The 71,733-nt window shown below is 44.9% G+C and overlaps 2 protein-coding genes and 1 long non-coding RNA gene across 8 annotated transcripts in view; 2 read left to right on the forward strand and 1 right to left on the reverse strand.

Annotated features, from left to right (window-relative positions):
• LOC128767471 (uncharacterized) overlaps window positions 1–1,451 on the reverse strand; it is a 6,769-nt gene extending 5,318 nt beyond the window's left edge. Inside the window, exons 1-3 of one of the 3 annotated variants that reach the window (XR_008416114.1) lie at window positions 1,204–1,451; window positions 808–867; window positions 601–719 (exon numbers count right to left, since the gene is read on the reverse strand). This is a non-coding gene — a long non-coding RNA (uncharacterized LOC128767471). Of the gene's footprint in view, window positions 1–600; window positions 720–807; window positions 989–1,203 lie in introns of those variants that run through there. The other 2 variants (XR_008416115.1, XR_008416113.1) reach the window with 2 other exon arrangements.
• Window positions 1,452–14,265: 12,814 nt separating this feature from the next.
• Window positions 14,266–20,400, forward strand: LOC128767377 (uncharacterized). Its single transcript, XM_053879390.1, has 7 exons — window positions 14,266–15,412; window positions 15,784–15,870; window positions 15,960–16,104; window positions 16,235–16,382; window positions 19,537–19,608; window positions 19,760–19,888; window positions 20,203–20,400. Exons 1-2 carry the CDS (start codon window positions 14,504–14,506, stop codon window positions 15,838–15,840), a joined length of 966 nt encoding a protein of 321 aa, XP_053735365.1. The 5' UTR covers window positions 14,266–14,503; the 3' UTR covers window positions 15,841–15,870; window positions 15,960–16,104; window positions 16,235–16,382; window positions 19,537–19,608; window positions 19,760–19,888; window positions 20,203–20,400.
• Window positions 20,401–25,817: 5,417 nt separating this feature from the next.
• Window positions 25,818–38,871, forward strand: LOC128767518 (uncharacterized). 4 transcript variants are annotated; one of them, XR_008416127.1, is made up of 9 exons: window positions 25,818–26,138; window positions 27,817–28,239; window positions 28,670–29,003; window positions 29,069–29,197; window positions 29,278–29,339; window positions 29,630–29,773; window positions 30,477–30,654; window positions 30,748–30,838; window positions 31,334–31,622. XR_008416127.1 is itself a non-coding variant. In XM_053879620.1 (7 exons), exons 2-7 carry the CDS (start codon window positions 27,828–27,830, stop codon window positions 38,387–38,389), a joined length of 1,122 nt encoding a protein of 373 aa, XP_053735595.1. In that variant the 5' UTR covers window positions 25,818–26,138; window positions 27,817–27,827; the 3' UTR covers window positions 38,390–38,871. The 4 variants fall into 4 exon arrangements, 1 of the variants encoding a protein (XP_053735595.1); XR_008416129.1 differs by having other exon boundaries at window positions 30,546–30,654; XR_008416128.1 differs by having other exon boundaries at window positions 29,072–29,197.
• Window positions 38,872–71,733: the final 32,862 nt, after the last annotated feature.

The following is a 71,733-nucleotide window of genomic DNA, read 5'->3' on the forward strand; positions in this document are numbered from 1 at the left end:
CGAGCCCAAACCGGAAAAACTTTCTGTGACTCGGCCAAACCGTGTTGTGGAAGTTGGAGTGTGCAAGATCAAGATCCACTCTCACACTCTGACGCACTCCAGGAGTCTCGTGGTAGTCCAGAACCGCTGTCTGGTCACGAATTGGTTGAGGACACTGAGGTCCAGAACAGTTCTCCACTCTCCTGTCTTCTTGGGTTCCAGAAAGTACCAGGAGTAAAACCCAGTGTAAGAGGATCGCTTTGGCACTAGCTCGATTACTTCCTTTGACAGGAGAGCGCGGACCTCCTCCATCAGAAATGACCGCTGGTTCTCTGAGTTGACCCAGGTCCACTTGAAGTCGCGGAACCTGGGATTTGACTGTGAAACTGAAGGGCGTGTCAATGACCGAGTGTCTTCTCGATCCATATGGGCAGGTGGGGAGACATGCGCTTTCAATTCGGAAGATACTCTGTCAAGACAGGCGCCCTGAGCACAGGAACGTACCCGGCCTCCGGGGCAGGTCCAGGTCGAAAAGGCCATCGGTGCTCAGCGCCCAATGTTCTTCAAAAACAGACTCGCTTTTGTCAGCTGGGGAAGTAGGGTCCCAAACTTGCAGTGTACCTTGATCTGACACTGCAATTCTCCTAAGATGGACACCCGAGGGACCGGCCCAATCATCCTCAGAAAGAGATGACTCTCTCGATGACGATGTCTTGCTTGCCTACGAGAGGTTTGGAGTGCTGCAGAGAAAAGAATCACAGACAGACATCGGATCAGACATCGCACGAGGGAGCTGAGAACAGAACCGGTCTGGCATGCAGCGCCTACTGTGTGATGAAGTGGTGGCTTTCGCGGTCCTGTGGCGACCCCTGCTGGAAACTGGCAAGTCTGAATAATAAGAAGAGTTAATGGCAAAATTGAAACTCTCCCGACTTTTGGCAAGAACCGGGATCTGTTGAGAGACGGGAAAGAGTTATTTGACGCCTATGCTTCTTATTGTGGCGAAGCTGAAAAAAAACATAACTTCTTGGCTCCAGAAACTTCCCCGTCTCTAGAGACGATATCAAACAAAAACACATTTTGAAGCAGGATTCCGCATTGACTGGAACCGGAACTTGGAGGGTGATAAACCCTAATTTTGGGCGGAGAAGAAACAGACCAAATACCAAAGTCATGCATCTTTTTTTTTTTTTTTTTGAGTTAGACTTTGGTTCAGATGCATACTTTTAGATACAAAGTTTTCTTCCTTCGCATTTGGAGGGTGCAGAGCTGAGAGACCGACTGGTCTCTCCAAGAGGAGCAGCGATGATCAGCGCGGCGATGATCCGGACGGCTGGGCTCACCCCTCCCCTTCGACCAGCGACGGTGTTCCCCCTGGGCGGCGGCTGTGTGAGGAGGCGCTGCGAGCAGAGCACCGACGGACTGTTGAATCTCCAAAATCTCTGGTGGAGTGAGAGAGGTTCTGCGATGGATGAGCCTGTCCACAGAGCTCATGAAGAGCCAGATCTCAAGCGCTATGAGCCGGTTGCCGACGGCGTAGACACCATTCCACTGCGCAATAGTGGCTCTGTCAGCGCCGGGTGGGAAGGTCACTCCTCAGGGGAGTAGTCGAGCTCCAGGGGCGAGGGTATCGCGCATCGCACATCGCGCATGCGGCTAAGCGAGATGAAACGCGGCGCCGCATATCCAAACCCTCCACCTGGCAGTAAGCTCTGTACCTGACCACGTGCGGTGCTAGTGCCAGTTTATTTATATTAATATATATATATATATATATATATATATATATATATATATATATATACTGGGTGAAGAACTAATTCAACCTGTCTGAAGTGAGAGTGAGAGTTGAGAGTTAGTAACATTTTTTTATTTTTGTCGGTCTGTAAACCATCTTTACTTTTCACTAACTACAAGCCACGTGCCCCCCACACTCTGAACAACCTTGCTCTTGCACAGGACCAGAACAACTTCTATTGTCGCTTTGAGCAGCCATTTTGCACCAACACCTCTGTGGTCTCTCCAGCCCCATGTTCCACTTTACAACAAAGGACTATGCTGTCTCTTAGTGACACAACTAAGATGAACGATGTCACTGAGACAGCAACGTCGATCACAGACACTTTTGATGAGCCACCCCCTCACCTCCCCCCTCTTCCTCTTTCTCTTGACATCATGGAGCAGGACGTGCGCACTCAGCTCAGGAGGCTTAACCTTCGGAAGGCGGCAGGTCCGGACAGAGTTTCCCCTGCCATCCTGAAGCATTCTGCTGCTGAGCTGGCTCCAGCGTTCACTGACATCTTCAATGCTTCCTTGGTGTCCTGTCATGTACCTGCCAGCTTTGAGTCCTCCAATACCATCCCTGTTCCCAAGAAGGCCAGGATCACAGGACTGAATGACTACAGACCGGTGGCACTGACGTCTGTGGTCATGAAGTCCTTTGAGCGCCTGGTTCTCTCTCACCTGAAATCTATCACTGCTTCTCACCTGGACTCATTGCAGTTTGCCTACAGAGCCAACAGATCTGTGGACGATGCAGTGAACCAGGCCCTTCATTTTGTTATGGAGCATCTGGACTGCCCAGGAACCTATGGCAGGATCCTGTTTATGGACTTAAGCTCTGCCTTTAACAAAATTCTTCCAGCTCTGCTTGAATACAAGCTTCGCCAGCTTGACGTGCCTGACTCCCTCTGTAGATGGATTACAGACTTCCTGACCAGCCGAAGTCAGTGTGTGCGGCTGGGGACGACTGTCTCCGACACTCGGACCCTCATCATCGGGTCTCCTCAGGGCTGTGTTCTCTCTCCGTGGCTCTTCTCTATGTACACTAACTGCTGCACCTCCAGCCACGAGTCCATGAAGCTGATCAAGTTTGCGGATGACACCACCATCATCAGGCTCATCTCAGATGGAGATGAGTCGGCTTACAGGAGGGAGGTGGAGCGGCTAATGTCCTGGTGCAGCTACAACAACCTGGAGCTCAACGCCCAGAAGACAGTGGAGATGTTCATAGACTTCAGGAGAGTAACAGTTTCTCTGTCCCCTCTCATGTTGGCTGGTTTACCTATTCCTATTGTGGACTCCTTCTGCTTCCTGGGAACCACCATCACTGAGGACCTCAAATGGGAGCCAACCATCAGGTCCCTCATCAGGAAGGCCCAGCAGAGAATGTTCATTCTGAGGCAGCGACGGAAACTACAACTGCCGACGAAGTTGCTGGTGGAGTTCTACACAGCCATCATCCAGTCCATCCTCACCTACTCTATCACCGTCTGGTACAACAGCGCCACCTCCTGAAAATGTGTTTCATGCACCGTTCACTCACTGCTCTGGGATGCCTGAGAACATGAAAATTTCACCTGCAAATATTGGAAAAACAGTCTTTCTAAAAAAAATTAATACTAAACCTATATTTCTGAACTGTATTTCAAAGGGTTATCAACATTTTTTTTTTTTTTTCCTGGTCAGAAACCGAGCTTGTCTCGGGCTGAAAACGCATTTTCTGTACTGTACATTCTCTGCTCAGGGAATGCCTCAGAACATGAAAATCTCACCTGAATTTACAGCAGAAGCGGTCTTTCTAGTAGCTGCAGAATTTATTCAACATATCTGAAGTGGTTTCAGAGCGATAACATTTTTATGTTTGTCAATTCTGAAAACCACTGTCACTCCTGCTGGAAACGCAATATCTGCACTGTTCAGTCACTGCTCAGGGTTGCCTGAGAACATGAAAATTTCTCCTGCATGTATAGGAAAAACACTCTTTCTAATATATTTAACACTAAACCTACATTTCTGAAATGTTTTTAGAGGGTTATCAAGAATTTTATTTTTGACGGTCCCAAACCCACTTTCTCTTCTCTCAGGCATACCACAGAACATGAAAATTTCACCTCCCACTAAAAGCAGAAGGGATCTTTCTAGTAGGTGCCAAACAAGTTCAACATGTCTGAAGTGGTTTCAGAGTGATAACATTTTTATGTTTGTCGGTCTGAACACCACCGTCACTCGGGCTGAAAAACGGTTTACTGCACTGTTCACTCACTAATCAGAATAGCCTCAGAACATGAAAATATCACCTGCCACTATAGGAAAAACACTCTTTCTGGTACATTCAACACTAAACCTACATTTCTGAACTTTCCTAAGAGGGTTATCAACGATCTAATTTTTGCCGATTGTTGGGAAATACACCTTTAATGTATCTTCCGCGTTTTCATTTACTCGTGAGAATGACTACCAAAAACCTACAAGTTAAAATCAAAAAGAATTTATTCCTTGCCAGCGGAGTCTATTCACCTACTCAGGGCCCTGGGTCATCAACTATCTCTGCCTTAGCCTCAGCTCAAGTAGAATACTGTGACAAAACTTATCTGGGCCTGACCCTTTTTATATGCTTTCAGCCCATCTTGGGGTGTAGTCTCCACTGATTGGTCCTGGTCTTCTTATGGTCCTAGTCGTCATGGGTCAAATTCAACATGTTGTATTGACTCCACTCAGTCTGGAGCGATGTTGATGAATCCTCCCAAATGTTGCCTATAATAGGTGGTAGCTGAGAACCCGATCCATTCTTCTGATTGGCTTGCTTCTGTCATCTCATCCGTTCTCCATCTCGTCATTTGGTTTACGACCCCCATGGATGATCAAGTCCCATGACAATTGCCATTCCTGCCATTTAACACACACCATTTTTAGTCCACATATTCTTCCATGGATACAGGGTCAACTTGATGATACCTTACCCTTACTCACCGCATCTGTTGAATGCAATCTTTTTATTATTATTTAACAAAACATTCTAAAGTAATTCAATTCAATGATATATCTTTTTTTAATATATTTATTTAGTAATATATCATTATTCCTATACGGTCCGAAACCCACTTTCTCTGTGGCCGAAAACGCGTTTTCTGTGCTGTTCACTCACTGCTCAGCGATGCCACAGAAGATTAAAATTTCACCTCCCACTATAGCAGAAAAGGTATTCCTCATTGGTCCAGAACTAATTCAACCTGTCTAAAGTGATTTAAGAGAGTTATCAACATTTTTATTTTTGTCGGTTTGTAACCACCTTTTCTTGGGCTGAAAACGCGTTTTCTGCACTGTTCACTCACTGATCAGAATAGCCTCTGAACATGAAAATATCACCTACAACTATAGGAAAATCACTCTTTCTAGTATATTCAGCACTAAACTTACCTTTCTTAACTGTATTTCAGGGGGTTATCAACATTTCTTTTACCTGGTTTGAAACCCAGCTTATCCCGGGCCGAAAAGGCGTTTGCCGAATGTGGACGTGTGTGTGCGGAGCTCCTGAGATAGAGTTGACTTTTCTCCCTCAGATCTTTATAAAAAAAAAACGACTGAACACAAAGGTGCTGGAGTACTTTATTTTCTTTAGCTTTTTTGCTCTTTTGTAGAGCTGAGGCCCTTTTTGCCTCACTCGCGGATCTGGGAAGCAATGGAAAAGACTATACTGTCATGCTGGAGGTGGAAGAAAGCATTGAAGCCATGGATATCATTAGGGAGATTACCAAGCAATGTGGAAAGCTGGCGTCTCTGCGTCCTATTGGGGAAAATAAATATGAAATGACCATGAAAACTATTGAAGGAATGGAGCAAACTAAGGAAGGATTTACCTGTAGATACTGGCGACAAAAGACTTGGTCTGCAGGGAAATGGTTGTTTCCTTCCTTTATATGGCATCTTATATACCCGACGAGATAATCCTGCAGAAATTGGAATCATGGGGAGTGGAACCACTCTCCCCCATCAAGAGACGACTTTGGCCTGGAACAGATGTCGCCGATGGAACTAGATTTCTACAGGTTATATTCAACAAAGAGACAATTTCTTTACCTTATTCGACCAAGTTCGAGACAGAAACAGGTCCCCAATATATACGAGTATTACATGACTGACAGGTCAGGGTCTGCATGTCATGCATTAAGCTGGGGCACGTTTACCGCAATTGTCCAGAGCTGTCTTGCTTTCAATGTGGCAAAAAGGGACATTATAAAAGAGACTGCAACAAAAACATAGTATTAAGAAGACTTAAGGAAAGGAAGAAAGGAGCGATGAATAATATAGAAATGCAGGACCAAGATAGTGCTATACATACTGACTCCAGCGAAGAGGAAAGACAAACGGAAGAGGCGGGACAAACAATGGAGAAGAGACAGAAACAGGAAGACATGCCAGAGCAAACAACTAGCTGAAAGGAGATTGGAGAGAAAACGGAACTGACACAGCAAAGGGGGGTTTCTGAAGATATCCAGCAGATGTATGCAATGAAGATAACAAAAGCCAAGATAAAGATGCCTATTGAGAACCACCAGTGGAGAGCAAATGTGATGAAAGTGAAGATGAAGAAAGAACTGGAGCGGAAAAAAGATATTGATATTGATGGAAAAACGAAAAAAAAAAATAAAAAGATGTACAACCAAAGACAAGAAAAAAAACATGCCAGAAGAAAAACATGAAAAGAATATGTCTGATCAAGAAAAAGCAAGATCTGAGATGGACATGGACAAAATACATGACAAAATGCATGAGGAAGTAATGAGTGGAAAAATAGGAAATGGCTATAAACGAGTGAAGAAGAAAGTGAGATGAGTGAGATCTCTGGTGATGAATTGATGGTAGATATTGACGAGGAAAATCTCAATAAATATTAAAAAACCTACTGTGAAAAATAGAAGAGAGAAAGATGAGGAGAGAAAAATAATTTCTAAAATACCAACAAAGACATCAAGAAGATGATAGAAAGAATGCTTTTGTTTGAAATGTTTAGTCATCAAATACATTCAAGTGATTAAAACTTTTATTTTTTATCATTTTGGCGATTGATTTTGGGATTTATTTATTTTTTGTTATTTGGTCTTATGAATCCTCCTTTTTAAATTTCGGTACAATGACTACCATAATATCCTTTCACGTAAATGGCCTAGAAAGTAGTAAAAGAATGGAGAAAGCTATACAATTACTAAATGCGGAAATTATTTGTTTACGAGAAACACATTGGGATTCAGAGAAAATGGAATGTTTTAGAAAATAATGTGTTTTTTGTTTGTTTTTTAATGTTTTTTGTAGTAATGGAGACACGAGAACAAAAGGATATTTCCAAGGGTGCAGGAATGTGAAAAAGATGAAGTAAGAATTGTAGGCATCAAAATCATGAATGATAATACAGAATGGAAAATCTTTTCGATATATGCGCGAAATGATAAAGAAGAAAAGGTATTATTTTTTGAAAAACTGGATAAGAAATGTCATGGAAATTGTATTGTGATGGCTGATTTTAATGTATGGTGTGGAACAATAGATGTTGCTGCGAATATGGCTTTTAAAAATGATATATCAAGTAAAGTCTTAATGAATGTAATGAAAAAAAAGGATTGATTGATGTATGGAGATCAAAATTGAAAGGAAATATTCAAGGCATCAAATAGTAAATGGAGCATTAAAACAAAGTAGAATTGACTTTATTTTATGTAAAGAGGAAATGGCAAAATATTTTAGAAATTTTAAATATATTCAAACCAAATTAAGTGACCATGTGATTTTCAAATGTGTATGGGGTAAAAAGGAAATAATCAAAGAAGGTGGGATATGGTGTATGAATGAGGACATTTTAAAGGATGAAAATTATCGAAACCCAATTACCCAAAATGTAATTGTAATTGCTATGGATTTTAAAACTGACGTGTTGAGCTGGTGGAAGAAATGTAAAGAATTGATAAAGTAAACATCAATAGAATATAGTAAAAAAAAGAACCATGAAAGAAAAAAAGATGACTTAAGAAAAAGGCTAAATGAAGAGAGTAAGCTAATTGAAGAAAATAAAACAAATGAAATAGAAAGATATTTAGAAATTAAAAGATCAATTAGATAAAATGGAAGAGAGTAAATGTCAAGGAGCAATATTAAGGAGCAGAGCAAGATGTCTTGTGGGTGGGGAAAATGTACAGGATATTTTTTGAAAATTGAAAAGATAATGAGGCAAATCCACGATAAGAACGGGTAAAAAAAAACAGCAAAAAATTAGACTGCATGTACAAGAATACTATGCAAATTTATTTCAAAAGGCAGAAGAGAAAGAGGAAGATATGAATAAAGTCTTGAAACATATAGAATGTGAATTAAACCAAGAAGAGAAGGAAAACTGTAATGAAAACGTAACTATGGAAGGGATAGAAATCGCAATAAGTGACCTATATAAAAATAAGGGTCCAGGAATAAATGGACTAGGAATAGAATTTGTTGTTTTTAAAGATTAAATGTCCCAATAATTCTAAAAAGAGTTTTCGATGAAATGGAAGAAAAAAATCAGATGGTTGAAGAAATGAACACTGGATGAACTCCCTCTTGGACATCAACAAGACTCGCCTCACTCGGAGAGCCCTGAGGATTACAAGAGACCCCACCTACCCGTCACACCGCCTCTTCACGCTGCTGCCATCAGGGCGAAGGTTCCAGAGTCACCGTGCATGAACTAGCAGACTGAAAGACAACTTCGTCCACCAGGCTGTCATGATGCTGAACTCCCTTCCTGCTCTGCCCCCGGGTCTGCACCAGGCACTTTTGGCTCCATCCATTGCACGTCTGCCCGTCCTGGGTGGGGGACCCCTCCTCTGACGCTCACCCTGAGGTTTCTCAGTTTTCCTCCCGATAGGGTTTTTTTCTGTTTCTGAGTGTTTCCTTAGCCAATGCGAGGGTTTAGGGTAAAGGATATGCAATGCTGCCCATGCTGTCATGAGCCATGTGCTCCCCCCGGTGGTTGATGGACTGATGTGAGGATGATTTTTGTTGCCATGTATCCTGCTGTGTATTTATCAATTCTTTATATTTGTTCCTGTCTGTGATTTTTATGCCATGCGTCCAGGTCTGAGAGAACAGATATTTCATCCATGCTGTATGTCTTGTACTGTAGCATATTTGACAATAAAGTTACCTAAATACCTAAATAGCTGGAAAATACGGAAACTAGGAATAAAAGGAAAAATATTTGTGACTAACGCACTATTAATAAGTAAAATTATTTATATTAGGAATGTTGTTCCCATTAATGAAAGAGTGTTAAAGCAAATTGACATTTTAATAAGAGATTTTATTTGGGAAGACAAAGGAGTAAGAATTAGTAAAGATATATCAGAAAATAGATATGAGGATGGGGGTTTAAAACTAGTCAATCTAAGGATTAAAAAAATGCACTAAGAGTTAAAACTATGTCGAATTACTTAAATAACAAGAATGATCAAATATGGAAAATGTTTTTGGGAAAAGCAATAAGTAAATATGCAGCGAATGAAAATACAGGAATTTTTATGATTTTTAGACGAAGTCTCATGGAAGATATATCGGAATACTATCAAGAGGTTCTGGAGGGATGGGGAGAAGCTCTTAATGAGCTTCATTATGATTGCAGAACACGAAAACAAATACTAATCCAACCGATCTTTCTTCACAATCAAATACGGACACTTGGGAAGGTGTTATTCAACATGAAAATGTGCAAAAGCACATTCAACACTAAACATACATTTCTGAACTGTTTTTAGAAGGTTGTCAACAATTTTATTTTTGCAGGTTCGAAACCCACTTTCCCTTTGGCCGAAAACGGGTTTTCTGCACTGTTCACTCACTGCTCAGCGATGCCTCAGAAGAAAATTTCAGCCGTCATGGGCGATACGTGATGCGCTCGCCCCGGGAGCTCAACCTCACCCCGAGGAGTGACCATCGCACCCGCCGCTGACAGAGCCACCATCGTGCAGTGGATTCGTGTTTATGCCGTTGGCAACCAGCTCACAGCGCTTGAGAACATCATCGCGCTCTTTATGAGCTCCGTGGACAGGCTCATCCATTGCAGAACCTCGCTCACTCCACCAGAGATTTTGGAGTTTCAACAGTCCGTCAGCGTGGTGCCCCGCTCGTGGCGCCTCTTCCACACACAGCCGCTGCCTGGGGGGAACACCGTCACTGGTCGAAGGGGCGGGGTGATCCCAGCCGTCAAATCATAGCCGTGCTGATCATCGCTGCTCATCTTGGAGAGACCAGTCAGCTGCTCTGACCTCTGCTCCCTAAGCGTAGGATGAAAACTTTGTATCTAAAACTATGCATCTGTAACAGGTCTGAATACTGTGGCCTTGTCTACAGTTAAAAAGTGGTGTCTTAATGTGGTCAGTAGAACGCCGTCTGAAACAATACGTGGAGTCACATGAGGCTTCCACATTTGTCGATGGTGAGAAAAGTAATCTTTATTTGACATTCTGTTTTTTCATTGCGGTAACCCACGCCATAATTCGATGTCTTACTGAAACATCACTCACAAACATCTCACTTTGTCATACAACAACTGTCAGACATCATGAACCACATGCATAATTCCTTTTCATCTGAATGTATAATTCTGCCATTAAACCTTTTGGCTAGTGTTGAGAAATAATAAAACTTTACTTTTCACCAAACATCGTTATTCACCACAAGCAAACCCAAGTCCACACAACTCAATCACCCGTGCCATGTCATCGTAGGTTGTCAGTATTAGCTTACAAGCGGCACATCCACACAGAGCGAACTCAACGTACAAAGGAAACACAGTATACTTAAAAAACGCGTCACCATCCACACACTTAGATCCCAAATCAGTCAACCCCAAGTGGAACAAACAAGTAAGTAGTTATGAACAAATTTATTTGACTAACCTGAAACAAAATGTGGACAGAGTCACACGAGGCTTCCACATTTGTCGGTGGTGAGAAAAGTAATGAAAAAAACTTCACTTCCTTTTTACCCACACATCTTCAATGCCCAGCCTCTGTCCTACCCTGCCCTCTACTTACTTAATCAACTCCATGTTGAACAATTAAATGACATCTAACACACACTCTGTGACCACACATAAGTGGGCGTCACACACTCCCCAACAAACAAATGACTCCTGACGTCATTAAGTTGATGAAATATGAACTTAAATACTATTCAAAAGACCTGTGTAATATAACCGCTAGGTGTAAACACACAGCAGGGAAACCACTGGTACATCGACAAGTAAGATAGGTGGTTTGGGTTGTGCTGTATTTCCCACACTGTCCTATGTGACACACTAAAGACACTTACTGCATTTACTTCCTTTTTCGATTGGTAGGAAGGCTCACCCATAGAATCCTATGTTAACCTCACAGCTGGCTTTCTGTCACGTCCTGATTTCCTGAGTGTCGGACTAGAATCAGTGTGAAGGTCTTGGGTGTCTGACTGACATGAAGGTGAAATATATGAATCACGCTCTTGTGAAGAACCTTCCAACTGTGTATTGTGTCATTCCTAATATCCCGTTCAATGTGTACGATTATTATTTGTTTCTAACATTAGTATGCATTTTTAACTGCTTACAAAGTGTTTGCTTGTAGTACTCATTATATGCTGTGTTTTATTCAACCATGTTCACCTCAATCTCATGAATTTCACTCTTTAATTACATAAGGTTTAATCTTTATTGGCACATATGACTATTTGTATCAGTGCTACTTCGTGCTGTTTTTTTCTTGTATGTTGTTTTCAACTACTCATGTTTTTAGTTGACATTAAGGAAAAGATTGCTGTTTTTAAGTGGAACTAACTTTAAAAGCCAATATCATAGCTGTTTATATCACAAAACAAATTATTATATACACATTTTAAGAATGACTGTTTTCACAGTTATCAAGAATGGCGAGTCATGATCCTGGCCGACTGGCAGCAATCGTGGTGTCTGTCATCTTCTTTGCAGTAAGTTTGGTGTTCAACGCCCTGGCTGCGGTGGGAACAGATACGTCAAACTAACCATTCAAATAAAGAAGAGGCGATGGATGAAATTACGACACCATTATTAAGATGAATTGCTATAGGTCCGTACACAACAACCACTGCCAACGTGTCGGAGGTGTTCCACACCGAGATCACTCCTTCAGGTTGGGCCTTTAACATCTGGAGCGTCATCTACGTCTGACTTCTGCTGACGTTTATCTACATCGTAGCAGGCCTTTGCAGAAAGCAAGTTATTTTCTCCCCTTGTTGAATAGCAGAACAGTGCACAAGCCACTCCCAAAATATGGATGCCTTGCACTGTTGTTTTCTTGCTTTCATAAATAGATAATATGATTTCACATCAGTACTGATGATATAACTTTATGTCAATGTTTTTGGACTAAAGGAAAAGAAAGAATTCCCTATCCAATTAAGATTATAGCTCCAAAAAGCCCATCCCAGCAAGAAGCAGGGAGCAGATTGCTGGTCCACTGGTTGCACAGAGAGAGATCAGCATCCCTTATATACCATTGTTATGACAGCATGATAGCATGATTTGCTTCATAGACAGCGAAACAGTCGTAAGTTCTTCTGCAGTTGGTCAAATGGTTTCCTGCAAGCTGATATCCTTCCACATTCGATCCATGAGAGATTTATTCAAGAGCCCACCTATGTATGAGCAGTTAAAAATAGAGAGGCATTAATTCAGGTCTTTCATCATTTTTGTTTCATTTTATTTTGTGTAGTAATTTGTACAATGGTAACCAATGTATTAAAAAGGTGTAAATAGTTAACAGTCAATTTTCTTGACTTTGTTTTCCATTCAATCAGGACCGGCTATGGCTACGTCTACTATTGTATCAAAGATGGCGCCGAGGAAGGCTGGCCTGGAATTATCGTGCATGTTATTTTGTTTATTTTTGTGTTTTGATGGAGCATCTGCGTGTTCTTACACACGAGATCAATTGATGAACATCAGGGCTATGACTCCGTCTGACTTACTACCAGTATTTTTGGTGTCAGTTGCGGAGTTAGTTCATCTTTTGGCTGGGCGGAAGAAACTGAGGAGTAGAGGGAAACGTGCCGGTGCGCTCGTTCGCCTTCGTCGAAGAGGATCGCGCACTCCGCTTCCCAGGATAACCCTCCCCAACGTCCGCTCGCTCAGCAATAAGATGGATGAACTGGCGCTGATGTTGAGACGGAACAGAGACTTCTCCTCCTCTTGTGTTTTGTGTTTCATGGAGACGTGGTTGAGCGATCTCATCCCGGACACTGTGCTTCATCTGGAGGGTTTCCAGCTTCACCGCGCGGACCGGGTTCCGGAGCTCACCGGCAAGACCAGAGGCGGAGGACTGTGTTTCTACATCAACAGTCGCTGGTGTACGGACGTGACGATGATCTTTCAGCACTGCTCTCCCTCTCTGGAATGTCTGATCGTCAACTGTAAGCCATTTTACTCCCCACGTGAGTTCGCTTCATTCATTCTGGCGGCCGTATATATCCCGCCCAGCGCGGATGTATGTGAGGCTCAGAGTGCGCTCGCGGATCAGGTTCTGCATGTGGAGCGAACTTTCCCGGACTCTCCTGTGATTGTGCTTGGTGACTTCAACAAGGCAAATCTGAGTGAGGAGCTTCCCAGATACAGGCAGGTTGTAAAATGTACCACCAGAGAGCAGAGCGTGCTGGATCACTGTTACTCATCGCTCCGCAACTCTTATACCGCCCTCCCTCGAGCTGCACTGGGTCTCTCTGAACACTTGATGGTTCATCTTGTTCCCACATACAAGCAGAAGCTGAAGCTGGCAAAGCCTGTTGTGAGGAGCATGAAGATCTGGACAAGTGAAGCTAAAGAGGAGCTGCAGTCTTGCATGGAGACCACAGACTGGGAGGTGTTCAGGGCTGCCACCAACAATCTGGAAGAGTATACAGACACTGTGACTTCATGGATCAGCTACTGTGAAGAGTGCATAGTTCCAACGCGCACCAAGGTGAGTTATGCAACTGACAAACCTTGGTTCACAACTAAACTCAGCCAGATCAGACGGGAGAAGGAGGCAGCTCGCAAGAGTGGGGACAGGAACTGCTACAAAGAGCTGAAGTATCGGTTTCAGAGGGAGCTGAAGAAAGCTAAGGCCGCATACTCTGACAAACTCACGCAGCAGTTCTCAGCCAATGACTCGGCTGCGGTGTGGAGAGGGCTCAAGGTGCTCACTAACTACAAGCCACGTGCCCCCCACACTCTGAACAACCTCGCTCTTGCACAGGACCTGAACAACTTCTATTGTCGCTTTGAGCAGCCATTTTGCACCAACACCTCTGTGGTCTCTCCAGCCCCATGTTCCACTTTACAACAAAGGACTATGCTGTCTCTTAGTGACACAACTAAGACCAACGATGTCACTGAGACAGCAAAGATCACAGTCACTTTTGATGAGGCACCCTCTCACCTCCCCCCTCTTCCTCTTTCTCTTGACATCATGGACATCACGTCCTGCACGTGGTCACTCAGTTCAGGAGGCTGAACCTTCGGAAGGCGGCGGGTCCGGACAGAGTTTCCCCTGCCATCCTAAAGCATTGTGCTGCAGAGCTGGCTCCAGTGTTCACGGACATCTTCAATGCTTCCTTGGTGTCCTGTCATGTACCTGCCTGCTTTAAGTCCTCCACTATCATCCCTGTTCCCAAGAAGGCCAGGATCACAGGACTGAATGACTACAGACCGGTGGCACTGACGTCTGTGGTCATGAAGTCCTTTGAGCGCCTGGTTCTCTCTCACCTGAAATCTATCACTGCTTCTCTCCTGGACTCATTGCAGTTTGCCTACAGAGCCAACAGATCTGTGGACGATGCAGTGAACCAGGCCCTTCATTTCGTTCTGGACCATCTGGACTGGCCAGGAACCTATGCCAGGATCCTGTTTGTGGACTTAAGCTCTGCCTTTAACACAATTCTTCCAGCTCTGCTTGAAGACAAGCTTGGCCAGCTCGACGTGCCTGACTCCCTCTGTAGATGGATTACAGACTTCCTGACCAGCCGAAGTCAGCGTGTGCGGCTGGGGACGACTGTCTCTGACACTCGGACCCTCAAAATTGGGTCTCCTCAGGGCTGTGTTCTCTCTCCATGGCTATTCTCTCTGTACACTAACTGCTGCACCTCCAGCCACGAGTCCGTGAAGCTGATCAAGTTTGCGGATGACACCACCATCATCGGGCTCATCTCAGATGGAGATGAGTCGGCTTACAGGAGGGAGGTGGAGCGGCTAGTGTCCTGGTGCAGCCACAACAACCTGGAGCTCAAGGCCCAGAAGACAGTGGAGATCGTCATAGACTTCAGGAGAGTAACAGTTTCTCTGTCCCCTCTCATGTTGGCTGGTTTAGCCATTCCTATTGTGGACTCCTTCTGCTTCCTGGGAACCACCATCACTGAGGACCTCAAATGGGAGCCAACCATCAGGTCCCTCATCAGGAAGGCCCAGCAGAGAATGTTCTTTCTGAGGCAGCTACGGAAACTACGACTGCCGACGAAGTTGCTGGTGGAGTTCTACACGGCCATCATCCAGTCCATCCTCACCTCCTCTATCACCATCTGGTACAACAGCGCCACCTCCAGGGACAAGAGCCGACTGCAGCGCATCGTACGTTCTGCTGAGAAGGTGATCGGTTGCAGCCTGCCACCTCTTCAGGACCTGTATGCCTCTAGGACCCAGAGATGTGCAGGTCGGATCAGAGCCGACCCCTCTCACCCTGGACATGGACTGTTTGTTCCTCTTCCCTCTGGCAGGAGGCTACGGTCCATCCAGACCAGAACCTCCCGTCACAGGAACAGCTTCTTCCCCTCGGCCATCAGACTGTTAAATTTGTGAACAGCCTTGTTGTTATGTTATTCTATTTATTTTATTTTATTTTATTTTATTTGTTTTTTGTTGCACTTTATTTCAAGACACTTTCCTAGTCAGTGGGCTCCCCACTGACCATGGCAATAAATCTCATTCTGATTCTGATTCTGATTCTGATTCTACTGCAGCCCTCCTGTCCTGCCATATGGCGTCATCATCAGTTGGTGCTTCAATATCTGTTTTAACATCGGCTAGCTGCTGGTCTGGGACCGAGGGTGATGAGCTCATCTTTTTCTAAAAAGTGATACGTTTCAACACAGTAAAGGCATCACAATAGTTTGTGTTGTTTTCTTCAACGCAACAGAATAATGAATGCTGCCCTGGTGTTTCTCATCCTGGTCATCCTCACAAACTACTCAATGGTCTTCTTCATCTGCCATGGACTTAAAACCTATGGAGCATGGCTCAACAAATACCACAAGGTGGACCTGTGGCTTCTGCGTATCATTGTGAGTATGATGGCTTATGATAAGGATGATACTGATACAACGTTTTAGAAATGTATAGGTTGAGGTGATGATTGCCATGTTTCAACATTGGGAACATAAGCTTAAACAACAAATTCTCGATTTTTCACAGGTTCAGAATGGAATTACGATTTACACAACCTGGACAACGCTTGCAACCCTCATCAACCTGGCTATTGTTCTCCAATATGAAGCTGAATTGTCTTCAACCTGTCTGCAACCGTGTCATACTCAATCCTGGCCTGTGTGTTACTTGTGTGGTAAGTAATGTCAACTTAAAATGTACATGCTCATTCATGAGCACGAGCTAGCCTACTATAATTGCGTTGTCTCTTCGACCCATTGCCTTTCATCTACAGTATAAGGTGATTTGTCTGCATGCCGTTATTTCCACTGTTGTGTTCATTGACCATTGACTTTGAGTATCTTGGAAGGGTATTATATTTAAAATGTGTTAATTATTTCGTACTATTCTTGTAACTTGACCAGGTTTCTTTTGGAGAACATAGTACTTGAAAAACACATGAGATACGTCCTCATCATATACCCTGCTGTGATCTTTGCACTGGCTGGCAATATGGACAAAAACTATGATAACATATCACCAAAGCAGAATGGCATTTTCATTCGTAAGAGTTGCACAGAATATTTTTTTTCCATTTCCATCCCTCCAGTCATACATGTTTGTTCATCTGTAACCCTGTGTGTCCTTCGGATTGTTTTGGTGATTTGGAGACAATTGAAGCGGCCTCTGTACGCGCATGCTAAGGTGGGGGACTTGTAGCCAATTGACATCAATGAGAGGCAGAAAAAGATATTTCGCTAAACATTTTGTCATTCACCTGGATATGTGTTGAGTTGATCTCATGTCATCTTTTTGCGTTGTGTTATTTTTACATGGACAGATTTATTTGGTCGGACAATTATCATCTGTATCACTGTACCAGTATATGTGACCCTTATAGTGACCTTTAAAATTATTAACTTCGCTCACCTGTTAATGGGCTCCAATCAAGCCAGTTACTTGTGAAACAAGGTATTAAAGTATAGTAAATGCTTGGAAGTAATTCTGACAGTTTAAAAAATTGAAAAACTTCTTTGTATATATGCATTATAGTATTATTTATTATGATTGCAGGAATCCACCTGGTTATGGTTGAATAAAAGGCAAAACTGACACACAAATATTGATGCTTGGCATGAGGCGAAATAACATTCTGTATACTTAATAATATATATATATATATATATATATATATATATATATATTATTAAGTATACAGAATGTTATTTCGCCTCATGCCAAGCATCAATATTTGTATATATATATATATATATATATTGTATATAATATATACAAATAATATACACATATAGATGTGTATAGATGTGTATATTATTTGTATATATTATATACAATATATATATATACAAATAATATACACATCTAAAACCTATATGGAGCTATTGGTCCATGTATTCGTATTATGGTAAGAGAGACATTGCTGGTCCTATTTAGAGCCAGAAATGGACAGCGACCAGATGATCTCCAAAGACTGCTTCAACTAACTCGTGATGAGGAGGACCAAAGAAGAAGAGGGAACCTCTATCAACTATATGATCGAACCACAATGATGTAAACGAACACTGCAACAGTGGGAGTGAAAATGTGGAACCCAAACAGCAAGGTTTTAAATACAAAGTATCTGACACAGAAACTGCAACACTACTCTCTGGTAGAGAACAGACTTCAAAGACCAATAGCAGCTGCCTGACAGTAACACACAATGCAAAATAGTGGACATAACGCGCACACACGAATATCGCACACAGTCACCTATAACCACTGTTCAGGACAGAATCATTCAGCAGCATAGTGTGAGGAGTCCTGATCGCATCATTGGAGCCCCTCTGACCTCAAGCCAGGACTTTTTTTTTGCGACTGCGCGGAGCAAAGCTGCGTATGACGCGTGCAGATGCGTTTTACGCAAGTCTACACACTACCGAGAGAGGGAGCTGTAGGAATTTAGTCATCGCACGTCTTCGATTATCGAATCTTTTTTTGGCCGATAAATAGTCTTCCAGGCAAGTAGACTTGACGAGGAATTAAAACTTCCATCCGATTACAATTTTCGAATTGACAGTTTAACATATTGTGAAAGCTAAATAAGAATCGGGACTATTGAAGAGAACAATATGCAAATGCCCAGAGTGTGCGCTGTTCCTTACAAGCAAAACACTGGGAGTAAGAGGCCCGGTCAAAGAGTGCGTTTTTTTTTTTTTTTTGTTTTTTTACAGCAGTGTTGTTTTGTTTTCTGGTTGATTTTACGCAAGAAAGCGTAAATTCAACAACGCTGACCTCTGCGCCTGGCATGTAATTCAAAGCTTCGTTCCATTCACTCTTTTCTAAAGCAAATAAAACTACTACTGCTTTGTAGGAAGTGTAAGCTTCTTTTCATTTCGAGAGATGTAGCGGGCTAAGCTACTATTAGCTGGCTGCATTTACGTAGTAAAGGAACAGGCGTCACAGACAAACACCAGCTTTGTTTAAAGGATCATAAAATGGCACAGAAATACCCCTCAGTGGTAAGTGACTGTTTCGAGTTGGTGTTATGTGCATAAACGAGTAAATACAGTGACCGTGTCCGACTGCGCGACGATGAAAATGTCAACAAGAAGGAAAAAAAGTCATCGTCATCCAGTCCCTTGCTTACAGCTTAAGTACAGTTTGCTTTTGTGTGTTTTGTGGCTTCTACGAGAATGGAAGGCCGTTTTTTTACAGTGTGGTCAGTATGTTTATGTACGAGCTGATATCAGATACATTCTCTTGTACTTCTTACTGTCATATGTAGCATTTATTATTTTTCAATTCTTGATATAGTGGTATATTTTATGCTCCCCTATATGTTTTTGTATTTCCGGTGCCTGCTGTTTTCACATTGTATGCATATTTCACTCATTTAAATTAAAGCGTATTAAATTAAAGAGTATTTGCAGATTACTTTACTGTCTTCATTCTCTTCATTCCGTTTATTTCCTGCGGAAATGCGTCGGTGTGTGGGTTCTAATTATTTCAAACTCTTTCCAGAAAAGGCCAAGAAGAAAACTGTGGAACGTGGAAAAGTGGTATTTTTCATGATTTAGTGCACACTGTCAAATCCATCAATTGAATTTCAATTATTACAACACCATCACCCAAATGTGGACATCTTGTAGTAAACTTTTAAGGAGACTGCTCTTCAATTTAGCAGGTTGAGTGGTATATAAAATGGTAAATTGCACTTACTCATATCACGCTTTTATGCTTTTATGTCAAAAGAACAAGGCAGCAATCTCTTTGTTTTCTATTTCAGTGATAGTGTTTTTTTGTTATCTGAGGTTGTGTTCTGGACATTTGTGTGTATTCCTCTGCAGGACTGAAACTCCCGTGGTCCAACAAGAAACATCCGAAAATCAATAAAAGTCCCTATCAACAAAAACAGAAAGGTAAATGACTGTCTAATACCAAATATCGTTGTCATTGTGGTTGCTTTACAAGTTATATTTATTTTAAATCTGTGTCCGTCTATGAGGTGATATTCTAACAGATTCTGTAATGACCATAAAAACAAATTATTGTACTCATTTTTTTTTTCAGTGGGCCAAGTTCAGAAGAGTCCAAGAGCCTGAGCATCGAGAAAACACCTGTGAAGACATCGCATCTAGGAAGAGAAACAACTCCCTTTCTACAGAAACTCAAAGAAGTTGGACAGACCAAAATGACAAGGTACGTTTGAGTTAGAGCAACTTAAATTGATTGCTGTTGTGACATTTGAAGGTAGTGTTGTATGAACGTATCAAAGGTGTTTTCTTGAACATATACATCGTAGACTTGCAGGGCTTAAAACATGTGACCTTATTCAGACATTGTCTTTCAGAGTAGGGGTGAGTTGTCCGGATTTGGAGAAGATTATAATCTATATGATGTCATGCAATTTATTTCCTTGGAAATGTTCAAGTCCCAAAATATTTGCGCATGAAATATAAGCATTTGTATTTAATATAGATGCTTTGGGTTTTAAGCATGTATTTTTTTCTCAGGTCGAGGAAGCAGTTGACACCTGTGAAAATACCACCACAGCCCAGACCTGAGCCTGATGATGATTTTTTGATTCTGGATCTAGATGATCCACTTTGGATTACCATCCCAAAGAAAAACACAGCACAGTTGAAAGAAGGAGTTCGCCAGAGACTGCACCAAAGGAAGAGGCCCCTAAGGCGGTCATGCATAGTCTGAAAAGGAAGGAAAATGTCATGTCCCCTCCTGTTGTGCTTTTATTTTGTATGGACACTTCCCCGTTTCCTGTGTGTGGTTTGTCTTGACAGGTCGGGCACGAGTGGCAGCTGCACCTCATTTCCCCTAATTTTCCACAGCTTCTTAAGGAGTAGCTGGATGACAGTGCAGCGCCAGGTCGTGAACGTTTTCATGTGTGGTATGCTGGACTTTTCATTCTTCGGATCGCTACTTTTCCTCCTGGACTGCCTTGCACCTGAGTATTTTTGTAAGTTTTATCCTGACTCTGACCTCTCATTTTTTAGTTCCTGTTCCTCCTCGTGCCCGATCCTCCTTGCGAACTCTTGTTTGGACTTTGGACAATTCCTGACCTTGATTGTCATTTATTCTCCGTTGGAGACTCCTTTAGTTGTCGTTATGGACTTTGGGCTGCGTCCCGTTTGTGTTGGCTGACATTTTTTGTTTATTAAATGCTGTGTTGTTCCGTTAACTGCCTCGCCTCTCTTACTTCCTGCAATTGAGTCTCCTCTCATTTCTGAGCCTTGTGACAGTACGACCTGGCCAGAAATGGACTCAGCAGGAAGCCAAGATTGGCATTTAGCCACAGGCATCCTAGGCACCAGGGTCTCCAAGTTGGAGAATTTCTCTAAAGAAATTATGGAGGCCTTCTCCTCCTTGTCTGCCTCTGTAAAACGACTTTCCTGCTCAGGGCAATCACCCGTTTCATCGGCTACTCCTTCTCAGACCAGTCCCACAGCTGCTCTAGTGGCGACTCGCGAACCTGTTGTCCCCATGCCAGATTTCTACTCCGGAGAGATCGGTTCCTGTAATCGTTTCTTATTACAGTGCAACTTAGTTTTTGATCTGCAGCCGAGTTATTACTCCACTGATCGTGCCCGTATAGCGTTCCTATTTAATTTAATGAGGGGTCGCGCCGGTGAATGGGCCACTTCACTGTGGGAGTCTCAGTCGCCAGTCCTCCAGTCATTTGAGTCTTTGACAGCTGAGATGCGTCGGGTGTTTGACTTGCCGTTTCGCAACACTGACTCGGCATCCCGTCGGCTTCTTTCACTCCGCCAGTCCAGCTCCTCTGTGGGAGACTACTCTGTCCAGTTCCGCATAGCCGCCGCAGAAAGTGGCTGGAATGAACCTGCGCTTAAGTCAGCATTCATCCAAGGACTGACTGAAGAGATTCGTGATCAACTGGCTTTTCGAGACGAGCCCCAGTCACTTGAGGATCTGATCTGTTTAGCTGTCCGGATTGATAACCGGTTACGTGAGCGGCGTAGAGAGCATAAGTTCTCCAACTCACTGCCCTTCACTCGACCTGATCCCAGAGTTCCTTCTGTCAGCTCGCCGGTTTCAGAGACACGCTTGACCAGACTGGAGCCCATGCAAGTGGGTCACACTCGCCAGACCCCCGAGGAGCGTCATCGCCGCTTCTCCCTCGGTCTCTGCCTCTACTGTGGGCAGGCGGGGCATGTGTTACAGAATTGTGTGGTGCGTCCTCCTCGCTCTCGCGCCACTCACACCCCCAGTACTCAGGTGAGCCACACCAGTACAAGCCAGCTGTCAGCCAATCGCATAATGTTACCAGCCCTGTTAACCGCTAATGGCACTCAGACCCCGGTTCAGATTTTTATTGATTCCGGAGCTGATGATAGTTTTATTGATCACAGCTTCGCCCAGTCATTGAACATCGCCCTTCATCCTCTTGATCACCCACGTCGTCTAAGTGCGATTGATGGCAGCTCACTTCCTGATGTAACCCACCGTACGTCACCCATGACTTTGACCATCTCAGGAAACCATACGGAAGACATCAGCCTTCTAGTGATCTCTTCCTCCTCCTCTCCACTAGTCCTAGGTCTTCCCTGGTTAAAGAAGCATAACCCCCATTTAGACTGGGTTTCCACCTCAATTTCTGGCTGGAGTCCTTACTGTTCAACTAACTGTCTCCGTACAGCTCAGTCTCTCTCTCGCTCTCTCCCCATTGAACAGTTTCCTCCCCCCGATTTGTCCACAGTACCAGTAGAGTATCATGACCTGGGAGAGGTTTTTAGTAAGGAACGCGCTCATTCATTACCTCCTCATCGCCCTTATGATTGCTCCATTGACCTTTTGCCAGGTTCTTCTCTGCCATCCAGTCGGCTATACAATGTGTCCCGGCCAGAGCGGGAGGCCCTCGAGTCCTACATTCGTGAATCTCTCACTGCTGGTTTGATCCGACCATCCTCTTCTCCTCTTGGTGCTGGGTTCTTTTTTGTTGCCAAAAAAGATAAATCGCTGAGACCCTGCATTGACTACCGGGGACTTAATGACATTACTGTCAAGAACCGCTACCCACTTCCACTCATTGACCCGACGTTCGAACCCCTCAACAAAGCCATAATTTTCACTCGTCTCGATTTACGCAATGCTTATCACCTGATTAGAATACGCGAGGGAGATGAGTGGAAGACGGCTTTTAAGACCCCACTGGGGCATTTTGAATACTTGGTTATGCCATTCGGACTTTCTAATGCCCCTGCTGTGTTCCAAGCTTTAATCAATGATGTGCTCCGTGATTTCCTGAACCTGTTTGTGTATGTTTACTTGGATGACATTTTAATATTTTCAAGAAACCGAGAAGAACACATGGTCCACGTTCGCAAGGTTCTACAACGTTTATTAGAGAACCACTTATTTGTAAAGGCAGAGAAATGTGAGTTTGGGGTTTCATCTGTGAGTTTCCTCGGTTTCATTCTGGGACAGGGACAACTTCGGCCAGACCCGGCCAAGACTGAGGCAGTAGCTCAGTGGCCCGTCCCCACTAACCGCAAGAAGTTGCAGCAGTTCCTTGGATTTGCTAATTTCTACCGTCGTTTCATAAGGGACTATAGTAAAGTGGCAGCTCCTCTCACGCTGCTGACCTCGCCCCAACGTCCTTTCATCTGGTCATTGGAGGCGGACGCGGCTTTCAGACGACTTCGTCAGCTCTTCTCCACTGCTCCTGTCCTTCGGCACCCGGATCCAGCTCTTCAGTTCATCGTCGAGGTGGACGCATCTGACACTGGAGTTGGGGCTGTTCTCTCCCAGCGGGACCCATCTGATAACAAGGTTCATCCCTGCGCATTCTACTCACGGAAACTTTCTTCTGCCGAGCGCAACTACGACGTGGGGAACCGAGAGCTCCTGGCAGTGGTTACTGCGCTTCAGGAGTGGAGGCACTGGCTTGAGGGAGTGGAGACGCCATTTATCATCCTCACTGACCACAAGAATTTGACCTATTTAAGGACAGCTAAAAGATTGAATTCCCGCCAGGCCAGATGGTCATTGTTTCTTGGACGCTTTAATTTTTCCTTGTCTTTCCGTCCAGGTACTAAGAATGTCAAACCCGATGCGCTGTCCCGCCATTTTGAGCCTCCACAGGAGAAGCCTGCTCCCAAAACGGTTCTACCGGAGTCCTGCTTTATCTGTGCAGCTACCTGGGATGTCGAAAGAATTGTATTGGAGGCTCAGACAACAGAACCAGATCCAGGTAATGGGCCCACTAATCGGCTTTACGTACCTTCAGCAGTTCGCTCCCAGGTGCTACAGTGGGGACACACCTCGAAGCTCACCTGTCATCCGGGGATCCACCGCACTCTCTCCTTCCTCCAGCAACGCTTTTGGTGGCCCAATATGTCTCGGGATGTCAAGGACTTTGTTTTAGCCTGCACAGTTTGCTCGAGGGGAAAGTCTGGTCACCAACCCCCAGCAGGACTTCTTCGACCGCTTCCTGTTCCGGGACGACCATGGTCCCACATCTCTGTTGACTTTATTACTGGTCTTCCCCCGTCTGAAGGTAATACAGTGATTCTCACAGTTGTGGATCGTTTTTCAAAGATGACGCACTTCATTCCCCTGCCGAAGCTTCCGTCGGCATTAGAGACTGCTGATCTGCTGGTGCTTCACGTTTTTAAGAACCATGGACTCCCCACAGATATTGTATCGGACCGTGGCCCTCAGTTCACATCCCAAGTTTGGCAGGCTTTCTGCAGGGCTGTCGGTGCCTCGGCCAGCCTTTCTTCTGGATACCACCCACAGTCCAACGGCCAGTCTGAACGAGCTAACCAAGACCTTGAGTCAGCTCTGCGCTGTGTTGCAGCTCGTCACCCCGCATCTTGGAGCACTCACTTACCCTGGGTAGAGTATGCTCACAATTCCCTGACGTCTTCTGCCACTGGCATGTCTCCCTTTATGGTGGCTTATGGCTACCAGCCTCCATTGTTTTCATCCCAAGAGCACGAAGCCACCGTACCCTCAGTCCAGGCTCATATTCGCCGCTGCCGATCCATCTGGAGGCACACCAGGGCGGCTCTCTCTCGTACTTCCCTGAGGAACCAACGTCTGGCGGACAGGCATCGGGTTCCTGCTCCACACTACCAACCTGGACAGAAGGTCTGGCTATCAACTCGCGACCTTCCCCTGCAGGTCGAGTCCCGCAAGTTGGCCCCACGCTTCATTGGACCATTTGAGGTGGACCGCGTGGTGAACCCCTGCGCAGTTCGTCTCAAGCTCCCTGCATCCTTAAAGGTCCACCCCACGTTCCATGTGTCCCTCCTGAAGCCAGTAGCTACAAGTCCGCTCAACATATCCAATGAAGCTCCTCCAACCCCGATGATCATCGACAACCACCCGGCCTACCAGGTCAACAAGATCCTGAATGTTCGGCGTCGTGGGCGAGGCTTCCAGTATCTCGTCGACTGGGAGGGATATGGACCAGAGGAACGATCCTGGATCTCCAAGTCCCTCATCCTGGACCCGTCTCTCCTCCGGGACTTCTACCGGGATCATCCCAACAAGCCCGGTAAGGCTCCAGGAGGCGCCTCTTGAGGGGGGGGGTACTGTCATGTCCCCTCCTGTTGTGCTTTTATTTTGTATGGACACTTCCCCGTTTCCTGTGTGTGGTTTGTCTTGACAGGTCGGGCACGAGTGGCAGCTGCACCTCATTTCCCCTAATTTTCCACAGCTTCTTAAGGAGTAGCTGGATGACAGTGCAGCGCCAGGTCGTGAACGTTTTCATGTGTGGTATGCTGGACTTTTCATTCTTCGGATCGCTACTTTTCCTCCTGGACTGCCTTGCACCTGAGTATTTTTGTAAGTTTTATCCTGACTCTGACCTCTCATTTTTTAGTTCCTGTTCCTCCTCGTGCCCGATCCTCCTTGCGAACTCTTGTTTGGACTTTGGACAATTCCTGACCTTGATTGTCATTTATTCTCCGTTGGAGACTCCTTTAGTTGTCGTTATGGACTTTGGGCTGCGTCCCGTTTGTGTTGGCTGACATTTTTTGTTTATTAAATGCTGTGTTGTTCCGTTAACTGCCTCGCCTCTCTTACTTCCTGCAATTGAGTCTCCTCTCATTTCTGAGCCTTGTGACAGAAAAATTGTCAGAGGCAATCTACTCCAGTGGAAAGTGTTGATGATGTTATTGTTAACAATGACAAACCAAATAAGAAGCAAAAACAACCCCTCATGAAGACGTCCTCTAAAGAGACTAAAACAGTGGAAGATCCCGTTGGTGGCAAGCGAGACAAAGTGCACTCCCCAGAGACCAAGAAATTAGCTAAAATGAAAGTGACACACACAAATGAGTCATTGACAAAGACACGGAAAGAAAAACACACATTTGAAGGAGAAAAAAATGTCTCTGACGACGCTGTGGAAAACAATCATGATCCACAGAGTGGCATGCATCGAGAAGACCTGGATTCTGTTCGGGTAAGAATGTTATTTTGTGTCATTCTGGTAAAAGACATGCTGAGTTACCTATTGTAACTTCAGTTCTATGAATACAAGCGATGCAACCAATAGCGAATCCCGTTAGACGGCAGAGCACGTATGACAGAATTGAAATGTTTTACCCGCCATTCACCATCTGCTTTAAAGTGTTAGTTTAAAGTCATTTTTACAACCACCAAAATGTAATACAAGTAACATCCGACTTATGACCAGGATCGGTTCCGACCAACCGGTTGTAAGTCAGATTGGACGTAAGTCGAATGCCATTCAAAATGGCCAACGCTATGCTGGGATACTGTGCTGCCGTAACTGTCGTACACGATGCCGGGCTGCAACAGGTTGCGGTGCCAGACATTGAATAAAAAAATTAAATAAGCATCTGCTGGCTGTGGTCATGCGTGTGGGTGGACGTAAGTCGAGCAGGTTGTAAGTCGGATCTTACTTGTAAATATATTTGTAAAACACATAAGCACTTTTAACTAGGGCTGAACGATTTTGGAAAATAATCTAATTGCGTTTTTTTTCTCTCAATATTGCGATTGCGATTAAATGTGCGATTGTTTGAGGTCCTCTTCTCATGTATTTTACAGCAAACACAACTAATAAATCAATCTGTATTGTAATAAACCATATGTGATTCAGTATATATAATTGTTCTTCCTTATAGGCTATTCTTATGTTAAGATAAAGGCAAATGAAGCATGAATTAAAATGAAAGATGGTTTATTTGTCTACTTCAGTTTCAACTGTAGACTTACTAAACTGATAAATCACACAAACTAAAGTGCATATTACAACAATAACGGAAACCAATATGTGGCTTTACCACTCTAACACGTCCAACTCTTCATGTAAACGTAGATTGCACGTTTTAAGCACTGTCTGAACATAAACATAATTAGTAATAAAAAAATAGCCGATTGGACAATAGACGTCACATGACTACCGGAAATGCGCATGGAGTAACAGGCACGTATTGCCGCCACTTCTACGAGAGCGCATCAGTTTTATTTACAGGTGCGAGAAGAGGTGCAAAAGGGTACACGCTCATATGAATCGTGTTTTACGAGTATGTGGAACTTATGCACCCGTTTTGGCTGTTGTTGAGGTGGAAAACTTGGCAATGTGTCACAATTGCAGTTGCAAGAGCTCGTGTTTAGCTACTTGTATCTGTGCACTTAGAAAATGAAGGCGAAATTACTTTTCGTGTTTGTATGAATGTAACTCTTTTTACACGCACGTGCCACGGGGTTTACAGATGCAAAACGGCAGTTACGCGTATGTGCCTCTGACACATGGATACGAGTCTTGTGTTACGGGTATGTGCCACTTTTGCACCCATTTTACCTTCATAGGCTAAAGCCGTAATTTACAGCTCAATGGCTAAAGCTCACCGTTGCGCTGCACCACCAACGTGAAAGTCACATGACCAGTCAAATTGCAGCCTTACGGTTAGAAAATCACGTTTTATCATACTGCGGTATAATCGCAAATCCAATTAATCGTTCAGCCCTACTTTTAACTTGAATCGTACCACTTAACAACTCAGTCACCAAATCGGTGATAAAAACAATAAAGGAGAAACCATTCTAAAAGGTACAAATGCAGTACTTTGTTGTTGATGTAATTCTTTTGTTTACCTTTTTATTTTAAACAGAGGAGGAGCTCATGATATCCCCGACAAACAAAGGTGGAAGACCAACCAAGTCATCATCTGCTCCAGATGGAAATCACATTGAGAGTTGTCAAATCCTTGGGAAGAGGAAAGGAAATCCTCCCAAAGAGTTTTGGTTGGCTTCACCTCAGGATACCCCAGAGCCAGAATCCAAAGATGAATCGCCGGTTGCAATGTCTAAACAAAACACAGCCAAACCTAGTTCACCTGTGAAAAAATCTCAAGCTGTCTTGAAGAGGGGGAAAAATGGAACCGTTTCAGAGAATCTGAGTTGTGATAAAAAGGATAATAAAAGAAGTAAAAACAAAAGAATCAAGAATTCACTGATTCAGGATCGAGTCCAGGAACAAAAATATCTCGTACTACCAAGCCCCTCACAGCCATCTGACCACAGCACACACTTGGGTAAGTTAAACGCATTATTATTTTTAGTCGTAGTTGTAGTCGAATAATTTGTTGTATTTGTATTATTATTATCACACACACAGTACATTTTCATTAAAATAATTGCTTATTCATTTTTTTCTAGCTTTTTAGCATATTCATTTTGTTCTTCTTAGAACTGGCTTTGTCCTGCACCTGTTGTTTCATTTAGTTGTGTTTAGTTTGTATTTGTATTTACCATTAGCTCGGCAGAGAGACGGTGATCTGCAGTTAGATTTTGGTTGCTGAGGAAGCAAGTTTTTGATTGTATGTACATGGGAGGAAATGCATGTTCAGCATTAAGCGCTCCTTTAACCTGTGGGCCACAAAGGATGATGGAGGTTTCACACTTTGTGCCTGGGTATTTTTGTATTTTTCAAAACAAGACGGTAACATTTGTTCATTTTCACAGGACACCAAGAAGCCAACTCTCATCAGCTTTTATCACCAAGCAGAGATAAACGCAGAAGGAAACCTCTGGGTGAATGGTGGAAAGTTGACGCCTTAGAGGAAGCAGAGACGTTGCCACCTGATCTGCCGTCGTCCACTACAATTAAACCTTCAAAAGAAAGAGAAGCTCATCCCAAAAAAATTGGAGGATCTGGACATCTGACTGTTAAGAGTCGTAGAAGAGCATCAAAGCCTGTTGGGGGAGCTCTTGTGTCTCGCTTGAACCAAAGCAGGAAAACCCTTAAATCAATCCCCAAATCAACCACGAAGACCCCCAGTGGAGCACATCAGAGACAGTAGGAGCAAAACATCCTCTTTTGTTTGTTTCTTCATTTAGCCAATATTAGTCATTGTTTTACAGCAGATACCAAGATGAAGCTGAGTTGCCTGCTTCAGGCTCCAAAGTTACACTCATACAGAAGAATGGCTGGAGTGCATGCAAAGTCATTATGCAGGATGAGAGCTCAGGCCATGAGGGGCTGAACAGCACGTAAGCAAGCGCTCAGTCTTCATTACTAACTCATGCTTTTCATTTTATCTTATTTTTTTTAACAATTCATTTGCTTCCAGGTTTGATGTCTGTCTGAGTGGACCATCATCCAGGATTGATCTGGACGTGTGTGAGGACTCGGGTATGTTGTTAAAGCTTGTTTATAAACCTGAGCGTTCTCTCAGGCCCTGCACACCCTTTACACTTGCTAAACACAGTCCATTCTCTCTACCTCACTCTTCCCCTTTCCCACTGAACCAATTGGTCAAACTGGGTTGCAGCCTTGGATGAATTCAATTTATTTACTGTTTCACGGCTAAGCGTTGCCTCGTCTGAAGTGCCTCAATTATAGTTGAGAAGTTCAAATTTCAGGAACTTGTAAATTCTTTTATCCCTTCTCAGGGATTTTAATTTTTACTTCCTGTGCTCTAGATTTGTCATCATCCCAAATGCCTCCCGCTGAGCTGTCGATGTCTGACCTGTGTGCTCCCCCTCTCAAACCTATGGCGCTCCAGCCCGTGAACAGAACTAACCTGACCCGCTGCATGATGAGTCTTTGGTCCTCTCCTGCTGTTGGTATGATTCTTTTGTGTCTGTTTTTGTTTGGTTCAGTGCTGTGTGCACAGCGTTGTTTCTTTCACAAGTTTCTAAAAAGTCTCGAAAGGTTATTTTGTATATGGTTCTTTTTAAATAGCAGAAGAAAAGGAAGTGTTAGTATGAGAGGTAATCAAAAAGGCCATTTTCATAATAAGAACATTACTATTATAGTCGTATGATTTAATATTTAATAATTAAGTATTTCAAACTGACACTTCATAAATTTGGGAAGCTGGAGAAAATTCATTGTCAGACATTTATTGCTCTATGCTTTTAAATAATTAACGTTAGGAACAGAAACTAGAAAACACAGCATTAAACATCATCCAGTTCCAGTGTTGGGCGTCGACCCCAGTCCCAGATCCGCTTTAACCAGAGTGAAAGCCTTGACTTCACTGGTGTGACTGGAACCGTCGTCGTCATATTTTGGCAAGACACGCACGCCGTTGTGGCTCCTTCACTGCAATAGTAATCAATCACACAAATGTGTCTTTTGCTAATTGAAATGTAAAGTTTGGCTGTTCTGTGAGTGATGAATAGCACCATTTGATCCCTTTGACAAGTGATTTATCTCTTTTCTCCCAGTTTCCATTAAGAAAGGTTCTGAACTTCCCAAAATCAAAGTCCTAGCTCATCCGTCTCAATAGCAATAGACAAATGGCAAACACAATGTTCTTTTCAGTTGCTGGTGTCGAGACACTCAAGTGTGAAGCTGAACTCTGCAGTTGTCTTTATGAATCCACTCCCTCAGAGCGTTGGGCATCATGGAGGACAGCAACAATGGAACGGTTTCAAGTGGGATGTTCATTCTCGGCTCCTACATGAAGAAACCTGTCTGTGTGGATCACAGCGCCACCACAGTCAGTCACTCTTCTACCTCCTGTTTTTCCAAAATGTTTGATTTTTTGTTTCAAATAACAAAAAAAGTTTCGTTTTATTTCATCACTGTAAAGGTGTTCCACTTGTCAACAAGTACTTTGAAGGTGACCATCAATCTACAAGAGTCTTGCTTCATACCGGGTCACTCCTTCATCGTGCCATGTGGTAAGGACCTCTGCCACAAAATACATTCTGGTGAAACCAAAGTCAAAATGATCTGTATTGACTTGAAGAGTTTTTCCCACTGCTGATAAAATATATTATACTAATACAGAAGAGTTGTGGCAGCCATGTGGGAAAGTGGTTCTCTGATGTGGCTGGGACCAGCTGCAGCCCCACTGAGACCCTCGAAGGAAAGAACTGTAGATAATGAATGAGTCCTGGGATTGCACTGTAAACTCCTTCACTTCTCTGCTGAACGTTTTCCTGAGAGGGATTGACTTTTTTCAACAGCATCAATAAATTAAACTTTTTTTTTATGTCACTTTTCATACAAAATGCAACAAACGCTTTTCTCAAGAGGTTCGGTCCACTCTCATGGAAGATAAAGACTGTGGACCGTACGCATGCCCTCACGCTCACAGACATCTCGATACATATGTGCAACACGAACAGATGACCCATCATTTTCTCAGCGCTCACTTGTCTTTTCTCCACCAGGCCACACCTACAGCATTCACAACCTCACCACTCTGCCTGCAGCCCTCTTCTTCACCAGGATACAAGTCCAGGCTGATGGAGACGTATGCAGATGTACATTTTGTGTATCTTTGGTGACTACAGTTGTTTAGTTTTGTCATAGTTTTGTAAATAGTTCACTTTTCTGTGAAGCAGTTCTGTCTTTCAGTGTTGTGTTTATACAGAATAGGACTTTTTACTGCATATCATTTTGGTAAAAGTCAAGGTTTTATTGTTATTAAGTTGTCAAAAACGTTTTTTGGGTCGCAACGCCCTCATGACTTCAGTAAAATTCTTTGTTCACTTTGCTTCCAGTATGATTTGATTAATTTTCAAGTTGTATGTACTTATGTCAGTGAAGCAGGTTTGAAAACCACCTGTTTCCAAACTCTATTTTTGGTCCTTAATTATAACTCACTGGCATGTTGACGTCTGATGTATCAGCACAAGAACAAATAACAGACTGTGCCCAAGCACTGGTTGCACATGTCCCTTGACCATGCAAGCTCATATCATATTAACAGTCTTGAGGAAGCGTTGTCACTTCCAGAATGTCCAAATGATAGTCATGTTTGGCCTGGTACAGATGCTGCATTTGACCAGTGACAGAGCTTTATCTGTCCAATGTCAAACCCTTGCTGCATGCTATTGCAGACATCGGGACTCTGGAAGACCTTAGTAGTGTGAGTGCTTCCCATATTTCCAAATGTTGCCTCCACGCTTAACTTGTTACCAAGACAGTTGTAGAGATCTGGGAACAACTGACCAATGAAGCCAATGATGTGATGGTGATGGATATACCCCCACAGGTCCACTCCCTATGACCTATCCTGGAAGTTTTCAATCGTTCCTTTTTTCCATCTCTCTTTGACCATAGTCCGAGTGCAGCAGAGATGGGAGGAATATTGTGGTCAGAGGGCAAAGCCCTCGCTTCACCTGCTGGTCTCTCACACGGACCAAGAACTTGACCGAGCAGTAGAAGTAGTAGAAGAGGAGGCCACATGGTGATGGATGCACCTCCGCCAGGCACCTCGCATGACCCAGCTGGAGGGCTCCGTCGCCTGTCCCATCCCTCAATGACCAAAGTTCGGGTGTAGCAGAGATGGGAGAACCTGAGGCTAACGTAGAGATGAGCTAGTCGGGGCTCCGCCCGTAACTCCAGGTTCGCCAGGCAGGTCAACTTGACTAGAGAAGCGTCACGAAAGTAGGTGAAGATTGACCGTAGGTGAAGATTGAGTGGCCTGTCTCTAATCACAGAGTGGTGGCGTGCCAAGAGACCTGCTGCTATCTCCAAACGCCAGGTCTCACGCCAGTCCGGCCTACTCAATGTCTTGCACCAACGACCTCACCCCCAAGGTCGCGCAAAATGTTGTTAGTCCGAATGTAGTGAAGTGGCACCAATAACCCTCCATACAGTGGGTCTGGACATCCCCCTGGGGCCCTCTCGTTGCCAAATCAGGTGCTTCCCTTCTCCGGCAACTACACAGGGGAACCTGACGCCATCCCACAGCCACAGCACTAGTTTGAGCCCAACGTGGAAGAACTAGGCAATAACCGTCCATATTTGGAGGGAGAAACCGCCAGTGGAGAAACGTTTGGCCCATGACGAAGCGCTGCGGAAGAGAATGATTCTTTCATCTATTGGCCAGAGCTGCTGGAAGCACCTGTTAACAGGACAACGTGAGGCAAAGAAGAAGCTGCTACGTCAGACAAATAGAAATCTGCAAAAGTTGAGGCGGAAGTCCCGGAGGCTGCTTGGTAGGTTTCTGCCAAAGAAACTCCTCTGAAGGCTGCTATCGATGTTGCCCCTTTTCACCACCTGTCAGAGTCACCCATAGCTGATTTGTTTTCCTGAAGGCCTTGACTCCATTCAGACGAGCTCTCAGTGCACTCACGGGCCACACCTTGTACAAGCTCCAGTGGTTCTCATCATTCATTTGTTACCTCAGAAGACGCACAAAGAAATTTGGGAAAAACGACTAATCGAGAAGGCCCATAGTTGTCCAAACCATCCTGATGGAGGCCAGGACCAGGAGGAGAGCTGCTTTGTAAGCCACCAGCTCCAAAGCTGTCTGATCAAGTGGCTCGAAGGGAGCTTCAGAGAGAGTCTTTAATGCCAATTGAAGATCCCAATAGGGCCAGATGCATCTGGAAGTGGGTCTGAGTCTTCAAGATCCCTGCAAGAACTGGACTAGCAGTGGATGTTTACCCAACGGATAGCAGTCCACACCCATTGAGCATTATATGCTTTGAGTGTTGCGGGTGATTTAGCATTTCGAATAGTGAACTGCACCTCGGGGGCAGAGGACTGCCTGCTAGCCTTGAAGTAGCCATGCTTTGAGGGGACGGCCCAGGATCGGCGGTCCCCTCATAATTTCTGCCCACTGATGCAGGACTGTTTGCAGGACTTGAACAGGTTGCAGCACACCCTCGTGTGAGTACTCCAGAACACCTCCCGGGACTCTGGAACACCTATGAGGTCATCTTGACCACAAGGCTTAACCGCCAGCCTTGCAATGTGGCCTGACCTGAGAACCATGGGCAATTACCATGGCCGTCCATACCGGACGTCTGACTGGCACCGCCGGCTCCTTTGCCAGACGGCCGTCAAGGAGATCCACATTTTGCTGCACGAAACGAATGTTGCTTTGGTATGACGGAAGGTGGTGTGCCCAGGGTATTGTCGATATCTCGGATGGCCAGGGCCTCACACCGGACCTGTCTATGAGAGTTGCTGCGCCACCGCCACGCCCAGGGTCTATCCAGCCAGAATGAATGAATGAATGGGTTGTGGAGATGGAGCATTAACAACCCCTCATACATGGGGTGTAATTTTACACTCTGGGTGGCAGGAGCTGCTGCCTCGCCTTTGCCACCTTAAGCTGAAATAAAAGTGGCATTAACAACCCCTCATATATGGAGTGTAACTTACACTCTGGATCAGCAGGAACTGCGTTGCCCTCTTTTAGCCACTATACGGCTGAAATAGATAGTGGCATTAACAATCCTCCATACAGAGAGAAAAAAATATTTACTGAGCAGCTACAGTCAGGGTTCTAGTCTGAGGTGAGCAAGAAAGAGGGAGTTTATTCACAAATGAACAGATAGTGATGCAGGAATCCTGTGGATCTCGGCACGCTGCACACTCCACAGCACTGGAATGAAGCAGATACTGGTGTCCCCGAGACAGTGCTGTGAAAGAGGGCCTACTGGTCGCTGGGTTCGGCTGCTCCTGAAGACAGAAAGAAAAGAGGGAAGGAGGATGCAGACACATCAAAAAAATAGTGGTCAGCAAAAGTAGAGATTGATGACCAAGAAGCTGCCTGGCAGATTTCTGACAGAGATACTGCCTTGAAAGCAGCCACAGATGTTGCCTGGCCTCAGATCGACTGTGCTCTCAGGGATTCCTGTGACTGTTTTCCCGCTGTCTCATAGGCTTTCATCATGGCAATTCTAAGCCAATGTGACAACCTGTGAGGGGACAGTGCCTGCCCCTTATTACCACCTGCGAGAGCCACCCACAGACTGTCCGTCTTTCTGAAGGGTGGGACTCAATCCAGTTTAGCTTTTTGCGGTCTAACCGGACACATTTTGTGTAAACGCTCATGCTCCTTGTGCTGCTAACTCATGCTAGCTCCTGGGAGGCCTGACCAAGTGGCTCAAAAGGGGCTTCAGACAGTGAATTGAGTACCAGCTGCAGGTACCAGTAGTGACATAAAGGTCTTGAGGTAGGTCTAAGCCTTTTCACACCTCTCATGAAACGGCTCACTAGACGATGCTCGCCGATGGGGTGGCCGTCCGGACCATTGTCTGGCATGGAAAGGGCTGCTACATGAACCCGTAATGTAGCTCTGCTCCGACCATTGTTAACCAGATGAAGGAGAAAATTAAGGGGCCGATTCTGGGGAGGCTGACTGGGTACCACACCACCGGGAAAAAAAATTGTCGAATTAGTATTGTATGCTCTGAGGGTTGACGGAGCTTTAGCGTTCTGAACAGTCTATTGGACATCAGGGGACGTGTGACTGATTGTTAACCCTGGTGAAGCCAAACCTTGAGGGGTCGTCCGAGTATTGGGGGAGCCCTCGGGGTTCCTGATGCTTGCAGAAGCGCTGACATCGATGGAGGGAACTCCCAGGGCCCTTTGATCCGGATTTGACACATCTCTGGATACCAGCTGGAGCTGTCTGGAGCTACGACAATCATTCTCACTCTCGGCAGCTGAATTCTCCTCATCAGAGAAAGAAGAAGGCAAGGAGGAGGAAGGGCAAACAGGAGGCCTTCTGAGTCCAGACTGAGTCCAGCATGACCCCCACAAACGTCATGCTCTGTCTGGGACTGGGACTCTGACTGGGAGTGCGCTTTTCAGGAGGTTTACTCTGAGCCTCAATAGCACGATGTGCTCCAACACCAAGCTGGTGTGCTCATGACTCCTGTTTCGACCTGGCTAGAATCAACAAGTAGTCCAAGTACGTCAGAATTCGCAGACCTTGTCTTCTTAATGGATCGAGCCCCGCCTCCACGCACTTTGCGAAGGTGCGAGGCACTAGAGTGCTGTATTATACCTGACCCTCGAGCCCAAACCGGAAAAACTTCCTCTGACTCTGCCAAACCGTGTTGTGGAGGTAGGCGTCTGCAAGATCAAGATCCACTGAGGTCCAGAACAGTTCTCCACTCTCCTGTCTTCTTGGGTTTCAGAAAGTACCAGGAGTAAAACCCAGTGTAAGAAGATCGCTTTGGCACTAGCTCGATTACTTCCTTTGACAGGAGAGCGCGGACCTCCTCCATCAGAAATGACCGCTGGTTCTCTGAGTTCACCCACGTCCACGTGGTCTCGCAGAACCTGGGGTTTGACTGTGAAACTGAAGGGCGTGTCAATAACCGAGTATCTTCTCGATCCAAATGGGCAGATGAGGAGACAGGCACGTTCAATTCGGAAGATACTCTGTCAAGACAGGCGCCCTGAGCACAGGAGCGGACCCGGCCTCCGGGGCAGGTTCTGGTCGAAAGGGTCATCGGTGCTCAGCGCCCAATGTTCTTCAAAAACAGACTCGCTTTTGTCAGCTGGGGAAGTAGGGTCCCAAACTTGCAGTGTACCTTTATCTGACACTGCAACTCTCCTAAGATTGAGAGCCGAGGGACCGGCCCACTCATCCTCAGAAAGAGATGACTCTGTAGATGATGATGTCCTGCCTGGCTCTGTGAGGTTTGGAGGGCTGCAGAGAACAGAATCACAGACAGACATCGCATAAGACATCATACAAGGGAGCTGAGAACAGAACATGTCTGGCATGCAGCTCCTACTGTGTGATCCTCTGAAGTGGTGGCTTTCATGGTCCTGTGGCGACCCCTGCTGGAAACTGCCGAGTCTGAGGAATAAAAAGAGTTAATGGCAGAATAGAAACTCTCCCAACTTTCGGCTGGAACCGGGATCTGTTGAGAGACGGGAAAGAGTTATTTGACGCCTATGCTTCTTATTGTGGCGAAGCTGAAGAAAAACATAACTTCTTGGCTCCAGAAACTTCCCCACGGACAGTTCTGTCGTCAGGGATAGAGACCGTTACTATAATGCTCTGTCTCCTGAGATCATGTCAAAAAAAAACGAATTTTTGAAGCGGGAGTTCACACTGACTGGAACCAGGAGAAAACTTGACGGGTGATAAACCCTAATTTTGGGCAGAGAAGAAACAGACCCGATACCAAAGTAATGGATCTTATTTTTTATTCAAGTTAGACTTTGGTTTCGATGCATAGTTTTAGATACAAAGTTCTTCCTACGCTTTTGGAGAGAGCAGAGGTGAGAGCAGCTAACTGGTCTCTCCAAGAGGAGCAGCAATGATCAGCGCAGCTATTATACGGCTGCTGCCTCCGGGCGGCGCCTTTGTGTGGAGGAGGCGGTGCGAGCAGAGCACCATGCCGACGGACTGTTGAATCTCCAAAATCTGTTGGAAACTGGTGAGTCTGCGGAATAATAAGAGTTAATGCCAGACTTGAAACTCTCCTGGCCTTTGGCTGGAACCGGGATCTGTTGAGAGACAGGAAAGAGTTCTTTGACGCCTATGCTTCTTATTGTGGCAAAATTGAGGAAAAACTAAACTCACTGGCTCCAGAAACTTCCCCAGGCACAGTTCTGGCCTGAGGGATAAGGAGGCAGAGAGACCGTTACTATACTGCTTGGTCTCCTGATGTCAACCAAAAACACATTTTTGAAGCCGGAGAGCTGCCACTCGAGTTCGCACTGACTGGAACTGGAACCGGAAGACAACTTGGCAGGACCCGATACCAAAATAATGCATCTTATTTTTATTCAAGTTAGACTTTGGTTTAGATGCATACTTTTAGATACAAAGTTTTCTTCCTACGGTTTTGGAGGGAGCAGAGGTGAGAGCAGCCGACTGGTCTCTCCAAGAGGTGCAGCGATGATCAGCGCGGCTGTGATCCGGACGGCTGAGCTCAACCCGGCCCTTTTGACCAGCGACGCTGCAAATCCAAACCTTCCACCTGGCAGTAAGCTCTGTACCTGACCACGTGCGGTCCTAGTGCCAGTGGAGTGTCAGAACTGCGCCAGGAATAGTCCGGAATGAATTGGACGAGCAGTGGATGTTTACCCAACAGACGACGGTCCACACCCTTTTGGCATTATATGTTTTGAATGTTGCGGTTGCTTTAGCATTTCGAATAGTGAACTGCACTTCGGGGGGCAGAGGACTGCCTGCTAGCCTTGAAGTAGCCACGCTTTGAGGAGACGCCCCAGGATCGGAGGTCCGCTCATAATTTCTTCCCCCTGCTGCAGGACTGTTTGGGAGGGAGGCAGGCTCCAGGGACAGCTGGACACAAACATATTCTAGGAATGTTACACAAGCCTTTCTACTTCACTGGAAGTGCCAGGGCACTCCGCAAAATGTGATTGTGAAATTACAGAGGCGTGAGTGAGTGACTCTGTAATTGTGAAATTACAAAGGCGTGAGTGAGTGACTCTGTAATTGTGAAATTACAGCCGGAGCTGGGGCATCTGGCACATCAAGAGATGAAGCTTGAGACCTGAAGACGAGCGGAGCGCCTCGTCTGGACCATGAAAACTTCAGGCAGGACTGAGGTCTCATCGCAGTCAGGGGAGAACGAGTGTTGCCCGTCCTGACGCACCGGTCTTTCATAGCTAGTGATGCCGACATCCTCCTATTCACGGGAGCAACGCCGTTTAGCTTCAGTCGAGCACCGAGGCATGTCAGACTTTATCCGGTAAACTGCAGTGGCGCCGTCTGCCTGTAAATTCTTACCTGTCACATGCGCCGCCGGAGTCGGCGAATCTGGCACACCAAGCGAAGAAGCTTGAGACTTGAAGAGGTGCGGAGCGGCTCATCTGGACGACGGAAACTTCAGGTAGGACTGAGGTCTCGTTGCAGTCACGGCAGAGACTTGTCGCATCCGCGCAGGAACGGATTTAATCGCAGGAAACTCAGCGCTTGTCGCGCTCCGTGCGTGGACGTCGGGCAGCAGCTTCTCCCGGGGCAGTCGGCTGACTGGAGGAAATTTCTGTTTGTGTGGAAAATGTGTTTTAAATAAAACCATTGCTTGAAGCATAGTATTTGCGTTTTTTTTTTTTTTTTTTTCTGATTGAATTTGCTCCTTCCAGCGCCTCGGCCTCGAGCGCTCCTGTCCGCGAACCTGGCAACACTGCTCAATGATGGTCGGGACATTTGATTCGTTCTCCCAAGTGGGTTGAAGAGACACGCCCTCTGATAGCCAAAGCTGAAAGGAAAACACACAGGAGGTATCAGCACAGCAGGTTTTTTTCACGGTTCCAACTTCCAACAAATCGGATGATGACACGGCAACATAACAAGAACGCCCCCAAGTTGTGACCCCAAATAAGCCCATGACACATGATAACATCTCCTGCCCCTCAAATTATTCACGTCTTCCAACTTCTCTCCCAAAGTCCATGTCCCCAAAACCACCATAAACACTTCGAGTCTAAAACTTAATAAAACAAAAAAATAGTCATAAAACAGAATGGAACTTAAACGACTAACCCTAAACAAAACTAAACAAAAACATAGAAAGAATAAGAAAATAGCAAGCACCTTGGTCCAAAACTCCTCTTCCACTTTTTGAACATAGTCTTTCAGATACACTGGGGGATTCCTGGTCCTTTTTGGTCGTACTCTTCCTTGAGACGGTGAGCCTACCATGTCACTGTCTGTCTGCTTTTTTTTTGTTTAAAACTGACTTCTTCACTGTTCCCTTCACTTGTCTCAGTCTCCAGTGAGATCCCAACCCCAAGTGGATTCTCCACTTCGACATCCTCCACAGTGGGTGCGGGTCTCTGTCCTTTTAAAATGGACCGACTGAAAACCTGGTCTACGTGTCTTCTTACAGTTTTCCCATTTCCCAGCGCCACTGTGTAGGCGACTGGTCCTGTGCATTCCTGTATTAACCCTGGAATCCACTTAGGCCCATAACCATAGCTAATCGTGAACACCCGGTCACCTGTCTGAAAACTTCTGAACTGAGCATGTTGATCATGCTGAACTTTCTGGTTTGCCTGTTTCGGTTCCATTTTCTTCTTCATATTTGGGTGTATCAGATACAACATGCACCTCAATTTCCTCCCCATAAACATTTCTGCAGGAGACAGTCCTGTGGTTGACTGTGAAGTAATCCAATAACTGAATAAAGCTCTACTCAGTTTGGTTTCCAGAGAATCACCCGATGTTTTTTTCATCAACTGTTGAACTGAGGAACTGAACGTTTGTATCACTCTCTCTGCCATCCCAATAGAAGAAGGATGATGCGGTGCAGATGTGACATGAGTGATCCCATTGCGTGCCAAAAACTCTTTAGTGTGTTCACTCACAAAACACTGGGCATTATCTGACACTATCATTTTTGGGATACCATTAGTGCTGAAAGTGGCCCTCAAGCAGTTCATAGTAGCCACTGCAGATGCTGACGAAACAGGGTAGACCTCCAACCACTTTGAATGTGCATCAATCACCACCAAGAACATCTTTCCCATGGACGCCCCAGCATAATCAACATGAAGTCGTCGTCACGGTTTTCAGGCCACTCCCACGGGTGCAGCGGTGCACAGGCCGAAGCGTTCTGGTGTTCCTGACAAGTGGAACACGATTTGACCAGACTTTCATATCACTGTCTATATTAGGCCACCACATGTAGCTACGAGCCAAACCCTTCATTTGACTCATTTCAGGGTGCAATTGATGCTGCTTCAACATCAGACCACATCCTTTTTCCGGAATCACCACACGACACGCCCACAGTACACACCCATCTTGTTCACTCGGCTCCTGTTGCTTCATAGTGGGCAAGTACGAGGTCTTTACTGGTTCACTTACGAAGCTCTTCCGAGTTGACCACTGAACTCTGATCCTGCTCTACCATCAATTCCTGGTCTTCTGAGTCTGGATCCCCAGGTTTCTCTGGAAGTGGAAGTCTACTCAGAGCATCTGCGTTTGCATTGTCCTGTCCACGTCGGTACACCATGGCATATTTATATGTTCTTAAAATAATAGCCCGTCTCATGATCCTCTGAGAACTAATGTGTCGCACAGCTTTTCCTTCATGAAACAGACTGATTAAGGGCTTACGGTCTGTGTACAAATCACAAATTTACGTTAAGTACTGCACCCCAAAAATGACTTCTGAGCCCTCTTTATCCAACTGCGAATAGTTTTTTTCTGCTGCTGTGGGTATGCGCGAGGCATAACCCATAGGCCTTTCTGCTCCCCCTTCCAGCCTGTGTGCCAAGACTGCCCCCACCCCATAAGGTGAGGTATCACATGACAGTACCAGTTGTTTTTGTTCATCGTAATGAACCAACACTTGACTGCTTTGTCGTAACTTCTTTGCCTGTTAAAAAGCCTTTTCTTGCTCAATCTCCCACCTCCATTTCTCATCTTTCCTCAGTAACTTGTGTAATGGAGCCAGCACAGTAGACAAGTTCGGCAAGAATTTGTTATAAAAGTTTAGCAGACCTAAAAAAGCTTTCACCCTCGTATTATGCTAAGGGTCAATTTGACCCATATCCGTTTTTGTGTTAAAAAAAAGTAGTGGTTATCCTTACTTTTTCTTCATTAAATTTTGTGACTTTTCCTCATCAAGGGTCATGAACAGGTGTGTAAAATCTGGACACTTTGATGTCTAGTGACATGTCTGTACAGAGTTTGTATACAAAGATGATATTGCGGGTCATTTTGACCCGGATTCTTTAATGTGGGTAAGTGGCTGTTCAGATCAAAAATAAACACGTCTTTATGATATACCTATTTAGACTGCCCAGCTATGTGTATTTTGATTGCCTCTGAATAGCCATTTGGACCCAGCTGTGTGTAGAGGAGAAACTTTCTCTCCCTTCTTCTTGTCAGTGTTCTCATGTATTCTTTTTGACAAACACACCAAAAATGAGCTACAGAGGGTTTACAGTACATGCCCAACAAGCCCGCCAAGTATGGCATCAAAATATGGGTGGCCCTGTGATGCAAAATCTGGCTATGTCTGGAAAATGCAAGTATACACTGTAAAGCTACCTGGAGAAGCACCCGAGAAGAATCAGGGGATGCGTGTGGTGATGAGTGGAAGGTCATAACATCACATGTGATGTCACATTTACATTTACATCCTATCTCCTTGGAAATTAACTTCAGAGGAGAAAGCTGAACAGTGGGAACAGTCAGAAGAAATAAGCCAGACCTTCCCAAAGAAATTCTGAAGGTGCAGGGCAGACCTCTGCATTCCTCAATATTTGCTTTCAGTGACAAAGCAACCGTTGTTTCACACTGCCCAAAGACAAACAAGAATGTTCTTGTAATGAGCAAAATGCACAGAGATGCATCTCTCAGCATAAGAGAAGACATGAAGCAACAAATGATCCTGGACAACAACTCCACCAAAAAAGGAGTTGACAATCTGGACAAAGTCACAGCAACATACAGCTGCCAGCGCAAGACTGCCCATTGGCCCTTGGTGATTTTCTACAACATCGTGGATGTGTCTGCTTACAATGCCTATGTCCCATGGACTGAAATCAACCAGCAGGTGAATGCCAGCAAACTGTACCAACGTCGGCTTTTCCTGGAAGAACTTGGCAAAGCACTTGTCACTCCCAAGATGCAGAGTCGAGCAAGGCCACCTCGATGCCCAGCAGCTGCCGCTGTCATCGAAAAGGTCAAGCTCACATCACCCAACCAATCTGCAATGGATGCATTGGATACAGGTGTGAAGAAACGGAAAAGATGCCAGATCTGTGCGTCCCGAGATGAGAGAAAAACAAGTACCTGTTTTGTGAAATGCAATAATTACATCTTTAAAACGCACACAGTTACATTCTGTCCATCATGTGGAGAGCATTGAACATGTTGAACATTAAAAAATGGGGCAAGTTAAATGAAAATAAAAGTGTTCGTGAGGAGGGAAAAACTTAAATTGCTCTTAAATATAGTGTTGAAATTGAAAATGTGTTCTATGTCTCTTTTACAAATGTTTATATATTCTAAAATGAAGATGTTATTGGTTCAATCTTTTTTTTTGACTGTTTTGAGTGGATTTACACAGTGTGTGTCAAAATGACCCGCAACAGAATCAATGTAATTTTTTTTCAACATAATACGAGGGTTAAGTTCGCTCACAGAACGTGCTACCAGAGCTTCTTGGACTGCTTTGACCTTCGCTGACATTGGATGCAGGCCTGTCCTGTCCACCTGATGACCCAAGAATGTTAATTTGTTTTCCATGAACTGACATTTGCTCCGTTTCAAGCGCAGCCCTTTATCCTCCAACCTCTGCAGCACTTCGTTGAGTGTTTGCAGATGAGAGCTGTCATCTCTTCCTCTCAATATAATGTCGTCTAAATACACTGCCACATTTGCCATACCTTGGAGTACATTCTCCATGGTGCGTTATAGAATAGAACAGTGTACAACGAAATTTGAGCGCTACTCCCTTGGTGCAAACAATGTACAAAAGAATATATATAAAAAAAATAAAAAAAAACAATCAAGCATGCACTAAAAATTAAATAAAAAGTATATACACAAAATAGCAGGACTGGAGCTTAGTCCAAAAGGCAGACGTTTATATGTAAAAAGACCTCTGTGAGTGTTGACGCTCACAAACGTCCTTGATTTCTCTTCAATGACTATTTGCTGATATGCATGGCTCATATCGAGTTTTGTGAACTTCTGCCGCCCTGCCAGGCTTGCCATCATATCCTCCATTGTTGGAATCGGATACTGTTTGGTCGTGGAGACTTTGTTCACTGTTAATTTATAAACTCCACAAATCCTCGCGCTACCATCAGGTTTGAACACAGGCACAATAGGTGCTGCCCATTCAGAGAACTTCACAGGTTCCAATATTCTTTCCTCTACTAGTCTCTGAAGTTCCATTTCCATTTAATTAATTAAATGGAAATTAAAAATTAAATTAAATAATTAATTAATTCAAGATGGCGCCGACGAAGGCTGGCCTGGAATTACCGTGCATGTTATTTTGTTTATTTTTGGGTTTTGATGGAGCATCTGCGTGTTCTTACACACGAGATCAGTTGATGAACATCAGGGCTATGACTCCGTCTGACTTACTACCAGTATTTTTGGTGTCAGTTGCGGAGTTAGTTCATCTTTTGGCGGGGCGGAAGAAACTGAGGAGGAGAGGGAAACGTGCCGGTGCGCTCGTTCGCCTTCGTCGAAGAGGATCGCGCACTCCACTTCCCGGGATAATCCTCTCCAACGTCCGCTCGCTCAGCAATAAGATGGATGAGCTGGCGCTGATGTTGAGACGGAACAGAGACTTCTCCTCCTCTTGTGTTTTGTGTTTCACGGAGACGTGGTTGAGCGATCTCATCCCGGACACTGCGCTTCATCTGGAGGGTTTCCAGCTTCACCGCGCGGACCGGGTTCCGGAGCTCACCGGCAAAACCAAAGGCGGAGGACTGTGTTTCTACATCAACAATCGCTGGTGTACGGACGTGACGGTGATCTTCCAGCACTGCTCTCCCTCTCTGGAATGTCTGATCGTAAACTGTAAGCCGTTTTACTCCCCACGTGAGTTCGCTTCATTCATTCTGGCTGCCGTATATATCCCGCCCAGCGCGGATGTACGTGAGGCTCAGAGTGCGCTCGCGGATCAGGTCCTGCATGTGGAGCGAACTTTCCCGGACTCTCCTGTGATTGTGCTTGGTGACTTCAACAAGGCAAATCTGAGTGAGGAGCTTCCCAGGTACAGGCAGGTTGTAAAATGTCCCACCAGAGAGCAGAGCGTGCTGGATCACTGTTACTCATCGCTCCGCAACTCCTATACCGCCCTCCCTCGAGCTGCACTGGGACTCTCTGACCACTTGATGGTTCATCTTGTTCCTACATACAAGCAGAAGCTGAAGCTGGCAAAGCCTGTTGTGAGGAGCATGAAGATCTGGACAAGTGAAGCTAAAGAGGAGCTGCAGTCTTGCATGGAGACCACAGACTGGGAGGTGTTCAGGGCTGCGACCAATAATCTGGATGAGTATACAGACACTGTGACTTCATGGATCAGCTACTGTGAAGAGTGCATAGTTCCAACGCGCACGAAGGTGAGTTATGCAAATGACAAACCTTGGTTCACAACTAAACTCAGCCAGATTAGACGGGAGAAGGAGGCAGCTCGCAAGAGTGGGGACAGGAACTGCTACAAAGAGCTGAAGTATCGGTTTCAGAGGGAGCTGAAGAAAGCTAAGGCCGTATACTCTGACAAACTCACGCAGCAGTTCTCAGCCAATGACTCGGCTGCGGTGTGGAGAGGGCTCAAGGTGATCACTAACTACAAGCCACGTGCCCCCCACAGTCTGAACAACCTCGCTCTTGCACAGGACCTGAACAACTTCTATTGTCGCTTTGAGCAGCCATTTTGCACCAACACCTCTGTGGTCTCTCCAGCCCCATGTTCCACTTTCAAACAAAGGACTGTGCTGTCTCTTAGTGACACAACTAAGACCAATGATGTCACTGAGACAGCAAAGATCACAGTCACTTTTGATGAGCCACCCCCTCACCTCCCCCCTCTTTCTCTTGACATCATGGAGCAAGACGTGCGCACTCAGTTCAGGAGGCTGAACCTTCGGAAGGCGGCAGGTCCGGACAGAGTTTCCCCTGCCATCCTGAATCATTGTGCTGCTGAGCTGGCTCCAGTGTTCACTGACATCTTCAATGCTTCCTTGGTGTCCTGTCATGTACCTGCCTGCTTTAAGTCCTCCACTATCATCCCTGTTCCCAAGAAGGCCAGGATCACAGGACTGAATGACTACAGACCGGTGGCACTGACGTCTGTGGTCATGAAGTCCTTTGAGCGCCTGGTTCTCTCTCACCTGAAGTCCATCACTGCTTCTCACCTGGACTCATTGCAGTTTGCCTACAGAGCCAACAGATCTGTGGACGATGCAGTGAACCAGGCCCTTCATTTCGTTCTGGAGCATCAGGACTGCCCAGGAACCTATGCCAGGATCTGCTTCCTGGGAACCACCATCACTGAGGACCTCAAATGGGAGCCAACCATCAGGTCCCTCATCAGCAAGGCCCAGCAGAGAATGTTCTTTCTGAGGCAGCTACGTAAACTACGACTGCCGACGAAGTTGCTGGTGGAGTTCTACACGGCCATCATCCAGTCCATCCTCACCTCCTCTATCACCGTCTGGTACAACAGTGCCACCTCCAGGGACAAGAGCAGACTGCAGCGCATCGTAGGTTCTGCTGAGAAGGTGATCGGTTGCAGCCTGCCACCTCTTCATGACCTGTATGCCTCTAGGACCCAGAGACATGCAGGTCGGATCAGAGCCGACCCTTCTCACCCTGGACATAGACTGTTTGTTCCTCTTCCCTCTGGCAGGAGGCTACGGTCCATCCAGACCAGAACCTCCCGTCACAGGAACAGCTTCTTTCCCTCGGCCGTCAGACTGTTAAATTCATGAACAGCCTTGTGTAATGTTATTCTATTTATTTTATTTTATTTTATTTTATTTTATTTTATTTTATTTTATTTTATTTTATTTTATTTTTATTTTTTTTTTGTTGCACTTTATTCCAAGGCACTTTCCTAGTCAGTGGGCTCCCCACTGACCATGGCAATAAATTTGATTCTGATTCTGATTCTGATTCTGATTCTGATTCTGATTCTGATTTTCTTTTAATGGCAAATGGAACCGACCTGGGTTTGTAAAGGGCGTGGCATTCTGAACCACATGAATCTTGGCTGTCGTCCCCCTTAATGACCCTAACTCTTCTTTGAATACCTTCTCATGTCGGGAGAAATCGGCAGGGAACTGTCCACCACATCTGTTTTGTGGACAAACTGCCCCTCTATCTGGAATGCTTTCATCCAGCCTCTGGCCAGAAGACTTGCTCCTGAACCATTCACAACAATGACAGGCAGCCATTTGATCTTATCATCGTGTTCAACCTTGACCTTAATTGCCCCCACCACTGGAACCTGATGACCTCCATATGTTTTTAACTTTATCTTGCAATCCAGTAGTTTAGTGTTAGTTCTGTTTTTCACCAACATGTCAACCATCTGTTGAGCCTTAATAGTGTAAGTGCAGCCGGTCTACCACAAAAACCACCTTCTTTCCATTTACCCTCAACACTTTTTTAATCGGCTCTACTCTAGGAATGTCCAGTTCCTCACTGCTGCGTCTTCTTTTATCTGTCACTTTAAACATCTCTTCATTTTCACTGTCATCCTTCTCCTGCATGAAATTTGTTCGATGCGTTGTACCTTTCCCCCTTTTTCTTGTTTGTTTTGTCTCCCTCACCTCTGTCATACTTTTACAGACTGTCTTTAAGTGACCCACTTTTCCACAGTTATGACATCTGACCTCCGCAAACCGGCAACCTTTGGCCAAGTGAGTCTCTCCACCACATATGTAGCACCTTCTTGACTCCATGGACATTGCCCGCGTCTCTTCCACTTTGTTGACCGGTGATGATCCACTTCCTTGGAGTGAGTCCTTCACACCTCGTAGGTTCACCAAGTCTCTATCTGCAGCGTCCATCACCAAGGCCACTTTGAATGCTATGTCAAATGTTAGTCCATCCTCCGACAGCAGCTTCCTCTTTATCCTGTCGTCGTTAATCCCACACACCAAGCGGTCTCTCAGCATCACGGTCAGTGTCTCACCATAGTTACAATCCTGAGCCATTTCCTTAGCTCCGCCACGTAGTCAAAAACGGTCTCTTCAGTCCTTCCATTCCGAGAGTTAAACTTCCATCGTTGCATAATCTCACTCGGTTTCGGATGGAAATGATTCCTCAAAAGGATGACCAGATCAGCATACGAACGATCCCCTGTTTTTTCCGGACTCAACAGGTTCCTCATCACCGCATATGCCGGGTCGCTGTCACTGCTGAGCAACACCGCGCGCTGTTTATCGTCATCTTCAATGCCGTTCGCGATGAAAAAATGTTCCAAAATTTCACAATAGTCTTCCAATGAATGCGTACCGGCATCGAAAGGCGTCACTGTACCCACAGTAGCCGCCATGATTCTCGCTATGATGAAGAAAATACACAAAAACTTTGGAGTAAGTTACCGGTTGTGAGGTGAAAATTCCATGTTCTGAAGCGTCCCTGAAAAGTTATGGCACAATGCAGAAAACGCGATTTCAGAAATGTTGATAACTTTCGAAAAACAATTCAGACAGCTTAGATTTGATGTGCAACTACGAGAAAGACACTTTCTGCTATAGTGGGATTTGAAAATTTAATGTTCTGAAGTTTCGCTGAGAAGTTATGGTACATTGCACAAAATGCGTTTTCAGCCTGAGATAAGGTGGGTTTCGGAAAGGCAAACATAAAAATGTTGATAACTTTCAAAAAACACTTCAGACAGCTCAGATTTGATGTGCAACTACTACAAAGACCCTTTCTGCTATAGTGGGAGGTGAAAATTTCATGTTCTGAAGCTTCCCTCAGAAGTTATGGCACTATGCACAAAATGCGTTTTCACACTTTGATGAGGTGTGTTTCTGAACGCCAAACATGAAAATGTTGATCACTTTCGAAAAACACTTCAGACAGCTTAGAATTTATGTGCATCTACTGGAAAGAGCCATTCTGCTATAGTGGGAGGTGAAAATTTCATGTTCTGAAGCTTCCCTGAGTAGTTGTGGCACAATGCACAAAACGTGTTGTCAGCCTGAGATAAGATGGGTGATGGAAGGCCAATCATAAAAATGTTGATAACTTTAGAAAAACACTTCAGACTGCTTAGATTTGATCTGCAACTACTAGAAAGACCCCTTCTGCTATAGTGGGAGGTGAAAATTTCTTATTCTGACTTTCCCTGAGAACTTATGGCACTATGCAAAAATGCGTTTTCAGCCTGGTTTCAGAACGCCAATCATATAAATGTTGATAACTTTCGAAAAACACCTCAGACAGCTCAGATTTGATGTGCAACTACTAGAAAGACCCTTTCTGCTAAAGTGGGAGGTGAAAATTTCATGTTCTGAAGCTTCCCTGACAAGTTATGCCACGGTGCAGAAAACGCGTTAAAGTGAGTTTCGGAAAGCCAAATATAAAAATATTGATAACTTTTGGAAACCACTTCACACAGCTTAGATTTGATGTGCAACTACAAGAAAGACCCTTTCTACTATAGTAGGAGGTGAAAATTTCATGTTCTGAAGTTTCCCTGAGAATTTATGGCACAATGCACAAAATTATGTTTTCAGCCTGAGATTAGGTGGGTTTCGGAACGCCAAACATAAAAATGTTGATAACTTTCGAAAAACACTTCAGACTGCTTAGATTTCAAGTGCAACTACTAGAAAGACCCTTGCTGCTATAGTGGGAGGTGAACATTTCATGTTCTGAAGCTTCCCTAGGAAGTTACGGCACTATGCACAAATTGCGTATTCACGCTTTGATAAGGTGGGTTTCAGAACGCCAAACATGAAAATGTTGATGACTTTCGAAAAACACTTCAGAGAGCTTAGAATTGATGTGCAACTACTAGAAAGAGCCTTTCTGCTATACTGAGAGGTGAAACTTTCATGTTCTGAAGATTCCAGGAGAAGTTATGGCACTGTGCACAAAACGCGATTTTAGCCTGAGAGAAGGTGGGTTTCGGAACACCAAACATAAAAATGTTCATAACTTTCGAAAAACACTTCAGACAGCTCAGATTTGAAGTGCAACTACTTAAAAGACCCTTTCAGCCATAGTGGGAGGTGAAAATTTCTTGTTCTGAAGCTTCCCTGAAAAGTTATGGCACAATGCACAAAATACGTTTTCAGCCTGAGATAAGGTGGGTTTCGGAAAGCAAATCACAAAAATGTTGATAACTTTCGAAAAACGCATCAGACAGCTTAGATTTGAATTGCCACTACGAGAAGGAGCCTTTCTGCTACAGTGGGAGGTGAAAATTTCATATTCTGAAGCATCCCTGAGAAGTTATGGCTCAATGCACAATACACGTTTTCAGTCTGAGATAAGATGGGTGTCGGAACGCCAAACATAATAGTGTTGATAACTTTCGAAAAACACTTCAGACTTCTTTTATTTGATGTGCAACTAGTAGAAAGACCCTTTCTGCTATAGTGGGTCGTGAATATTTCATGATCTGAAGCTTCCCAGAGAAGTTATGGCACAATGCACAAAATGCATTTTCAGCCAGAGATAAGGTGGGTTTTGGAACGCCAAACATAAAGATGTTGCTAACTTTCGAAAAACACTTCAGACAGCATAGATTAGATGTGCAACTACTAGAAAGACCATTTCTTCGATAGTGGGATGTGAATATTTCATGTTCTGAAGCTTCCATGAGAAGTTATGGCAAAATGCACAAAACGCGTTTTCAGCCTGAGATGAGGTGGGTTTTGGAACACCAAACATAAAAATGTTGATAACTTTCGAAAAGCACTTCAGACTGCTTATATTTGTGATGCAACTACTAGAAAGACCCTTTCTGCAATAGCGGGAGGTGAAAATTTCATGATCTGAAGCTTCCCTGAGAAGTTATGGCACTATGCACAAAATACGTTTTCACGCTTTGATAACGTGGGTTTCGGAACGCCAAACATAAAAATGAAGATAACTTTCGAAAAACACTTCACACTCCTTAGATTTGATTTGCAACTAGTAGAAAGACCCTTTCTGCGATAGTGGGTGGTGAAAATTTCATGTTCTGAAGCTTCACTGAGAAGTTGTGGCACAATGCACAATACGCGTTTTAAGCGTGAGACAAGGTGGGTTTCAGAACGCCAAACATAAAAACGTTGATAACTTTCGAAAAACACTTCAGACAGCTTAAACTTGATGTGCGACTACGAGAAAGACCCTTTCTGCTTTAGTGGGAGGTGAAAATTTCATGTTCTGAAGTTTGGCTAAGCAGTTATGGCACATTGCAAAAAAAGCGTTTTCAGCCTGAGAATTGGTGGGTTTCGGAATGCCAAACCAATATATTTTGATAACTTTCGAAAAACACTTCAGACAGCTTATATTTGATGTGCAACGACGAGAAAGAGCCTTTCGGCTATAGTGGGAGGTGAAATTTTCCATTTCTGAAGCTTCCCAGAGAAGTTATGGCACAATGCATAAAACCCATTTTCAGCCTGAGATAAGGTGGGTTTCGGAAAGCCAAACATACAAATGTTGATAACTTTCGAAAAACACTTGAGATTGCTTCGATTTGATGTGCAATTAGTAAAAAGACCCTATCTGCTATAGTGGGTGGTGAAAATTTCATGTTCTGAAACTTCCCTGAGACGTGATGGCACAATGGACAAAACGCGTTTTAAGCCTGAGAAGCATTGGGTTTTGGAACGCCAAACATAAAAATGTTGATAACTTTCGAAAAACACTTCAGACTGCTTCGATTTTATGTGCAACTACTAGAAAAACCCTTTCTGCTATAGTGGGAGGTGAAAATTTCATTTTCTGAATCTTCCCTTAGAAGTTATGGCTCTATGCACAAAATGCGTATTCACCCTTTGATAAAGTGGGTTTCGGATCGCCAAACATAAAAATGTTGATAACTTTAAAAAAAAACTTCAGACTGCTTAGATTTGATGTGCAACTACTCGGAAGAGCCTTTCTGCTATAGTGGGAGGTGAAAATTTCATGATCTCAAGCTTCCCTGAGAAGTTATGGCAAATACACAAAACACGTTTTCAGCCTGAGATAAGGTGGGTTTCGGAATGCCAAACACAAAAATGTTGATAACTCTTGAAAAACACTTCAGAATGCTTAGATTTGATGTGCAACTACTAGAAAACCCCTTTCTGCTATAGTGGGAGGTGAAATTTTCATGTTCTGAAGCTTCCCTGAGAAGTTATGGCACAATGCACAAAACACGTTTTCAGCCTGAGATAAGGTGGGTTTCGGAAAGTCAAACATACAAATGTTGATAACTTTCGAAAACCACTTCAGACTGCTTAGATTTGATGTGCAATTAGTAAAAACACCCTTTCTGCTATAGTGGGTGGTGAAAATTTCATGTTCTATAGCTTCTCTGAGAAGTGATGGCACAATGGACAAAACGCGTTTTAAGCCTGAGAAGCGTTGGGTTTTAGAACGCCAAACATAAAAATGTTGATAACTTTCGAAAAACACTTCAGACTACTTAGATTTGATGTGCAACTACTAGAAAGACCCTTTCTGCTATAGTGGGAGGTGAAAATGTCATGTTCTGAAGCTTCCTTGAGAAGGTATGGCACAATGCACAGAACACGTTTTCAGCCTGAGATAAAGTGGCATTCGGAACGCCAAGCATAAAAATGTTGATAACTTTCGAAAAACACTTCAGACAGCTTAGATTTGATGTGCAACTATGAGAAAGACCCTTTCTGCGATAGTGGGATGTGAAAATTTCATGTTCTGATGTTTTGCTGAGAAGTTATGGCACATTGCACCAAATGCGTTTTCAGCCTGGGATAAGGTGGGTTTCGGAACGCCAAACCTATGAATGTTGATAAGTTTAGAAAAACACTTCCGACAGCTTATATTTGATGTGCAACGACGAGAAAGAACATTTCTGCTATAGTGGGAGGTGAAATTTTCATGTTCTGAAGCTTCCCTGAGAAGTAATGGCACAATGCAAAAAACACGTTTTCAGCCTGAGATAAGGTGGGTTTCGGAACGCCAAACATAAAAATGTTGATAACTTTCGAAAAACACTTCAGACTGCTTCGATTTTATGTGCAACTACTAGAAAGACCTTTTCTGCTATAGTGGGAGGTGAACATTTCATGTTCTCAAGGTTCCCTGAGAAGTTATGGCACATAGCACGAAAGGCATTTTCAGCATAAGACAGGGTGGGTTTCGGAACGCCAAACATGAAAATGTTGATAACTTTAGAAAAACACTTCAGACTGCTTCGATTTGATGTGTAACTACTAGAAAGACCCTTTCTGCTATAATGGGTGGTGAAAATTTCTTGTTCTGAAGCTTCCCTGAGAAGTTATGGGACAATGCACAAAATGCGTTTCAAGCCTGAGATACGGTGGGTTTTGGAACGCCAAACATAAAAATGTTGACAACTTTCGAAAAAAACTTCTGACAGCTTAGATTGGATGTGCAACTATTAGAAAGACCCTTCTGCTATAGTGGGAGGTGAAAATAACATGTTATGAAGCTTCCTTGCAAAGTTATGGCACTATGCACAAAATGCGTTTTGACCCTTTGATAAGGTGGGTTTCAGAACGTCAAACATGAAAATGTTGATAACTTTCGAAAAACAATTCGGACAGCTTCGATTTTATGTGCAACTACTAGAAAGACCCTTTCTGCTATAGTGGTAGGTGAAAATCTAATGCTCTGAAGCTTCCCTGAGAAGTTATGGCACAATGCACGAAAAACGTTTTCAGCCTGAGATAAGGTGGGTTTCGGAACGCCAAACATAAAAAAAATGTTGATAACTTGCGAAAAACACTTCAGAAATCTTAGATTTGATGTGCAACTACTAGAAAGACCCTTTCTGCTATAGTGGGAGTGGAAAATTTCATGTTCTCAAGCTTCCCTGAGAAGTTATGGCACAATGCACAGAACACGCTTTCAGCCTGAGATATGGTGGCATTCGGAACGGCAACCATAAAAATTTTGATAACTGTCGAAAAACACTTCAGACAGCTTCGATTTTATGTGCAACTACGAGAAAGACCCTTTCTGCTATAGTGGGAGGTTAAAATTTCATGTTCTGAAGCTTCCCTGAGAAGTTATGGCACAAAGCACGAAAGGCATTTTCAGCCTAAGACAGGGTGGGTTTCGGAACGCCAAACATGAAAATGTTGATAACTTTAGAAAAACACTTCAGACTGCTTCGATTTGATGTCTAACTACTAGAAAGACCCTTTCTGCTATAATGGGTGGTGAAAATTTCTTGTTCTGAAGCTTCCCTGAGAAGTTATGGGACAATGCACAAAATGCGTTTCAAGCCTGAGATACGGTCGGTTCCGGAACGCCAAACATAAAAATGTTGATAACTTTCGAAAAACACTTCAGACAACTTAGATTTGTTTTGCAACTACTACAAAGACCCTTTCTGCTATAGTGTGTGGTGAAAATTTCTTGTTCTGAAGCTTCCCTGAGAAGTTATGGCACAACTCAGAAAACGCGTTTTCAGCCTGAGATAAGGTGGGTTTCGGAATACCAAACATAAAAATCTTGATAACTTTTGAAAAACACTTCAGACAGCTTAGATTTGATGTGCAACTACTACAAAGACCCTTTCTGCTCTTGTTGGAGGTGAACATTTCTTGTTCTGAAGCTTCCCTGCAAAGTTATGGCACAATGCGGAAAACGCGTTTTCAGCCTGAGATTAGGTGGGTTCCGGAACGCCAAACATAAAAATGTTGATACCTTTCGAAAAACACTTCAGACAGCTTAGATTTGAAGTGCAACTACAAGAAAGACCCATTCTGCTATAGTGGGAGGTGTGAATTTCTTGTTCTGAAGCTTCCCTGCAAAGTTTTGACACATTGCAGTAAAGGCGTTTTCAGCCTGAGAGAAGGTGGGTTCGGGTACGCCAAACATAAAAATGTTGATAACTTTGGAAAAACACTTCAGACAGCTTAGATTTGATGTGCAACTACTAGAAAGACCCTTTCTGCTATCGTGGGAGGTGAAATTTTCATGTTCTGAAGCTTCCCTGAGAAGTTGTGGCACAATGCAGAAAGCGCGTTTTCAGCCTGAGATAAGGTGGAATTCGGAACGCCAAACATAAAAATGTTGATAACTTTTGAAAAACACTTCAGACAGCTTGCATATAATGTACATCTACTAGAAAGACAATTTCTGCTATAGTGGGAGGTGAAAATTTCAAGACCTGTGGCTTCCCCGAGAAGTTATGTCACATTGGAGAAAAGGTGTTTTCAGCCTGAGAAAAGGTGGGTTTCGGAACGCCAAACATAAAAATGTTGATAACTTTTGAAAAACACTTCAGACAGCTTAGATTTGATGTGCAACTACTACAAAGACCCTTTCTGCTACAGTGGGAGCTGAAAACATCATGTTCTGAAGCTTCCCTGAGAAGTTATGGCGCAATGCAGAATACGCGTTTTCAGATAAGGTGGTTTACGGAACGCCAAACATAAAAATGTTGTGAAGTGGCACGAATAACCTTCCATACAGTGGGTCTTGGCGTCCCCCTTGGGCTCTCTCGTTGCCAAATCAGATGCTTCCCTGCACCGGCGATTACACAGGGGAACCAGACGCCATCCCATAGCCACAGCACGAGTTTGAGCCCAACGTGGAAGAACACAATCGGCACTGATAACCGTCCATATTTGGACGGAGAACTCACCAGCGGAGACAAGTTTAGCCCATGACGAAGCACTGCGGAAGAGAAACACTTTATTGCACCAACAATACAAAAGCATCAGCGCTCCTGAAGTTCGCTCAGCTCTGGAGGGTGGGGCCTGGTCCACTTGATCGAAGGAAAAGGTTGGATTCAGATGAAGAGACCCTCCCCTCGGTCCGCGAACGATTCTCTAATCTATTGGCCAGAGCTGCTGGAAGCACCTGCAGACAGGACAACGTTAGGCAAAGAAGGAGCAGCTACGTCCGACAAATAGAGATCTGCAAAAGTTGAGTCAGAAGCCCAGGAGGCTGTTTGGCAGATTTCTGCCAAAGAAACTCCTCTGAAGGCTGCTATGCATGTTGCCTTTTATACCACCTGCCAGAGCCACCCACAGCTTATCTTTTTTCCTGAGGGCCTTGACTCCATTCAGACAAGCTCTCAGTGCCCTCACGGGACACACCTTTTGCAAGCGCCAGTGGTTCTCATCCGGGTGGGGGGGTAGAACAGAAAGCGTCTACTGAAAAATTGCTCACCTCAGAAGAAGCACAAAGAAAATTGGGAAAAAAAGACTAATCGAGAAGGTACATAGTTGTCCAAACCCTCCTGATGGAGGCCAGGACCAGGAGGAGAGCTGCTTTGTAAGCCACCAGCTCCAAAGGAGCCTGATCAAGTGGCTCGAAGGGAGCTTCACAGAGAGCCTTTAATGCCAATTGAAGATCCCAATGGGGCAGATGCGTCTGGAGGTGGGACTGAGTCTTCGAGATCCCTGCATGAACTGGACTAGCAGTGGATGTTTACCCAATGGACAGCAGTCCACACCCACTGAGCATTATATGCTTTGAGTGTTGCGGGTGCTTTAGCATTTCGACAAGTGAACTGCACCTCGGGGGGCAGAGGACTGCCTGCTAGCCTTGATGTAGCCGTGCTTTGAGGAGACGCCCCAGGATAGGCGGTCCCCTCATAATTTCTGCCCCCTGCTGCAGGAATGTTTGCAGGACTTGAACAGGTTGCAGCACACCCTTGTGTGAGTGTGTGTGTGAGCACAGGTGGCAGAGTTGCGCAGTCCAGAACACCTATGAGGTCATCTTGAGCACAAAGCTTAACCCCCAGCCTTGCAACGTGGCCTGACTTGAGAACCATCGGCAATTACCATGGCCGTCCATACTGGACGTCTGACTGGCACTGCCTGCTCCTTTGCCAGACGGCCGTCAAGGAGATGAACGTTTTGCTGCACTAAACCACCTGCAATGTCACCGGTGATGTTGCTTTGGTATGACGGAAGGTGGTGCTGTCGATATATCGGATGGCCAGGGCGTCACACCGGACCGGCCTATGAGACTTCATACACCACCGCCACGCCCGGGGTCTATCCAGCCTGAATGAATGAATGAATGGGTTGTGAACAGCCCCTCATTCATACACTCTGGGTGGCAGGAGCTGCCGCCTCGCCTTTGCCACCTTAAGCTGATATACAAGGTGGCGTTAACAACCCCTCATATGTGGTGTGTAACTTACACTGTGGATCAGCAGGAACTGTGTTGCCCTCTTTTAGCCACCTTACGGCTGAAATAGAAAGTGGCATTAACAATCCTCCATACAGATAGAGAGAGTTTATTCACAAATGAACAGACAGTTATGCAGGAATCTGGTGGATCTCAGGACGCTGCACACTCCACAACACTTTAATGAAGCAGATACTGGTGTCCCAGAGCCAGTGCTGTGAATGAGGGCCTACTGGTCGCAGGGTTCAGCTGCTCCTGAAGACAGAATGACATGAGGGAAGGAAGATGCTGACACATTAGACAAATAGTGGTCAGCAAAAGTAGAGATTGATGACCAAAAACGCCGCCTGGCAGATTTCTGACAGACATACTCCCTTGAAGCAGCAACAGATGTTTCCAGGCCTCTGGTCAAGTGTGCTCTCAGGGATTCGGGTGCCTGTTTTCCTGCTGTCTCATAGGCTTTCATGATGGCAATTCCAAGCCAATGTGACAACCTGTGAGGGGACAGCGCTTGCCCCTTCTTACCACCTGCGACAGACACCCACAAACTGTCCGTCTTTCTGAAGGGTGGGACTCGATCCAGTTAAGCTTTTAGCGCTCTAACCGGACACATTTTGTGTAAACGCTCATGCAGGCCTTTGATCCGCATCTGACTCATCTCCGGATACCAGATGGAGCTGGGGCTGTCTAGAGCTACGAGAATCATTCTCACTCTCCGCAGTTGAATTCCCCTCATCAGACATAGAATAAGGCAAGGAGAAGGAAAGGCGTACAGGAGGCCTTTTGGCCACCTTGGATGAGCCAGGGCGCCCACTCCCAGTGGAGGGTCGTCGGATCTAGGGAGAGAGAACCAGAGAGGACATTTGAAGTTCTCTCTGCTCGCAAAGAGATCAGCCACTGGGTGGCCGAAAAACTCCCAGATCATATTTGCCATATCCTGAGATAAACTTCATTCATCTGGCAGTGGTCTCCAAGATAATCCATCTGCTGCCACATTGTCTACACCTGGCACATGCAGAGCCCCCAATGACGCTAAATGTACATCAGCCCAGAGCCAAATCTTTCTGGCCAGGTTTTATAACGCAGACGTCCTCACCCTACGCTGGCGGTTGATATAGGCCACGGTGGAAGAGCTGTCTGATCTCACCATAACGTGGTTCCCACTTAGATAAGGAGATAGAGCCACCAACACCTTAAAAACTGCCAACAGCTCCAGCAGGTTAATGTGACGACCTTCGGAACTGCTCCAGATCCCGCTGATGCAGATCTGATCCAGGTGGCCTCCCCCGCCTGACTGAGGTGCATCTGTAAAGACTTGTAGGACTTGCTGGATCCTGAAAAGCGCGCTGAGTCCCAGTAAGAGCACGACCTTCCTGGTGGTCATGCTGGACTCAGTCTCGGGTCAGGCCCGAGACCCGAGACTCGAGATTTGTGTTCTGATCTCTGGTCTCGAGTCAGGTGAGGGTGCAGGCAACCAAACCACTTCTGAAGGCCTCGCATGTTGAGCAGACCCAGCCGGACAAAGGCGTGGGATGCTGCCTCAATAGCGCGATGTGGTCCAACACCAAGCTGGTGTGCGCTCATGACTCCTGTTTGGACCTGGCTAGAATCAACCAGTACTCCAAGTACGTCAGAATCCGCAGACCCTGTCTCCTTAGTGGTTTGAGAACCGCCTCCACGCACTTGGCGAAGGTGCGAGGCACAAGACACTACAGACCGTGTTGTGGAAGTAGGAGTCTGCAAGATCTATGGAAGTCATCGCCTCTCATACTCTGACACACTCCAGGAGTCTCCTGGTAGTCCGGATCCGCTGTCTGGTCATGAATTGATTTAGGAGACTGAGGTCCAGAACAGGTCTCCACTCTCCTGTCCAGAAAGTACCTGGAGTAAAACCCAGCGTAGGTGGATCGCTTTGGCACTAGCTCGATTACTTCCTTTGACAGGAGAGCGCGGTCCTCCTCCATCAGACATGACCGCTGGTTCTCTGAGTTCACCCAGATCCACGTGGTGTCGCAGAACCTCGGGGTTGACTGTGAAACTGAAGGGCGTGTCAATGACGAGTATCATCTCGATCCATATGGGCAGGTGAGGAGACAGGCGCTTTAAATTCGGCGAACTGAGCACTGGAGCGGACCCGGCCTCCGGGGCGGGTCCAGGACAAAAGGGTCGTCGGTACTCAGCGCACACTCCTCTGGGCACTTCAAGTCCCGCAGGTTCTTCAAAAACAGACTCGCTTTTGTCAGTTGAGCCTTCAGAGGAAGTAGGGCCCCCAAACTTGCAGTGTACCTTGATCTGACTCTGCAATTCTCCAAAGATGGAGACCCGAGGGACCGGCCCAATCATCCTCAGAAAGAGATGACTCTGTAGATGATGATGTCCTACTTGCCTCTGAGAGGTTTGGAGGGCTGCAGAGAACAGAATCACAGACAGACATCGCATCAGACATCGCAGGAGGGAGCTGAGAACAGAGCAGGTCTGCCACGCAGCGCCTACTTTGTGATCCTCTGAAGACGCGGCTATCGCGGTCCTGTGGCGACCCCTGCTGGAAACTGGCGAGTCTGAGGAATAAGAAGAGTTAATGGCAGAATTGAGACTCTCCTGACTTTTGGCTAGAACCGGGATCTGTTGAGAGACGGGAAAGAGTTATTTGACGCATCTGCTTCTTATTGTGGCGAAGCTGAGGAAAAACATAACTTCTTGGCTCCAGGAACTTCCCTGTCTCCTGAGACGATGTCAAACCAAAACACATTTTTGAAGCCTGAGTTCGCACTGACTGGAACCGGAAGAGAAGAAACAGACCCGATACCAAAGTAATGCATCTTGTTTTTTATTCAAGTTAGGCTTTGGTTCAGATGCATACTTTTAGATACAAAGTTTTCTTCGTTTTTTTGGAGGGAGCAGAGGTGAGAGCAGCCGGCTGGTCTCTCCAAGAGGAGCAGCGATGATCAGTGCGGCTATGATCCAGACAGCTGGGCTCACCCCGCCCCTTCGAACAGCGACAGTGTTCCACCCCGGCAGCGGCTGTGTGTGGAGGAGGCGCCGCAAGCACAGCACCACGCTGACGGACTGTTGAATCTCCAAAATCTCTGGTGGAGTGACAGAGGTTCTGCGATGGATGAGCCTGTCAACGGAGCTCATAAAGAGTGCGATGATGTTCTCAAGCGCTATGAACTGGTTGCTGATGGCGTAGACACCAGTCCACTGTGCTATGGTGACTCTGTTAAAGCCAGCTGGGATGATTGGTTACTCCTCAAGGGGGAGGTCGAGCATCGCGCATCGCGCATGACGGCTGACTGAGCGGGAACGTCGCGCCGCCAATCCAAACCCTCCACCAGGCAGTAAGCTCCGTACCTGACCAAGTGCTGTCCTAGTTCTAGTGGAGTGTCAGAACCGCGCCGGGAATAGAATGGATTTCTTCCAGTTGTGGGCAGACAACATGCTGTCGTGACTTTTGTGTAGTCTCGCTATCCAACTCCAGCAGCTGGGAACAGAGTCTCCGGATCCACCTCGTAGCAGGGCCTGGCTCTTGTCAAACTCATCCCATGGCTTGGAAGCAGGAAATGTGGAACGGTTCGGCTGCTTGAAGGCCAGTCGCAGCACCCTATTCAAAGAGGTTTAGAGTTGAATATAATAGAAATAGTGTTTTTCCTATAGTTGCAGGTGAAATTTTCATGTTCTGAGGCATCCCTGAGCAGTCAGCGAACAGTGCAGAAAACGAGCGAAAATAAAAATGTCTCTTTGAAAACAGTTCAGAAAGTTTAATTTAGTGCTCAATATACGAGAAATAGTCTTTTCCCTATAGGTACAGTTGATATTTTCATTGTTCTTAGCCTATTCTGATCAGTGTGTGAACAGTGCAGAAAACGCGTTTTCAGGTCGAGTGACGGTGGTTTACAGACCGACAAACTGAAAAAACTGATCTGAAAACACTTCAGACAAGTTGAATTAGATCCGCACCTATTAGAAAGATCCCTTCTACTATAGTGGTGTGCTGCCCTACGGTGGGTGAGTGTGTGTGTGTGTGTGTGTGTGTGTGTGTGTGTGTGTGTGTGCAAGTGTATATGAAATGCAGCCCAAATTTGGAGTCCAGCTACACCACCTTGGGAATTTCACCCAAAGAATAATAACTAAGGACACGCAGGTCCGCTTACTCGGGAGACATGAGACAGGGTTCCAATTGCATATTAATAAGTATAGATACTTTATTAATACAAATGATTCTAAAATCCAACAATCAAAAATAAAAGTAACAAGAATATAGTAGATCTGGGACTTACTGGGATGGGGGACACCCTGTACGGCGGGTCCAACCACACAACAAACTGATGAACCCGAACAAACGCAACGTGTCCCCAACAGCACAGCACACGATAAAATTAACTGCCACCAGGTCACCTACACCACCGGGCCCAGCAGCTACAAGAAGAGTGTCATTGGCAGACCGGGTCAGAGACACAAAGAAAATAAAATACGTGAAAGAAAATAACAGACTAACTCAATAATGAACTCACAAGAAAACGAATATCAGACACCACCCAGAGTTAACGAATCACAAAAGAAAAGAAACAAAATCAAAAACAGAACGGACTCGACCAAAAAGGGAAGAGGAAAAGACAAACAAACAAAACTATACAAAACCGTTCAAGAACTGTTCAACACAGAACTGTACAAAACAGTGCGTCACGAAACAGAAGAAAACAACGGGGTACAAAACAGAACAAAACAATCCAAGTGCTGCGTCCCTATATTGTTCGTCTCTTACCAGACTTTGGCAGACGACGATGCACCTGCCCAAACGCAGGGCGATAGAGGACGCAGCGCAGCTACCGGCAACGCATCTATACATGTAAAACCCGCCATGAGCTTCACTAAAGTCCAAATCAGGAGGATGGGCGACAACGACAGCTTACCAGCCATACCTGCGACAGCGATCACACCAGCATCGCCACTATCAAACTTACGCACCAACAAACTCCAGCCACTTTTCTGTGCTGACAGCCGGCTTACAGGACCAAAACCAGCAGTCCGGAAGCGGAGAGAGAGAGAGACCTGACGCTGCCCAGAGTCACTTAAATAGTAACGGCGTCCCCTGGTGATTGGTTGGTGCTACTAAACGCAGCGGGCGCATGAACTGCCTTTCCATCTGCTACATCAGTTTCGCTTTCTCTTTTGCGCTCCGCTTTCGTTCTGCTCTTCTAAATTTAATAGTTAGTCCGCGTGTGAGTCTTATTATACTCACCTTTTCATTTAATGATTGTGGTCTGTTTTTTTTTTTTTTTTTCCTGCATGTCAGTTTGAGTGTTTCTCCTCCACGCAGCGCTTTAGGTTAATTGGACCTCGTGAGGTTGTTCTCCCCTTTTGTAGGTTGATATTAATTCACCTCTCTTGTTTTGCAGATTTTTCCCCAGTCCCTCTGTGTTTTTCCCAGTTCCCGTTCTGGCTCCGACGTCCTCGGTTCCTGTCTCCGTCTTCTATTGTATTGTATATCGTCATTTATTAAATTTCTTAATTTAATCTCGTTGTCCGTGTCTTCTGTCAGCCCACAATCATCTGCACCTGGGTCGAACTTTAGGCAAACATGACATATATATGTATTTTCCCGACTAAAAGCCACACATAAAATCCTTCAATGTAACGGAAGGTGAATGCACATCACAAATGGTCTCAGAATGAAGCATCACAACTATTGTGGTGCGCCTCATGGTGCAGAAAATACATGTGATAAAAATGTTTGTGAAAAATATTGAAGACAGACATTTGAGAAACTACTTCCAGTAGTAACCACTATGGGGATGTTCTTTATATGTGACGTGAATATGGTGTCCTTCAGCCTTGTAATTACAGAGCTATTACAAAATATGAATGAAAATATGATATAAATATATCTGAAAAATATTGAGAATAGAAATTTAAGAAACTACTTGTAGTAACTCCAGGTGGATGTCCTTCATGTGTTACATGAATATGGTGCCTGTCAGCCTAGTAATTACAGAGCTATTACAAAATATGAATGAAAATTTGATTCAAATATTTTTGAAAAATATTGAGGACAGACATTTGAGAAACTACCTGTTTTATCAACACCATGTGGAGGTCCTTTATATGTGACATGAATATGGTGTCTGTCAGTCCTGTAATGACAGAGCTTTTACAAAATATGAATGAAAATATGATACAAATATATCTGAAAAATATTGAGAACAGAAATTGGAGAAACTACTTGTTGTAGTTACACCATGCAGAGGTCCTTGATAAGTGACATGAATACGGTGACCGTCAACCATGTAATTACAGAACTATTACAAAACATGAATGAAAATGTGATAAAAATGTTTGTGAGGACAGACATGTGAGAAACTACCTGTTGTAGTAAAACCATGTGGAGGTCCTTTATCAATGATATGAATGTGTGATATGGTGTCTGTCAGTCCTGTAATTACAGAGTTATGACAAAATTTGAATGAAAATTTGATACAAAGATTTGTGAAAAATATTGAGGACAGATATTTGAGAAAATACTTTGAGTAACACCATGTGTATGTCCTTTATATGTGACATGAATATGGTGTCTGTCAGTGCTGTAATTACAGAGCTATTACAAAATATGAAAATATATGTGATACAAATATTTGTGAAAACTATTGAGAACAGAAATTTGAGGAACTACTTATTGCTGTAACACCATGTGGAGGTCCTTTATATGTGACATGAATATGGTGCCTGTCAGCATTGTAATTACAGAGCTATTATATAATATGAACTTATATGTGATATAAGTATTTGTGAAAAATATTGAGGACAGATAATTGAAAAACTACCTGTTGTAGTAACACCATGTCGAGGTCCTTTATAAGTGACAGGAATATGGTGTCTGTCAGTACTGTAATTACAGAGCTATTACAAAATGTGAATGGAAATCTGATTGGATTTGAATCAATTTGATTTGATAAATTGTGAGATTTTAAAACAATTAAATCCTTTTGTTGAGTTTTGATCACATTTCTAGCGACAAATATATCCTAGATTGTCATATAATATCCTCGTTTTATGTAAATGACGCTGAGTTTCTTTCGTTTGGACCGAGATTGTTTTGTGATTCCCCATTAAAATGTAGCATTGTGACATTGTTATCTGCGCGGACTGAAAAAAATGCAATAACGACGTTTGTCCACTTGGCATACCGTAATAATTTTACGAATTTGCCTCAAAAATCGTTGCCCTCGTACGTTTCATTTCCCAATGGCTATGTGAATGGTGAGCCTCTGGTCACGTGACTGACAGCTTGCTCTCCTGTCTGAACACAAAACATGCTGGACATCAGTCCTATTTTGCTCTAAATTGTGAGATTTGAAAACAAAAGCTTTTGTTGACTTTTGATCACATTTCTACGACAAATATATTCTATATTGGGTTGCAACGTCACTAGATAGTGGCATTTATAATCCTCCAAACATGGAGAGAAAACATTCAGTGAGCAGCTACAGTCAGGGTTTTAGTCTGAGCTGAGCAAGAAAGAAGGAGTTTATTGACAAATGAATAAACAGTTATGCAGGAATCCGGTGGATCTCAGGACGCTGCACAGTCCACAGCACTGTAATGAAGCAGATACTGGTGTCCCAGAGCCAGTGCTGTGAATGAGGGCCTACTGGTCGCAGGGATCGGCTGCTCCTGAAGACAGAAAGACATGAGGGAAGGAGGATGCAGACACATTAGACAAATAGTGGTCAGCAAAAGTTGAGATTGATGACCAAGAAGCTGCTTTCCGAGATACTCCCTTGAAAGCAGCCACAGATGTTGCCAGCCCTCTGGTCGAGTGTGCTCTCAGGGATTCTGGTGCCTGTTTTCCCCCTGTCTCATCGGCTTTCATGATGGCAATTCTAAGCCAATATGACAACCTGTGAGGGGACAGTGCCTGCCCCTTCTTACCATCTGCGAGAGCCACCCACAGACTGTCCGTCTTTCTGAATGGTGGGACTCGATCCAGTTAAGCTATTAGCGCTCTAACCGGACACATTTTGTGTAAACGCTCATGCTCCTCGTCTAAATGGGGAGGAGGGCAGAAAGTCTTTACTGACAAGGTGCTGACCTGTGAAGAAAAAGAGAGACATTCAGTACAAAGTCAGGGTTGGGTCTAAGTGACACCACTGAGTCATTGTCACCAAAAGAGATGCTATCAGGGCAGATGGAAAAAGAACTCAGCTCTCCCACTCTCTTTGCTGAAGCTAAGGCTATAAGAGCCTCCTTGTAAGCTGCTAGCTCCAAGTGGCTCAAAAGGGGCTTCGGAGAGTGAATTGAGTACCAGCTGCAGGTCCCATTAGTGACATAAAGGTCTTGAGGTTGGTCTAAGCCTTTTCAATGGGACGACCTTCGGAACAACTCCAGATCCCGCTGACGCAGATCTGATCCAGGTGGCCTCCCCAGCCTGACAGAGATGCATCTGCAAAGACTTGTAAAGAAGTGTTTTGACAATCCAAGGATACAGTGCGATGGAGGTTTGAAGCAGAGTTCCCAAACTTCACATCTCTCAGAGCTCGTGGAGACACGTTGACCAACGGCCTCTGATCCCGGACAGGATGAAGATTGAGGATGAAGCATGACCGCAGATTTCGCACGTTCAGGAGACCCAGGCGGATGACGTAGTGGGCTGCTGACATCATGCCCAGGAGCCTCATAATCCATAAGGCTAGGACCACAAAACCAACAATGTCAGCTGTGTGACGGGGAGAACGCTGGCCGGTGGAAGGCGGTCCTGACCCGAGACTGAGTCCAGCATGACCCCCAGGAAGGTTGTGCTCTGACTGGTACTCAGCACGCTTTTGAGGTTTACTCTGAACCTCAATATCGCGATGTGCTCCAACACCATGCTGGTGTGCGCTCATGACTCCTGTTTGGACCTGGCTAGAATCAACCAGTAGTCCAAGTACGTCAGAATCCTCAGACCCTGTCTCCTTAGTGGTTCGAGCCCCGCCTCCACACACTTGGCGAAGGTGCGATGCACAAGAGAGCTGGATGTACACCTGACTCTAGCCCAAACCGGAAAAACTTCTTTTGACACTGCCAAACGGTGTTGTGGAAGTAGGCGTCTGCAAGATCGATGGAGGTCATCCACTCTCCATCAAACCGCTATTTGGTCATGAATTGGTTCAGACTGAGGTCCACAACAGGTCTCCACTCTCCTGTCTTCTTGGGTTCCAGAAAGTACCTGGAGTAAAATCCAGTGTCGGAGGAACGCTTTGTCACTAGCTTGATTACTTCCGTTGACAGGGGAGCGTGGACCTCCTCCATCAGACATGACCGCTGGTTCTCTTAGTTCACCCAGGTCCACGTGGTGTCGCAGAACCTAGGGGTTGACTGTGAAACTGAAGGGTGTGTCAATGAGCGAGTATCGTCTCGATCCATATGGTCATGTGAGGAGACAGGAGCACAGGAGCGGTCCACCGGGGCGGGTCCAGGACGAAGGGGCTGTCGGTGCTCACCGCCCACTCCTCTGGGGACATCAAGTCCCGATGGTTCTTCAAAAACAAACAGGGCACCGAAACTTGCAGTGTATCTTGATCTAAAACTGCAATTCTCCTAAGATGGAGTCCCAAGGGACCGGCCCAATCATCCTCAGAAAGAGATGACTCTGTAGATGATGATGTCCTACTTGCCTCTGACAGGTTTGGAGGGCTGCAGAGAAGAGAATCGCAGACAGACATTGCATCAGACATCGTGCGAGGGAGCTGAGAACAGAGCTGGTCTGGTACACAGCGCCTACTGTGTGATACTCTGAAGAGGTGACGTTCGCGGTCCTGTGGTGACCCCTACTGGAAACTTGCGAGTCTGAGGAATAAGAAGAGTGAATGGCAGAATTGAAACTCTTCTGAATTTTGGCTGGAACCGGGATCTGTTGAGAACCGGGAAAGAGTGACGACTATGCTTCTTATTGTGGAGAGGGACAGTTCTGGCGTCAGGGACAAGGAGGCAGAGAGACCGTTACTATACTGATCGGTCTCCTGAGACGATGTCAAACACAAACAAATATTTGTAGCCGGAGTTCGCACTGACTGGAACCGGAAGAGAACTAGACGGGTGATAAACCCTAATTTTGGGCAGAGAAGAAACAGACCCGATTCCAAAGTAAGGCATCGACTTTGGTTTAGATGCATACATTTAGACACAAAGTTTTCTTCCTACACTTTTGGAGGGAGCTGAGGTGAGAGCAGCCAAGAGGAGCATCGATGACCAACGCGGCTATGATCCGGACAGCTGGGCTCATTCCGCCCATTTGATCAGCGACGGTGTTCCCCGTGGGAGGCGGCTGTGTGTGGAGGAGGCGCCGCGAGCAGGGCACCACGTCGACGGACTGTTGAATCTCCAAAATCTCTGGTGGAGTGAGAGAGGTTCTGCGATGGTTGAGCCTCTCCACGGAGCTCATAAAGAGCGCGATGATGTTCTCAAGCGCTATGAGTTGGTTGCCGATGGTGTAGACACCATTCCACTGCGCGAGGGTGGCTCTGTCAGTGCCGGGTGGCATGGTCACTCCTCAGGGGTGAGGTCGAGTACCTGTAGCGAGCACATCGCACATAACGGCTACTTGTGGGCACACAACATGCGGTCGTGCTCTCGCCATCCAACGCCAGCAGGCCGTTAGTGAAGTGGGATGATTCTTGAGCTGGCGGTGGAGAGAGAGCTCAACTTCGATACAACGGACAGCGGATGCCATGAGGCACGGGTGAAGATCATGCCGGAACCTGCCTGACTCCACCACACGGAACTCAGCCAACTCTGCGAACAGATTCTCCGGGTCCACCTCATAGCAGCGCCTGGCTCTCGTCAAACTCATCCCATGGCTTGGAACTTGAACACAACACTCAAACTCATCCCATGGCTCAGAAGCAGGAAATGTGGAAAGGTTTGGCTGTTTGTAGGCCAGTCGCAGCGCCCTGTTCTTAGAGTTTTAGTGTTGAATATACTAGAAAGAGTGTTTTTTCCTATGACAGGTAATAAGTAATGTTAGATGATGTAAATTTAGGTCATGTTTTCATGTTCTGAGGCTATTCTGATCAGGGAGTGAACAGTGCTGATAACGCGTTTTCAGCCCGAGAGAAGCTCGGTTTCTGACCAGGAAAAGAGTCGTTGATAATCCCCTGAAATACAGTTCAGAATGGTAGATTTAGTGCTGAATACACTAGAAAGAGTGTTTTTCCTTTCGTTGCAGGTGAAATTTTCATGTTCTGAGTCCCCCCTAAGCAGTGATTGAACAGATAAAGGTACTTGGACTTCGGCGAGCAACACAACTGATTTGCATCCAAAGTCATTGGAATGGCGATTGACGGCGATCAGCAGCGACCAACATGGCCGCGACACGACTGGGGTGCGCGACGCTACGCGATTTGAGCTACATACTGCGATTCCGGCTCCTCAAGATGACACAACTGAGCTACTGTGACAGTTGCAGTAGTTCAATTTTTTTGAACTACTGCGACCAGTCGCTGTACCATTGACGTCCCTAGTGAGTTGTGATATTTATCATTTTGCTTAATATACGTAGTGCACGCGCTATAGTGGCTGTATCGTTGGGATATTAAACATAAATATTTACCTTTCCTTCAGTGGAGATCTGCAAAAAAATGGAAGGGACTCAGGGATATATACATGAGACAGAAGAGGAAGGCCATGGAGAAAAAGAATGGGTCAGCAGCATCCAGCCAGTTAAAGTGGAGGAGGTTCGCCGTCCTCTCCTTCCTGGACCCCTTCATCACCCCGAGGGAGACGTCGGGGAACATGACTGCAGCAGCAGCACCACCACCACCACCAGCAGCAGGTAATAGTTGTTGTTGAGAATCTAAATACTTGCTATATTACAGTGTAATCTGCTTTCTGAATAGGAGACATAATCACACTATGTTCTCATTTTACAGAAACATGCCATCATGTTGATGATGAGGAAGAGGAGGAATTTGAAGAAACCCTTGATGAAGGTACAGAGGTGGAACCTCCTGCTTCCTCATCTGGTGCTGATGCTGCTGCGTCACCTCCTCCACCTTCACCTGCCACTGGCCCATCCACATCCTCTGCTGGTCCCCGAAGTATGTATAAAAACAATTTTTATGCATACAATATTAAATTAAAATGTTTAAACTCCATAACATAAAATGTCATAGCAACGTCATTTTACTTATCCTTTATATGTGATTTATGATATAGAGGTTATTGTTTTTAGTCATCATTGACTTGTATAATTGATATCAATATATGCCTTATTTATGGAACAAAAAAGGAAGCGTCATCCACATCATCCGTGGAAGAGGAGGACAGAGAGTTGCGAGGTTCTCATCGCCTCTCTGTCCAAACCCACTGCTCCACCTCCCTCAGCAGAGGAGTCATTTTTGCTGAGCCTGGTTCCTATGATCCAGAGATTGTCTTTAGAAAAAAAAGAAGCTCTTCTTTTGGACATACACAATTTAGTTTATGAACGTACTAGAGAAACATACAGCTGATTAGGTTATTAAATTCTGTTCTTGTTTAATTTCTTTATTTATTTATGTATTTTTCATTTCCAATTTCTGGATCATAGGAACCAGTCTCCCTGTCCTTCCTCTTCTCTCTCAAGTCCCTCATTCCTCCAGGCAAGCTCCTTTCATAAAGAAAGTCTATTTAAGTTTTGTATGTACAGAAATGTGTCTTTTTGTGAATAAATGTGTTGAATGGGAACCTTGGTTTTGTTGTAGAAATGCTTAGTTTCAAGTAAGAAACTGAAAAACAGTGCATAACTCAATGACTCAAGTTAAACAAAAGGGACACAGTTTCATTTTATTGCAGACATTTCATCTTTTGAAATAGGTGTGTGGCTCTTACAAGAGGTTTGTGGCTGCCATGGAACTGCCCCCTCTGTAGAGAAGTACTCCACAAAGGTTTCCCTCACCCGAGAGCTTCCCTGCTTTGGTTGGTGGCTGCAACACAACCCAGACCTGGAAGTACCTTGCCTGCAACAAATGGCACGCACTGTCTTGCTGATGTATCCCCTGTTGACATCCGTATGTAAAAGTCCTCTGCGGCCATCTCCGGGAAGTGGACGGTCAGCAGGCAGGGAGAGAGAACCGGATCTTAGAGCCTGACCAAAGGCTGAATTTCCCACGATCCCACCATCGCTACTTCTACCGTACCCACCAACATCAATCACTCGGAAGCATTATCTGGAGTCTACAACTGCAAGGAGAACTAGAGAAAACGTTCCCTTGTAGTTGTAAAAAAGAGATCCTGAGTTTGGTGGGGATTTCATGATGATGTGTTTCCCGTCCAGGGCCCCACAGCAAAGCGGAAAGTTCCATCGCTCTTCAAATTGTTGAACAACGGACTGCCACTCGGCTGTGGAGGGCACAGCCATGAACTCACCCACAAGGCAATCCCAAATGGCAGCTGCAACTTCTGGGACAAATCCTTGGACAGTTGACACACCAACATGGAAGCTGTTGGCGATGGTCCTGAGGGAACTTCCAGTTGCAAGATACCTGCAAAATTGAATAAATACTCGTGAATACAAAAACATTAATCTTAAAACAGTACCTTCGCACAAAACATATTGACTTTCTAACTGTTGAATTAAGTTTTCGCCACTGGCACCCACTGACAATTTTCACAAAGTTTTTATTTTAAACATCCACTTGTCATAATATATTCGAGGTTTGCAGTCTGTGTATCTTGCAAATGACGTCATGCATACAGTAATTGTGAAGAGATTGACTTCTGCACATCACAACACGACACATTGACTACCTTACCGAAGGCAAATGGACAGCCGTTCAGGGATTGAGCGGCAGTAGTTGGTTTCCTCATGGGAAATCCGAGCACCCACACTCGTAGTTTTTTCCTTTTTTTTCCAAAAGATAGGCAGGAGGCAACTAATCACTACCTGAGCAAGCTACCTGCTACTGACGACTGGCGCTACGGCAACTAAAAAGTCGCGTTCGGTGAGAACGTACCTTAAGAGAACCTGTATTCAGCCCAAGAAAAGGTGGTTCACAGACCGACAAAAATAAAAATGTTGCTAAATCTCTGAAACCACTATAGACAGGTTAAAACCGTACTGCAGCTACGAGAAAGACCGTTTCTACTATTTTGGCAGGTAAAATTTTCATGTTCAGAGGCCTCGTTGAGCAATGAGTGAACAGTACAGAAAACGCGTTTTCAGCCAGAGTGACGGTGGTTTTGAGACTGACAAACATAAAAATGTTGATAACTTTCGAAAAACACTTCAGACAGCTTAGATTTGATGTGAAACTACTAGAAAGACCCTTTCTGCTATAGTGGGAGGGGAAAATTTAATGTTCTGAAGCTTCCCTGCAAAGTTATGGCACAAAGCAGAAAACGCGTTTTCAGCTTGAGATAAGGTGGGTTCCGGAACGCAAAACATAAAAATGTTGATAACTTTGGAAAAACACTTCAGACAGCTTAGATTTGATGTGCAACTACGAGAAAGACCCTTTTTGCTATAGTGGCATGTGAAAATTTCATGTTCTGAAGCTTCCCTGCAAAGTTATGCCACAAAGCAGAAAACGCGTTTTCAGCCTGAGATAAGGTGGGTTCCGGAACGCCAAACATAAAAATGTTGATAACTTTCGAAAAACACTTCAGACAGCTTAGATTTGATGTGCAACTGTTAGAAAGACCCTTTTTGCTACAGTGGGATGTGAAAATTTGATGTTGTGAAGCTTCCCTGCAAAGTTATGGCACAATGGAGAAAACGCGTTTTCAGACTGAGATAAGGTGGGTTCCGGAACGCCAAACATAAAAATGTTGATAACTTTGGAAAAACACCTCAGACAGCTTAGATTTGATGTGCAACTACTAGAAAGACCCTTTTTGCTATAGTGGGATGTGAAAATTTCATGTTCTGAAGCTTCCCTGCAAAGTTATGGCACAATGCAGAAAACGCGTTTTCAGCATGAGATAACGTGGGTTCCGGAACGCCAAACATAAAAATGTTGATAACTTTGGAAAAACACCTCAGACAGCTTAGATTTGATGTGCAACTACTAGAAAGACCCTTTTTGCTATAGTGGGATGTGAAAATTTCATGTTCTGAAGCTTCCCTGCAAAGTTATGGCACAA

The sequence above is a fragment of the Synchiropus splendidus genome, chromosome 11 (genome assembly GCF_027744825.2).
Source record: "Synchiropus splendidus isolate RoL2022-P1 chromosome 11, RoL_Sspl_1.0, whole genome shotgun sequence".
NCBI lineage: Eukaryota > Metazoa > Chordata > Actinopteri > Syngnathiformes > Callionymidae > Synchiropus > Synchiropus splendidus.

Bases quoted from the DNA above. Each gene is read 5' to 3' on its own strand.
- LOC128767377 (XM_053879390.1), top strand. From the start codon at position 14,504: ATGAAGTCCTTTGAGCGCCTGGTTCTCTCTCACCTGAAATCTATCACT. The intron at 15,413-15,783 runs GTGATCGGTTGC...ATTCTACTGCAG, and splicing joins TCGTACGTTCTGCTGAGAAG to CCCTCCTGTCCTGCCATATG.
- LOC128767518 (XM_053879620.1), top strand. From the start codon at position 27,828: ATGATATCCCCGACAAACAAAGGTGGAAGACCAACCAAGTCATCATCT. The intron at 28,240-28,669 runs GTAAGTTAAACG...TCATTTTCACAG, and splicing joins TGACCACAGCACACACTTGG to GACACCAAGAAGCCAACTCT. The intron at 29,004-29,068 runs GTAGGAGCAAAA...ATTGTTTTACAG, and splicing joins AGTGGAGCACATCAGAGACA to CAGATACCAAGATGAAGCTG.